The sequence below is a fragment of the Centruroides sculpturatus genome, unplaced genomic scaffold (assembly GCF_000671375.1).
Source record: "Centruroides sculpturatus isolate CEXI.00-Female unplaced genomic scaffold, Cexi_2.0 scaffold239, whole genome shotgun sequence".
Classification (NCBI taxonomy): Eukaryota; Metazoa; Arthropoda; class Arachnida; order Scorpiones; family Buthidae; genus Centruroides; species Centruroides sculpturatus.
Window position 1 is genome coordinate 645432 of NW_019384979.1, and position 64970 is coordinate 710401.

A 64970-nucleotide genomic window follows, 5' to 3' on the forward strand; every position below is an offset into this window, starting at 1 on the left:
AACATGTTGGTTTCTCAGTACTGGACAGTATGGATTCACCAGTACCAGACAAGGATAAAATACATTTTATTAAGAAAAATTACATCTGTGACTTTCATTTTTCCTTTTAAGCCTATAGTGTCAACTTCAAATGATTTACAGAAAATACTTTAACAAATCTCCCCAATCTTCAATGAAACAATCACTAATGAGAAGCGAAAAGAGTGAAATTCTAATCTTAACTCTGCAGAAGAAGTCCGAAGAAAGTTCACAAAATTGAATTGCAACAGGAAGAAGCTAAGAATTAGAAGAAAGGAGAAGTCAAATAGGAAAATGCCAAATGTGAGATAAGCAGCAGGCCACTGGGCTAATCCCCTAATGACCGCTTACTCTGCAACAGGATGGTAGAACCCGATCTCTGATTTGTCGGATGGCTAGGAGGGCAAAAAGTGAGTGGGGAGTGTGTTGGTAAGTCGGCAGGTGTCCTTTAATGACAGGAGACAGGATTAACAAACTAAACAACCATTTATTTATATAACTAAGCTAGGATACATAGGTTAAATGCAGTTAAATACTTTCACTATACAAAAAGGAACGCTCTAATAGCTTTAATGGACAGAGAGAGTTCACAAAGCTCTAAAAATACAAATACCTCTATGAGGATATGTCTAATATGCATTCGTAATTGGCACGGGAATGATAGAATGGCGATAATCATGGAAGTTCAAATGGCTGTGGTCGGTTGTATGTCCTTTCGGTTCGGAATATGCACAGTTACAAGTATAACTTCCTTTGGTTTCCTAGAGTTTCCGGGGACTCGAGCTTTTATACGTTATTCATGGGAAATGAGTCACGTGATCCACGGTGCATTCCGATCAACTAAGTGACAACTTTCACACCTAAGTGTGAAAACAATCAGTGACCTCCGATATACTTCTCACCAAGAGTGTTTTTTTTTTTCATCGGAGTTGTTTACAAATATTTTTTCCCAACATCGGCGTAAAAATCGCGGATCTCACACAAATTTTGACTTGGAAAAAGAGAAAGGTTTAGTAAATTTTATGCTAGAGTCAAATTTTAGACTCATATTGAATGCCAAGGTCAAGAGAATACATATGCGACCTGTGGATGTAGATTATTTTGTTTTTGAGAAATATTAAATTTTATTGTTAACTTAAAAACATTCAGTGCTATTTTAAGAAGAATTTTTATTTAAATTTCTTGCTATTCATTTGAATATTTAGCACACTAGTAACTTCTAATATCTGTCCCAGTATTGAAAAATGTTTTTTTATGGTGTACTGAATTTTATGGTATTTTTTCCTGTTAGATTTTTATATTTTTGTTTCATTCCACTATTGAAATGCATGGCTAATTATAACCTGATTACATTATTTTTATGATTTTCTTATTACTTTTCTACTGATTTCTAAAATCCTTAATGTCCAGTACCGGGTGAACTTCTATTGAAATTCATAGTAGTAATTATCATCAATGTTGATCATCCCTATTTGATTTAAAATAATTAAAACAGTAAAATACATCAAATTTAAAGATTGGTATTGAATTAATGATTTACAAATGATAACTTTAAACAAAATTGAAACATTACACATTTACTGGAAGAAATGTTTATATATACAGTGCTTAATCCTTAATTAGTCATTCAGGTCATTGCAAGATTACCAATTGAATTAAACAATGTTAGATCTGCCATGCTGAACAAATCAATTTTTTCATTGTGTTTAATTAAACTGTGTGAAATTAATTTGTTTCTACCTTATTGCATTTGTTTGCAATACGGTAGAAACAAAATTTTTATTTTTCTTGTAATTTTTGTTTGCAATTAATTAATCAAAAGCTTTCCAGTCAGCAAATTTAGATTTCCGCTAGTGGTATGGTGCTGCAATCTTTGGCTACTCTAATATTATTTTTTTTGGTGTGCGTGTTTTAGCTGGCAGCACTGGCACGACCACGGGAGGGAACTTAATGATGTGCCATGATTTGAATGAATTTCAACATGGGATAGGTTAATATATTTTTTCGTACATAATCGGTTATCTGAAAAATCAGTTATCTGAACAACCCCAGTCTCCAATTGATTTGGATAATCGATGCTCTGCTGTAATGATTTCAAAGTGCTAAGATTTGATTGGACAGTTTATGTTTAATTCTTCATTTTCTGTGTAATTTTGCAATTGTTACTTTAGAAATGTCATTAAAATTTTGAATTTTATGTCCTATAATTGGAAATGCAATTCTACATGGTAACAATCTTTAACTTTGTAATATCATCATCTGTCCCTTTAAAAAGTGGAAAAGAAAGCATACAAAATAAAGGCTATGTCACCTAGTAAAGCAGCTTTAATTAATTAATAAAGCTGGTAAGCAAACCAATGACGTAGTCAATTTTAAATGAATGGCCACGTCATTGACTTGCTTATCCAACTACGTTAAAGCCACTTTAGCAGGTGACACATCCAAAGTTTTTAGATCTTAAATTTTGAGTTAGCAAAAACAGACCTCAAAACTACGTCGACTTATAGAGAAAGAGAATGCATTGAGCCTAAGGAAGTTAAGTCGAGACAAGAATAAAATTCAAGTTAAGGAATTTTGGTTTGTCAAAAGAATACTGTAGCATGCTGTATATGCACCAGATTATTATTATCAATATACAATTTAATACATTGTCTGTTCATTGTTTTAAAGTTTGATTTCAGTTTTTATTTTATATTAAAAGAATATTACATATTTATTAATTTTGCAGGTAAGGAAAACATCGACTTGAGTAAAGAAAATAATACTATGAATGAAGCAAATGTGAAATCGGGTCTCTCTGGGGAAGACAATCAAGAAAGTACTGTAATTAATGAAAAATTTCTTGAACCTTTTAAACATGGTATGAATTTATGTTTGTCTTTTGATTAATATATTGTAAAACATTTGTATGAAGGATAATCAGGGTTTAAGCTGAAAAAATTTTCTATAGCATTTTAGCTAATTTTACTAAAAAAGTTGTAGTAAAATTTTATAAACTGTAGCTAACATTTCTCATTCATGAGGCTACCCAAAAAATTACACAATACATTATTATTGTTTAAACATTTGTTTATTCTCGTAGATACTGTACATTATTACAGTGTACTGCAGTACCAATATAACCATAAATATATTGTTACAACCCACAAGTATCATACATTATTGAACAATTCTTGGTTTTGATTCACACCAGTCAACAAATGCTGAATAAAAATCAAATTCCCATCTTGGGGGCCATTTACCAAGATGTTCAACAAGTTGCTGACATTTTTTTTACATGAAGACAGTTTCTAATTGGAGTTTTTGTTAATGTCATCTCACCGAAACCTTTCACACGCTGCAGCGTGCACTGGGTGTGAAAGAACAAATTCGATAACTGTTGATATTTGAGAATAATCTGAGAGAAGGTCATTTACAATTATTATTTTATAAACTTTGGTCGATGACATATCCTTACATCTGACAGCAACAAATCTTTTAAACATATTCACTCCATCAGAAACTCTGTTTTTAAAATTACAATATTAACAATTAAGTATTCAATTATACTAGCTCTATGATGGCTTCCTTTTTTGCTAGACTTATTACACCATCAGTCAGAAAGAAGACAAACTTTAGAAAATCATATCTTTATTTTCCTGAGTAGTATGCATTTCGGAATTAATGCTCTTTTTTGTGTTATACTTTTTGAGAGTGTTTTGGCAATTGGAACAATTAGTTTAAAGAAAGTACTGTACATAAGAAAATAAAGTGGATATGAAAAAGTCCAATGTCTATTGTCAACACTTCATGGTGTTTCAAAATATATATTAGATAAAATTATTTTTAATATTTAATATTTTTACTTGTAATGATAAAATGCTTGAACAGCATCTTAAATACAGTAAGACCCTGCTCAGTGCGGGGGATGCGTTCCTAGATGACAAAGCACTTAGAGAAACAGTGTTAAACAAGGTCATTTTAACAGAGTAAATAGGGATAGGGGAACACGTGAATGAAAATAAAAAAATTATACTTTAATTTTAAGTTATTTTTATATTAATTTGTATAATAATATATGTTAAATAACACATAAACATATGCACACAGAAATGTATAATAATATATTAATTAGTTCAATTTTTCTATATTAGTAGTTTCATTTTTTTGTGATGAAGGTCCTGACTTTTCTGAAATTCTTGTTTTTTTGCAATAAAGTCATGAAGTTTCATTTGTCGCTTTTTTTTTTCCTTAAGCAAATGTCAGTAGCAGAAGATTGCATCCAAAATGCCTTGTTTTGCTTCTGCACTCCTTTCAAAATCTAGATCATTCACTACAGTTTGATCAACGATTTCGGTTATCGTTACAAAACTTTTACTAATGAAATCTGTAGAAAAATGTTTTAGGTTTTTCATTTTCAGAATCACTATTTTCCAGTTCTACATGGATTCCTTGTTCTGTCAGTTCTTGAAGGTTGTTGTTGATAGGACTCTCAACAGAAACCTACAGTAACTCCTCAATATCCTTTTCGTCCCTACATCTCCTAGTCTTGCTGTATCGATTAGGTTGAGTTTGATCAACCTAATGATATAGCGATAGGCTCTTCTCGTTGAGAATTCTTGGATACCTTCAGCCATACCTTCTTCCACACTTCGTTCATGCATTTATCAGTTAATTCTTGCCAAGAAAAGCCGATATTGTCTATGGCATCAATGATGATATATTTTTTCCAAAATTGCACCAAACAAACATAGATTTAAAGAAAGTACACCTTTTTGCCATGTTTTTCTGATTGGTTCATGTTCATAAATAATCGTATTATGTATGAATCAATAAAATGCCGCAATAATTTAAATCAGTGTAAATTTTGAGCTTTTTTTTTTTAGGCATTGAGCAGACTGTATTATATTGAATCAGCGTTAAGCAGGGTCTTACTGTACTTTTTCAGCAATACTTTAATTTGTTTAAATGGACGGTTGGATGGCCGAGCAGTCAATGTTCCCAAGCATCCTACTGCTCTGGGGAACCTGGGATCAAAACTGGATAGGTCAAAAAATCTCCAGAAATTTTTTGGGGGTGGTTTGTCTGGATATGTTGGGCCTCATCTCTCATTACCCAGCTGCTCCATAATGGGCTTGCTAAAAGAGGCTTTCTTAGTGCCCATAGGGTGGAAAGAGTTAAAAACAAAAAAAATTTTGTTTAAACAAACATTTTCAACTTCTTTTCACAGGTCTGTGTCAGGTTTAACAAGATTTGCACTGTTTAAGAAGACAGTTCAAATCTTTTTGTTAATTTAACCGTTTAGTTCTTCGACCGAGTTAACTTGGGCAGGTTACATAGCCTTACATAAAACTCAGTCCTTTCGGCCCCCCAAAAAATTTTTGTTTTTCTTTGAATTTTGGAATGTTTTTTTAAGTCTCCAAATTTTTTCAAAAAATTTTAAGGCTCAATTAAGGCTTAATTGTTTTTTAATGGGATTTTTTTTATCAAAATTAATTAATCGTTCTAAAGTTGTAGTGCACAGATTTTCCTTTGGTAAAGTTATTTAAAGCTAGTTTCTGATGTCAAAAACCACCTCCAATAGTTTTTTAATTTTTTTAATTAATAGATTTTATTATATATACGTTTAATTAAGTCGGGGGGTCGGAAATCGCAATTAAAATTTGAATTTTTTTAAAATATTTTAAAATATACGGCCAGCTAGTACTCACCCTACTACAAACCCTTCGCCTCCCGAGACTTCTATGAGAATGTCCCGGGAAATCCGATTCCAGCTGTAATCAAGGTCATCCAGCTGTGTAAACAATGACTCATCGGTGTCAAATTTCGCAGAAAGGCGAGACAAAGGAAAATAAAGGTTGAAGCTTTTTCTTCAAAATTAACGCATTTCTTTCGTTTTTTTTTTCAGTTTTAAGTATTTTTTATGTTTAATTACATTAATATCAAAAATTGCTGGGAACTAAAGGGGTTAATTGTACAAGTTTTGTTTCTTGCGTAATAATTTTATTTAGGCACTGTCACAAATGCATTTTTTTTTAATGAAATTTCGAGAATATTTTTAGTTATAAATAAATGAATTTGTGGATTCGACATCGTGTTGTAAATTGCCGAATTTTTGACGGTCCACCCGTTATTTTTTTGATTGCTTCATGTCGTGCATTTAAATTTTAAATCGACCGATTTTAGATTGCCACGCGTACCCCTTCATGCAATTTCCACTAATTGGGAACCACTGGTATAAAATAATTGTCTCCATTTTTGTAGCACTTTCCACTGACAAGTAAACTGTGGGACTTGGAACTACTGAGTCCCCCTCTCTTCGCGTGAAGCGGCGTATTTCTACCGGTATGACTGGAATGTTTTTGTCCGAAAGTATGTCGTATATCTCTGTTACAGCTATTGACGTATCGACACCTCACATGAGATACGCAGTAAGCGCACAGTCGGGTGCCAATCAGCCCCTAACTTGTGTTCCAGCCAAGTCTGCGATGTGTAGGGCCTCCTCCGCTGTTTGTGGGTCACAAGATTTAAGTATAAGAGTGCCTGCCCGCGAATACCGGACGTCTTGTATGCTTTCCGGGTGTGTGAAGTGTTGTTCCAAGAAGTTCCGCCGGGCGAAGACGGTTAAGGGGACTCTGACCCTCCAGAAATACCATGTAAACTTGCTCCGGGGGAAGCGACCAGCTAATGGAATGTAATTTTTCCACTTCCATTAAAGGGGCGAAAAAGTGAAGTTCAGTAAGATCACCGCGATCCGCCGAGTCTGACGGCCGTGGCTGAGGGCATCCTCGCTGGGGAGAAGCCCTTCCTTCACTCGGAAAAACCTCCACGACGGAGTACTAAAACACTCCTACCTTAAAAACCCCAAGGGTCCAGGGAATCTTCCCCAACAGGTTCCTCTAGTCTCAGAAATACCTGTAGCGAAAAACCTCGTCCTTCTCGTGAAGGGAAAAACCCTTTGAACACTATCTATTGATGATTAAAGTACGACAGTCAAAAATGGCGTCCACCTGTAACTGAAAACGAAACCGAAACTTTTGCTTGTCATCTTCACTTGACATTCGGACTTTATACTGTGAGGTGACGTCACAATTCTGACTGCGATCACTCCCCTCATTTACATACTTATTCGCTAACAATAAATTTTTTCTATTTGTCTGGCAGCCTATTTTTCCGACAATACTCGCTAACCTTTTACATTATTCTTTTTTACAATTTTCGGGATGTTTTATTCTTTTAAGGTTTAGCGAATTTAAGTTGTGCTCGTGGGGTTTTTCCCTCCCCCTTTTTCTCGGTGCGGACTTACTTTTTTCCGCTCGGGAACGCAAGTGTGCGTGAGTTTTTTTCTACGGCACTTTTCTCTCGTTGGTGAGTTGGTTTCTCTTCTATTTTTAAGTTTCTAAGGTGAATGGTGAGGAAACCTTCGTCCTCACAAAACATAAGCCCCAAACAAAAATATAATAAAAAAGCAAAATAAAAGTAAATAAAAATAATGCTCGGACTTGGTTCCTTACAATTTGTGTAATCACTGTATATAAAGATTATTTTTATAATTTTGCTGGGATATCTTTATATCTTTGATTTCTATTTTAACAAATTTTTTAATGTTTCTAATTAAAATCCTTTAATATTTTTGCTCTTCTAACATAATGTTGAAATTAATTTTGAATTTAGGATGGTCAAGAGAGGTTGTTGAAAGAGCCACTTCACTTAAAGGGAAAAGAATGTGTGATGTATATTATCGTTCTCCTGATGGCATGAAGAAATTGGTGCGTGTTTTTTGATTTTAATAGCTTATACATGAAATTGATAATAAACTGACTTTTCGTTCGTTTTCAGCAATGCCCTTGATATAACAAAAAGCAAACATTTTCAGCCTCGTTCAGGGGTTAGCGTCAAACATCTATAGAAGAGATTTAGCCAGACTTTCGCATTGCTGGAAACAACTGAACGGTTGATTTATTATCAATTTGTACAGCAGTTCCAGCTTTAAAGAATAATAAGTTTTTATGCTATATTTGTAATAATTGAAGCAATAATCAAATCCAAAAGTTAAAATCTTTTCTCATATTCTATTCCTCATATAACCTGGTAGTTACATTCCAAAAAAGTGCCATGTTGTGCAAATCTGTTATATGAAACAGAGGACTAGTGTGAAACATAAGATTAGATTCGAAAAGTTGGCAAAGTATACTATTCTTTTTCGTTACTAAGAGAAATGTGTTTATTAAAGAACTCAATAATTGATTTTCAATCAATAATTAACTAACAATCACAATTAAAAGTACTGTATAATGCTTTAATATTAATTTTAGTTAAATGAGGGTGTTTTTTTACAGTGTATCTTCATCTTCCCGAGTGTTTTTTGTTGTTCTTGATCACATATATTAGCAACAACTTCATTTTTTATTTTTATCATAAATTTTCTTTTTATGGATGGCAAAATAAAAATGTGTTATTAATCAAAAATTTGTTCTAGTAGGTCATGTTTGTTCAGTCAAATACCATGCAATTTTTTCCCCTCCAGAAATTTTTTGAATACTAAAAAAAAGTTATAAAATTATAGAATTTGCACTTATAAATTGTGAAATTTTGTATGGAAGATTTCCCAAATTCTGGAACTGTGTTAGGGTGAAGCCTTATTGTATGAGGGATACTTATACAATGTTTTATGTTATATATAGATATGCACATGCAGATTTATTATGTTTATTTTATTAGTTCATTTCATTTCTCTTCCATATTAAAGTAATGCATTCCTTCACAAGTAACTGCTTTTCTTGGAAAGAAAATAAAAAAAACCTCTTGTATTTTGGCCCTGTCCATCGTCAATGCATCAGATCATTTGCTATTGATCTTGTGAGCTGCTGATGATGGGCAAATTGACCAAAAGCATATTTTTAAAAGATTTTTTATTTAATTTAATTAAACTTAATTGAAGATAATTTTAATTAAATATACTAAATCAAAACTCTAGGCTAAATGGGCACTTTGTCATAAAAATTAACTAATTGAAATAAAGATTTTGTATAAATGCTTAAAATTTTCATATATTTATATATACAGTAATATCTCGACTTACGCTACTCCAACTTACGCAAACCTGGAGTTAAGCAATTTTCAAATCTTGTCGATTCGTCTTTTGTTTTGTGCCACGCAACTCTCGATTACTCACTCCACCCACACTATTGTTCGACTTACATGTTCGGACGTGTCGTGCGGAATCGACACATAGCTACAATTTATTTTGTGTTTGTTATATCTACGGAGACTTGAGAGACTCTTTGTGATGATTTCTTGTAACTGTGAACGAATCAAAAGACGAGATAAGATTAATGAGAACATTTATTAGCTTACATACATCCGACTTGGATTTTACACAAATTGGGAAATTAACCCTGACTTACACGAATTTGACTTACGCGGTTATCGCTCGGTCTCACCTATTGCGTAAGTTCGGGGTATTACTGTATATATATATAAAACACTAACCATTAATTTCATTTATTTTCTTCTAACTTCAAAAGTATTTTCAACCTTAAGGTCATCCTTGATGCTTCCATATAGAATAAATGTGTAAAATAGTGTTTTAGCCTTTCTCAATTAAAAGTTTTTAATTGAGAAAGGGCACAAATAATGAATGTGTAGATATAAACTTTTGAATAACTTCTTTAATTAATCATTATCTTTTTTACATGCAGCGTTCAATTCCTGATGTAATAAATTATTGTAAGTATCATTATAACTTTGGCATTTTATATTTTATCTAATAATACAATAATGAAAGCATATTATATCCTGTCGTAGTGGACTCTATGGAAGATACAAATGGATTGACATCCCACAACTTCACCTTCTATAAAAGACATATATACAGAGAACCATTCGAGGTTGTGCGGAAAGCAAAAGAGAGACCGCTTAATAAAAGAAATTCACCCACACAAGCAAATAATGTGAAGTCTCCTCGCTCGCCAAAACAAAGCACATTTTCAAAGATTGTTGGTTTTAAGAAAAAGTTGTCGCCGAAAGCTCAGCCAGGTAAAAGAAAGTTACTATCAAAGCAGAATTTATTACTGAATCCAGAAGAAAAACTTTTACATAGAGCTGTTGTAACCATTATGCCAGTCAGTATAAATGACAACAATTTTATCCAGAAAAATACAGAAAATAAAGTAAATTCTGGTAGTAAACTGAGAATGGCAAGACCTTTTCTTCCCTCACAGAAAAGAAATTATTCTTCTGGAGCAGATTCTCCATGTAAAAAGTTCAAGAATAAGTAAGTGAATTAATTTTAACACTTCTTTACTCTCTAAAATAGTATGCCTTCGTGTTTTAAAAGTACAACAACAAATTAACATTTCTCTATATTACAGAAGTCTCTTCATTCCTCACTCCCAGCATTATATTTTAACACAAAGATACATTTCTGGCACATTGCCCCTCATCGGGTGTCTCTCTCACTTTCCTCTGGGTTTTTTGAAAATCTCAAAATTTTCAGACCCCCCGAACCCAAAAAAGTAAAAAAGGGTGGGGGAAATTCAGGTGTATGCATTGATGTCTTATTTCATTTAATATCTCAGGATGGAGTAAAGATTAAGAAATGAAATTTAGCGTGATAGCTTGTATATAAGAGGCATTGGTGTTGTTCAGTTTTGGGGTATGGAATGTAAGGGACTGTGTATTGTATCAGGCAGGATCAGACTTAATGAAAATTTTACTTGTTGTTTGCATTTAAAATATTTTTTTTTAAAATCATTTCTACATCAAAATTAAGCCTTTGCCTTTTGTTATAATTAATGATATAAAAGTTTTTTCTTAATAAAATCCCGTAACAGATGTCATCATACACAATTTCTATTCTATTATAAACTGTTCTAAAATAATAGTCTTTCTTTATGCATATTTACATTTAAACTTAGAAGAGGTGAGGATTATAACAGGTAAATGTCAAATTTACTTAATTCTAATTAACATTTTTAACAGTAATTTCATGTATCACTCCTGAAAGAACTTTCCTAATTACTAGATGTAAAATTTTGTTTAGTATGTTCTCTGAATATTCAACTTGAGTGTGCTGTAGTAGCTAAAATTTTATTAATATTCATATTTATGTATTTATTCAAGTAATTTTGTGCCTTTGTTATGTTTATGTGGCCTTAAAAATTAGTTTATTATATTCTAAATTTATTCTGTTGCTTACTCTTATCTCAAACTTCCTTCCTGTTTCTCTTACGTAAATGTTTTTGTCTATACATGTACATAGAGTGTAATAAATTGATTTCAACAGAGTTTGTGAATAGTTCCTCTTCCCTTTTTTTGACTTTTTTTTTTTTTTTATCAAGAGTCTTTGTTGTAAATTTTTTAAATCAAAGCCAGAGTAATTTTATGCGTTTTAAACATAATTTGCAGTTTTTCAAATTAAACCTTTAATATGTGATAATTTTGGATTCTTTGTTTTTTTATCTATTTTTACATTAAATTAGGTTTAAAATAAATAATGACCCCATGTTTCTATTAACTGCTTTGAATATGTTAAAGAAAATCTTGACAAATGTTAATTATGTATAAAATTAGAAACAATTTACGTAATACTTTTAAAAACAATTATCGTCTATTCTTTTTCTTTCCAACTCTTTATCTGAGAAAAAGCTTATCCGTATCAACTGTAAACAATTTTTAAAATAAAATATAAAAATCTTTACTTACACTGTTGTCTATATTAAATAATAATCACATAAATAACCTTACAGTAATACATTACGAATGACAAACATTTTCAAACAGCTTGACAACCCTGCTTCAGGTCAGTTATACATGTGTTCCATTTAGAATTCAAATTCAAAAGTGTTTCAAAAACCAACTGGTGGTTCAGAAGTATATTTGAATACAACTGATAGTTTAAAAGCTAAATCGGGAATACACTGTTTCCGATTACACTTTCAAACCATCCGTTATATTCAAATTGCTAAATCAAACAGCACGTTCAAATATGTAAACCGCTCCACGTGAAATCCTGCTTAAAAAAAAAAAAAAAAGAATTCTGATTTGATTGATTTACTGTTGGACTTCGTAAACTTTATATATGAAGGAATAAGCAATGTAAATATCATTTACAACCAATTAGAATTTGATTTGCATTCTACATTCTACCAATTATATAAGTCTATCACATGTCAGAAAACTGGAAGTGCTGCTATTATTTTTCTCTCGCTTCAATTATTTAATCAAAAATTTCATAATTAAAAGTTGTCACTGTTATGATGGAAAATATGCAGATTATATTTTTCATTCTAAATACAGTAGAGTATTGATTATCCGAAACAATTCGGGACCGGGGTTGTTCGGATAACTGATTATGTACGAAAAAATGTATTAACCTATCCCATGTTGAAATTCATTCAAATCCTGGTGCATCCTTAAGTACCCTCTCATGGTTGCACCAGTGCTACCAGCTAAAATACACACACCAACAAAAGTAATATTGGAGTAGCCCAAGACATAGCCGAAGATTGCAGTGCCACAGCACTAGTGGAAATTTAAATTTGCCGACTGGAACGCTTTCAGTTAACCAATGTTTTGGTTGATCGATATTCGGATAATCAATGCTCTACTGTATCTGTGTTACCCAAAGCTAGTCAGCATGATTAATTTAAAATAATCCAATGTTTTATTAACATATACCAATTCTTAAGTATATTTTTAAATATTTAACTGTAATAAAAATCAATACAATCTATATTGCAACATAAAAAAAATTTAATAAACCAATATTGTGTATGTATTAGCAATGTGATTGCATTGCATTCCTGCTTGTATTATAACAAAGTTTGGAACTTGGCACTTTGAAAAAAGACAAGAAATAGTCAAAATTGGTGAGGGGTATGTTGCACACATGACCAAAATTTTCATGCAGGATTCTGAATTATTAAGTGTTATAAGAACATGTGTTCACACCATTGGAAAACCTGATTAATCTGATTCCATATAGTTTCTTGCCATGACTAGTTTAAATTACCAATGCATGACTATTTTCAAAATAATCCCCTTGGAAACAATACACTTTTGCCAGTACTTGTGCAGCTTCTGAAAGCATTGCCATAAGCCATTTTTTGCAACCACTTGTAATGCCTCTTACAGTGCTTTTACTTCATACAAAATTTATTCCCAACAGCAGACAGTAAACAAGAAGCATTGTCTGGACTTTTTATGCCATTTGCTTGAGTCCATCCATCATAAATGGCCAGAGAGATAGCAAAGTGGATGATGTGCCATACATTTGTGCTTTCATATCTCACCTGTTTGCTTGACTTAACCTCTTTGAGATTTTTTTCTCTCCTTCCACTGATAAAATAACATCTGCAGGGATGTCATTTAATGACGTAAAAGCAACATAGCAGGAAGTACTTTTGGCAATTGCTGAAGATGGCTTACATGTAATGCTTTCAGAAGTTGTATGAAGACTGGTAAAAATATAACATCATCCAAAGGGATTATTTTGAAGGTGGTTGTGCAACAATATTTTAAACTATTTAAGGCAAGAAATTATATCCCAGATCTCTGAAGTTTTGGATCCTCCTCTTATACTGTAATTTATTTAAGACTAATAATATAGTATTTATTTAATGTGCAGTGCTACAATAGCAGCCTTTGAATTTCCTCAAACAATAATTCTTATTAAAATCTGAACGTCACAATCATTAATCACATTAACTAGTGCAGAACCTGAAGTGGGATTTGAACCCACAATCTGGCAAATTTAACACATTTGGTTTCGAGATCTAATGAAAGAAAATAATGATTTTGTAGATTCTGTGATGCTTATATGGATCATTTGTAAAATATGTAAAAAGTGATACACTCTGGCATTGATTAACATTCAGATAATATCAGTTCTGAATAAAACTTAATTCTATATTATGTACGCATTTTATATTTATTTATTACAAAGACTTGAATTGTTTAATATAAAGTTATTTACAGTGACATAGATGAGACAGAGATTCAGCTATGTTCTGAACGTTGTGCTGACGCCCTAGGAGAATTACCATCATTACAATGTTCCATTTGCTTGTGTCTCTTTCACCCAAAATGTATAGATTATTCTGAAAACTCAACAGTTCCTTTTACATGCAAGGTAATTAATTAATGTATTCATTTTTTTATTTTTTAATGTTTACTGTTTACTATTGAATTTTCATTATATAAATAGCATTAAGCATACCAAACACATCAATGATAATGATGTGTTTCTTGTTATGACAAGGTTTGGCAATCCTTAATATGAAACAATAAACGTCCTAAAACTATGCCCTTGTTGAACATACAACTCTCATTATATTTAAATTAAATAGTGCAAAATCTAGATAATAGTCCAGTTGGAACAATATAGAATACCAGGTACCATTGTTTACTCCCATCTAAAGGTCAGTGACTTCAAACTCTACATAGAAAAATTTTACAGAAAAGGTATTAAATAATGCTATGAACAAAGATAGTTGCAACACATGAACAGGTATCAATCTAAGGTTGTATGTATGTTATAGGAATTAATAAGATTGAAGATGATGATACATAACAAAATAAAGTTTGTATACTGTGTATAAATATCAAACTATAGTACATGGTTAGAATCTACAGTTCTTTTTAAATCATAAATTAGTATAGTCTATAAATTCTTGCCATTTTGGTTTACTAATCAATAACATTCTATGTAAAATATTTTAAAATTTCTATTAGTTTCTTTACTGAATTATTAGTTTTATTTATTCAATTCTGTTTGTTTTTGTTAATAGAGATGCTGTGATGTCAAAATTTATGCATTACAAGATAAATTGAAGATTTTAATGAAAAACAGTAACGAATCCAGCCCAAAGACGGACGAATCATTAACTGATGATGAGAGTTTGGCTAATGTTTGTGTTCTCTCACCAGAAGTTGTTCTTCAACACGAAGGGTCAGACCAAGATGAAGTAATTGAACAACCGCAAAGTCAGAAATCACCTTATGGTAAGTCAATAAATTCATTTTTAGTATAAATTAATATAAATTAATGCAGGTTAACTAATTCAACAAGGACAAACAATCTCAATTATACCAAACCTTTTAAAATCAGTAATTTATCACTTTAATCAATGAATGCTAACATTTTTTACTACATTAAATGAAATTCTCAATGGAACATGGAATGTTATGTGCATCAGTTAAAGTCGAAACATCTGAGCTATATAGCTCAGATGTTTCAACTTTAACTCAGAGTCCAAGGTTTTACTGACTGAAACATCTGAGCTATATAGCTCAGATGTTTCAACTTTAACTCAGAGTCCAAGGTTTTACTGACTGAAACATCTGAGCTATATAGCTCAGATGTTTCAGTCAGTAAATCCTTGGACTCACATAGGTGGAGAAACAGAAAATTATTAAATTTTTACTGATAAAACATGTTATTATATACATTTATTTTTCAACTATTTTTGCCTATGCACCTTCTTCAGCATACAAGATCTTCAAGAACTGTTTGAAGAAGAGTACTCAGAAATTTGGTCACTTCTTCATTCAGTTTGGAACGACAGCTACTACTCAGAACTAGTGAGCAAGATCTGCAAACTGCATCAGAAATCAAAAGGAGTTTTCCCTTTTTTCCTTCATGACAATGCACATTCATACTAGCCAAGTCACAAAAATGACAAGTTGAACAATGTGTATTTTGTGTGCTCCCAGACCTCCCAAGTGACCAAATTTCTATGCATCCTTCCTCCAATATTCTTCAAAAGGCATTTGAAGATCTTTTCTGCCACTAGAGAAAGTGTAAAAAGCAATATTAAGTGCATCCTAAAGTAATTGAATGAATTTGTATATCTCAAGTCAGCACTTAGAGGAAAATCTATAAATTACAAAGACTATGACAATATCTCACAAGCATAAAGATTGTGGTATGAGATCCCCATAGCATAAGTGAATTTATGGCATTGTATTTTATTTTATTTGTAAATATATTTCTTTAAATCTTTTGATTATGTAATGTAGCTCAAACATTTGAATTTTAACATCAAAAACATCAACATTTAGTGATTAAAGTGAGAAATTACTGATTTTAAAAGGTTTTTGGTATGATTGAATTTCCTTATAAATACATGTAACAGTTACAACTGAATTATTTTCAGATGCATCAGTTCAGAATCCATACTGGAATACAGCTCCTGTTATTAGACAGATGCCTCCACTCAAACCTGCTTCTCAATTGATGCAACAACCAAGAGTCATTGGCAAGAAAATCTCTGTAGCAAGTACCTATTATCCACCTTGCATCCCACATAACTCACAGATAAGAATATTGGCTGTTCCAACTTCAAATCTTAGACTTCCTTTGAATCAACAAGTAAATAATTCAACGCCTACTCCTCCTCCACCTCCTTTAAGACTTCCTAACGCAAATGTGTTAGAGACTCCAAAGCTAGCTGCCATTCCTACTAACAGATTTATTGTTTCATCTGCTGTTACTACAAGACCAACCAGACCTTTAATTCTTCAAAAAAATTCTAATCAGTGTATAGTTTTAGCACCGCAAAATAATGTTCTTTGTACTGGAACAAACCAGCAAATATTAGGACCATTTCCTGCTAGTTCATTGCCACAATTACTAGCAATAGGAAATAAAATTGTCTGCATTACTTCGTCAAATCAGCCAACTCCAAATGGAAATGCCCAAGTACAACTTGCTGTACCTCTGCAGGAGACTGTGCAAGGAGTGGCATGCACCAAACCAAGTGTAAATATTCCTGTAAATAGTGAAACAAAATCAGTTACCACTGCGGAAGTTCCTTCAAGACTTTCGACACTTTTAAAAAATCCTACTCAGTGTGAAAACCCTTATAAAATACAAACAGATTTATTTAAATCAAAGTTGGGTGCATTAGGAAGTTTCACAAATAAAAGTGAAGTTACTGATAATTCTGTGATTTTAACAACAAATGGAAAACCAATTATTCCTATGACATCTAGTGGAATTAAAGTGTCAACAGATATAACTACTGTAGTATGTCATCCCACTTATAATTCAACCATATCTTACAATGCAGCTGTAACCACTGCAGTGAAAATGGAGACAACTACAACACCTGCAATAACTACACCAATGACTACATCTAGAGTAACTTCAGAAGTATTAACTGAATCACCTATTCCCATTTCTTCTTCTATACCCACTGCTTTGGTTCCTGCTTCTATCAGTCATCATTCTCTGCCTGTGAATCCTCTTCCCCCTCTACAGATTTTTACTTCTGATATCCCACAAGTCAAATTAGATTTTACGAAGTGCAATCAAAATATCATAAAAAGTCTTCTTTCACCATCCAAAAGTATAAGTTCAACCTGGCAAGAAGATATTGTGTCTACAGTGTCTGCAGACAATACAAAAGAACTAAATCCAGAACGAGTAAAGAACTCGGAACCTGAGACAGAAAAATTAAAAGAAAAGAAACCATTTGTATCTCAGACTGCAGAATTACAAGATCAACAGTCGGAATCTCAAACCACAGAATTACAAGAGAAACAATCAGAATCTCAGCCTGTAGAATTACAAGAAAAGCAATTGGAATCTGAAACAATATCCTTACAAGCAGAGAAACTTCCCATTAAAAGAACATTTGGAAATAATGTATCACATCAAAACAACTTTTCTTATTTTAGTGGACTTAATACAATGACAGCTTGCTACAATTGTCTGAATATTATATTTTCTTATTTGGATATTACAGATTTATTGAGGTGAGTAAAAATCTAATTGTAGTTGTAAAAAAAAAACATAGCATTTTAAATAATTTTGTTTTGCCTTATGGGCAATAAGAGGACCTCTTTAATCATACTTATGGGTTCAGACAGACCTACAATGGGATGACTAGATGGTGAGGGATGGGGCTCAACACATCCAGGACAGAATTTTGCACTCGTGCCTCAATGAACTATAATATAAAAAATACTCTCAACCATCTGTCCTTTTCATGTGACAAAATATGCAAAAATTATGGGAATTGATTTTTTTCTGCAGGTTATTCCCATCTATGTAAAGTTACCAAAACTTCCTTCTGGTGTCAATATCATTTGTACTTAACCATTATATAGGCAGCAGGATGGCCGAGACAGCCTACCACTCTGGGGGACCCGAGAACAAATTTGCATGTGTCAAAAAATCTTGGAAATTTTTATTTTTCTGGCTGTTATGTCCAGCAGCCAGAAAAATATGTATGGGTGTATATATGGAGAAAAAGTGTGGGGGTTGATGAGAAAATGATTTCCAAGATTTTTACATTTTTTTAGATTTGGGATCTTCAAATGTCAAGAAACTTTAAAAATTTTGGGGTTTTTTTTTCCATGGATGTTTGTGTATGGTATGGTTCACGATTCTATTATCCACTTTGTCAAAAATTTCTGAAATTTTGTGGGAAGTTTTCTGTATTAGAAAAGATTGATGCTATTATTGGGTTGTTCGGAAAGTAATTTCATTTTTTTCCATGGAAAAAAAACAAGATTTTTATAATAAATTAATGTTTTATTGAATTATATATCAATCATTTTCGTCAAATATCTGTTGTCATCGTTTCTGGTAGTAGCATGATTTCACATTCATAAGAGTTTTAATCGTTGCTTACAAAAAACTGATCCAAGTCATTTTTGACATTGTCATTTCAAGTAAATGTCTTATAGTTAAAAAAAATTTCTATAGACCAGAACAAGTAATAATCTGAGTATGCTTGATCTGGAGAATATGGTTGGTGTGATAGCATGTCCCATCTAAGTTATAACAGTTTCTGATGAGTAATCAAACTTGTGTGAAATTTAACATTATCGTGGTAAAACACTACACCTGTTTTGTTGATCAATTCTGGCTACGTTTTCTGTTAGATGATATTACTCAATTTGTTTACTCGATGGCAGTACACTTTTGAATCAATTGTTAAATTGTCTGGTAAAAGCTTCAATAGAAAAATTTTCTTAAAATCTCACCAAAGAGACCATCTCTCTTTAGGAACATGTGGAACCCATATATATCAAGCTTTATCCCAATATATCAAGCTTTGAAACGAAACCAATTTGTTTCAAGTAATCATAAACAGTTCAATTCAACATATTTAATTTCTTAGTGATTTCATATGTTGTTATTCGGGCAGTTTGCTTCAATCAGTGCCTTTATTTTGTTTTCATTGGCTTCAACTGGCCATCCAGAACGTGGTGCATCTTCAATATTGAAATTGCCAGAACGAAATTTTGTAAGCCAGTTTAGGCACTGTCGTTCTGTCAATACATCTTCTCCATACACGTCACACAATTTTTTTCTCGCTTGAACAGCATTCTTACCTTTTCGGTAATAAAAAAGCAAAATATGCAGAAAAATGCTGCTTTCGATCTTCCATATTTGATGGGACACAAAAAATTAACAATTGCATAAAATCAAACAAAATTTTTTACAAATAAGCCTTAAAATTCTAGCTGTCAAAATATATAATGAAAAATACAGTTTAGAATGAAAATGGCAAGAAAAATACGACTAATCCGTCTAGTGGTAAATAAAACGAAATTACTTTCTGAACAACCCAATAAATTTTGATGGTTAAAGGTTGAGGAGATGGGGAGATAGAGGGGGAGGTCAAGTGTACTATCTAGAGTGAAGTCAAACTTAATGAAGATATTACTTGTTATTAACATTTACAATTTTTTTATAAAACTCATCTCTACACTCAAAATTAAGTTTTTGCTACTTTGTAATAATTAATATATAATAAAATATCATAACAGAAAATCACAGACAATTTTAAATTCTTTTACTGGGAAAGTTACAGATCTCGTTGCTGGATTTTTTTTGGAGTAGTCAGGCCCTATCCCTCACCAATTGGCACATCATGGGCCTGGACAAATCCATAATGAGCTTGCCAAAAAAATGTCCTCTTAGTGCCCGTGGAGTAGGAGGAGTTAAAAAAGAAAACATAGCATTTTAAATTATTTTGTTAAAACTAAAACACACAAAACCATAAAAAGAATAAAATCAACTAAATTCTTTTTTATGTTAACTGAATAAATTAAATTTTTTAAACAAAAAGTATATACAGTGTATATATATATATATATATATATATATATACATATATTCACATGTGCAAGCAATAGTATATTGTGGTGTAAAATTTTGAATACCAAAAGACAAAAACAAAAGCAAAGCAAGAGAGAAGCAGGTTTAAAATACTGCAATTAATTCTTTCTGTTTTGTTCTCAAAGTGGTAATTAACAGAGGATTGAAGTCGAGCACCAGAAGGAAACTCTTCAACTTGTGATTCTGAAGATCTCCCTAGTATCTTGAGGCTGTTTCAATACAATTTGCTAAATTGTCTGAACCAAATCAGATGTGGTTTCTTAAATTGAGGTTATGTTCTAAGAAACAGATTGATAACTTCTCACCAAAAGCCAACAAAAGAACATTACATTTATATATGGCATTGTGTATGGAAAAGTGATGTTTAAGACCAAACAATCTGCCAAGATTGTATCGGGCTATATGATGGCTACATTTAATAATTATAGAGTAATTTTACCTACAGGTAGGCAATTAAGTCACCATAGGCAATAAATTTAATAATTATAAATAAATTATTTAATTTAGAAAGTTCTAGAAGAAAAGAATTAGCCCAGAGTTGGACTTGAACCAACAACTCTTGCATACCATGCAGACTCATTGCCAGTTACACAAACCTTGGTTCAATCTTTGCCTCCGGAACTATTAATAATTTAGATATAATCATACTGGTTACTCATGTTGCCATCTGGGGATGTCAGTTTGTTTACAGTGGGAATTGCAGGTTTGAGTCCCATTCAGTCAATTCTTTTCTTCCAGAACTTTCTAAATTAAATTTTAAATATTTATTTATAATTATTAAATTTATTATGAGATGGTGACTTAATCTTACCTCTAGGCGAAATTATTCTGTATCTAATTATTAGCCATGATAACCCAATACAAACCAGCAGATCATTTGGTATTAATCAAGAATTGGGTTATTTAATGTTTACATTTTGTTGTATTTAAGCACAGTATTCTTATTAAAGAAACTGCAACATAGTATAAATATCTTATATTAAGTAAAATTCTTTTATTGCAAGAATGACAATGACTTATTCTTGTAATGTCATTGAGTACCTAGCTGTTTTATAAATTCTGTGCACTTCCTTACACAGTAACATACAGTATATACCCAATTTTGTATTCATATAGGTACTATCATTCCTAAATTTTAAGGATTTTGACTGTCAATAAGTCTAATTTATTTGTACTTGCAGTATGGTAAAAAGGTCCTCTTACTGCTATATTTGCCATGCATTAATTCTAGATTTAATTTTTAAATGTGAATCATGATTTAACTGAACACTAATGGCAAGTTAATTCTTGAATTACAAATTAAGATGTACGCTGTTTGAATGTTTCATAAAACGATGTGGATCCATTCAATTTTTATGACAATGTTGAGATTTCCGAAGTTGAAAATATGAGAATATAACTGATGTGATAAATATAAATACATTTATTACAAATAATTATATCATCACAGTATTTCCAATTTAAAAACTTTATACATTTTTTCTGCTTAATTATTGTTGTTATTATGTTGGGTTTAGTGAATTATATCTGGTTGACACCAGTGGCTATGTACTATGCCAGACCAGAGACAAGATATAGCAACCGAAACAAGACAAAATTTAAATAAGTGTGTTAGTGTGTGTGAGTCTGTATTCAGGAATTTCCTAACAATATGACATGTATTCAATATAGTGGCCTTCTGTAGTGTGATGTATGTGTTTCTATTCAATTGTAATGTTCCCAGGCTTTTGTATAGTGTGTGTGGTATCACACCTGTAGAGGAGAGAACGACACGTACAATAAGCGCCCTATCCATTCTCCACAGATGCCTTATTTCCTGGGCTAGTTCTGTGTACTTGCTGATTTTTTCAGTGCGTGTGTTTTGTATATTGTGAGTGGAATGGATATGTCTATAATGTATGTAATTTTATTGTGTTTGTCAATGAGTATGATGTCTGGTCCGTTGTGGTAAATTATTTTATCTGTGATTATAGCTCTGTCATACTACATTTTGTGTGTTGTTTTTCAATACTGTCTGTTGAATGTATTTGTAGTATATGGTTCATGGATGTCTAATAATTTGTTTCTTTGCAAGTTCTTGGTGTATTATATTTGCTTATTATTATTATTATTATTTTCATGGTGGTGTAATTTTCAGGTAAAAGTAACATTCTGTATCAATATTCATTATGTATAATTTGTCTTTCTATTTGTTACTGCATTTGCTTGTTATTTATATTTTGCAACTAATTCTAATAATAATTATCTTAAAATTAGTAGGCATATAGTTCCTTTTCATCATTAAAATTACTAAATCTCCTGATAGTTTACATATGACAATTTGCACAGACATGTCACAAAGCATTCAAACAAATCAGAGAATTTGTAACATAGCTATTCACATTAATTCAAGGATTATCATTATGTAATCCAGTGTTATAAAGAGTTTTAAAAATTTTGGGCTACAATCACACACACCTGCTGTGCACTAAGCATTTCAATTTTTGAAATTTGGACTAAAAAGGCACAAGTTTTTTTCCTGGACTATAATCGGGCAAGCTCGTAGTGTTTAAAAACATCCAAAATTTTTGTCTTCTGTATTAGGTTCACCAGTAAGCATGGCCAAGCAGTTCTATTGCCTGAACACTGTGAGTTCGGTCGTGGATTTGCTCCTTGCCAGGATAGGCTGGCCACTTGGAGTTTTCTGGGTTTTCTCCACATCTGTAACACCTGAATAGGAGCCAGTTACCCTTAAAAAGACCTCCCAAAAGGCATCTCCCAGACAGATTGCCCAAGTATTGTTGCCATAACTTAACAAAACAAAATCTTACGCATCCCATTTGTCTTGATGGCTGAGCCAATTATATAATTTTTTTTATTATGAATAAATACCTAAATTAACTATTAAAGATGAAAGAATAAATTTGCACATTTAAAAATCATTAATTTTTAAAATAATAAACATTTCCAAAGATGTTTTGGAATACTCATCTTTACCACAACACCGGAGAATAGTAATATAATTACCTCTTTCTAACCTGTTACCGGTGTGTCTACTAACTCTTAACGATCCAAAACGAATCAAAACTAACGTTTTCGAACCCTTAAACGGTTCTTCTTCAGGTTTTTTCGAATCTCTGANGAAAAAACCTGAAGAAGAACCATTTAAGGGTTCAAAAACGTTAGTTTTGATTCGTTTTGGATCGTTAAGAGTTAGTAGACACACCGGTAACAGGTTAGAAAGAGGTAATTATATTAGATGTTTTGGAATTTATCTTCTGGTACAACTGCTAAAAGTGTTAGGAGAGAGAGACCATAGATGTCAATTACAGGAAAAATTGGATTTCTTTTTTGCTCTTTCTGCTCTGAGGGCATAAAGAGGGTACTTTTTTTATCAAACGTATTTGGAATTCGGCAGCTTGGTGGTGAGAAATGGAGCACACCACATCCAGAAAGACCACCCCAAACAATTTCTGGGGTTTTTCGAGTTCTTTGAGTTCATTTTCAGGTCCCAGAGTGGTAAGCTGACACCTTAGCACTTGGCCATCCAGCCATCCACAAAAATAGGATTAGGGAACTCAGTTCTGAAGTAAACCAGAACCTCTAGAACAAAAGCAAAGGTGGCCCCACAAAGTCTAACAAAGATTATCATATAGTCCTGAAGGACATATTTATAAATGGATTAAATAAAGGGATAATTCTAAGGCTAGAAAAATCTACCACCAGCTAAATTTCAAACTAGAAGCCTTCTCGAGTCAAATTGTGATTTTTTTCATATGCATTTCTTCGTTGACAAAGGTACATAAATTGTCAGTTAAATAGAGGCATTGCCACTACTTCCCTTTAGGTCAAACTACAGAATTAGCTGTAAAATAACTATGATTTAACTGTTGTGTTTAAACTCATCCTTGGATACAAAATTCGGAATTTAGTTTATACTTATTTTATACTGCATTTAAAGCAATAACCTGTAAAACTAATGCCAAAAACAACTGTTTTTCCCTATTTGAATGCTACCAGTGTTGGATTTATTGATGACTGACTGAATCTGGGGTAGGTGGGCGTTGAGGAATGGCACTCGACATATTCGGGAGAAACTGCCAAAAAACTTATCAGGCTTTTGATTGCCCAGATTTGATCCCAGGTTTTCCATAGCAGTCAGCCAGTGCCTTAATCACTTTTGCTATCCAGCCCAAATTTTTTCTCTTATTGCATCTTTTTTCTTTTTGACATTCTAATACAGTTCTATGTAGTCAACAGTTTATCGTAACTTATAACTTATAAGTGAATAGTTTTCTGTATATATGAAATTAATTGATATCATTCATTGCAGGTCAAGATTAGTATGCAAAACTTGGCACACGTTGGCATCTCAGCCATTTCTGGTGAGTGTTTCATTTAAAATAAATTTTTCAATCCTCATCATGTATTTTATGTAATTCAAGTACTATCTGGACTTATTCTTTTATACCATCGGCAATAATTAATTAAATACAATGATAAATGAAGCTTATTATAAAACAATGTGCCATGTGTTTATGTAGGGCAGTGTTTCTCAACGGGGGTGATATTGCCCCCATGTGGGCGTTTTTCCATGTTGAGGGGGTGATTAGTAACAATTTATATTTTGAGGGCGAAAAACAATTTTCTGGGCGATATAGTAAAACATTATAGTAAGAATAATTAGATATTTTATTCGTTATATCGTACAATAATTAAACAAAAAACATTATACTAGTCACTAGTCTATTCGATGCAGTATGAATTTGGCGTTAGCCTTAGCCCTCGGCATCGTAATTTTGTAGTGAAGGGGCGATACTACATAATGGTTTTATTGATGGGGGCGATACTATGTTGAAGGGGACGACGATTTGTTAGAGGTTGAGAAACACTGATATAGGGGGATCGCTAACTTGGAAAATTTGAGAATTGACTCGGAATTGCAATGAATACATTCATGGGTTACCTGTATCTTTTTCATTACAAAGTGGCTGCAAAATTGTTTAGTAACCTCCCACTGGGAGTTGCCATAGATCTGTTGTTTCTAACCTTTCATGAAAATAAGAAATTTCGTATACTCTAATTGGCATATTTGGATTATATTTGTTTTAAGGTAGACTGGGAAGTTTATTCAATTAATAATTAAATTGCCATTTCAAGTAAAACTTTTTTGAATAATTTCTCCATTATTATTGATTTTAGTTATTAATTTTCAATTTAAATTACTATGGCATAACAACATACAAACAGTCCAGTACATTTTACTAATCGGACAAATGGCAGGATTCTTACCGGGAAATAGGCAATTAACCTGCCGTCTTGTATTAAATTTAATAGTTGAAAATAAATAATATTAAAATTGAAAACAAAGTCTATCAAAATAGCAGTTACCATTTATTCATCTTCACTATTCTGGAATACAACTTTTGATGATTGACCTTTCTTTGTAGGATACTTGGCTGGTAACAACAGAGACATCTTTCATTTAATTAGATATTTCTTCATTTTTTAAAGGGGAATTTTTAAATTTGTCAGCCAAGCAGACTACAAAGATTGATCATCAAAACTTTTATTTCGCAATAGTGATTGATTAGTGTGGCTCTATCCAAGTTAAGTAATTGATTGATCAATCTGACAGATTGGATGGAAGTCTGGGTAGTGTAACTGGCAATGCATCTGCACGGTATGTGGGAGCTGTGGGTTTGGATCCTGCTCTGGGCTAATGTTTTCTTCCAGAAAGTTCTGAATTAAATTTATTTATTTCTAATTATTATCCTTAAAGAAAGATATAGTCTAGTTGCCTCTCGTGCCAAATTGCTTATTATCTTGTTAATTAATTAGCCTTGATATAGCTCATTAAAAATCCAGCTGTCTGTTTAAAAAGTACTATGGCACTTGTTTACAAATTTCTTTCTTGGTAAGTCTTGAAAGAACTTCAAAATTACAGTTGTAGGTGTTGTTGTTTAGCTCCTCAAAGTATATGCAATTGAATTCATATATCTGTCATTGCAGTGGAAAAGCATCTGTTTGAATCATTTATGCATAACCAACTGGAAAAGATTTGCCGTAGCAGTTGACATTCACAACACAAGATATCTGGTAAGTCAGAATATTATATTTTATAGTAATCCACTAAATTTACTTTTACAATTTTTGACATTTTCACAAGAATTTGTATTAATTTTTAAGGATATGAAAGGGATGAAGAGCAAGGGGAAACCTTACGACATGTGGAGAAGTTTCGTTGATTATCTGAACTATTTTGAAAACATCACTTACATTGATCTGGGTAAGGTGCCCACTTTTGTCGTGTATGGCGTTGCAGAAATCCTATTGAATTTGAAAACCCTGAAGGCCGAATGCATTCAGTTAGGAAGAAGGTAAGCTTTGCAGCAAAAAAAAACATAAATTTTTGGTAATGAATTTAATTAAAACAGCAATAAATCTTTTACGAATTTGTTAAACTGCAACTTTCTCATTTCTAGAGATTCTTCCAATTGCCCCATCAACTTCAGTCTGTTGAAGAAGCTATTGAAATTGGAATTACTTCAGCTTAATGCTGTGGATGGTTTTGTCACACAAAACAACAATTATGGATTGATGCCTCTTCAGAGGTTTATCAAATTAAAATGTTTGGTAATTTATTACTTATTTTTTAAAATTAACTATAAAGATTTAAGTCCATTCATGTTGTGCAGCAATCTGATCCATAATGGATCAGATTGCCGCACAATAGATACCACTGCTTCTTGCTATGCTGTAATATTTGTTGATTTGTCAAAATTCAAACTGAAATATTAAAAACACAACAATTTAAACAGATTTTTCTAAATTTTCACTTAATTTGTCATAATTTTAGTTTGTTTTGATTGGATATGGCAACACAATACAGGAAATCTGCTAAGGGGGAGTCTCCTAGGAGGAGTTTCTATGGTAAACTAGTCCCTATTTAGGTGTTAGATGAGTGAAGAAAATTCAGAGATGTTTTCATTTAGTATATTTAAAAGTCAAATCAGTTTCTTTTGCCAATTCGGTAGTATTAAATGTTGTATATGTAAGCCTAAGCTTCATAGCACTATCAGATCTTTTGACAAAATACCTCGCTGTTACTTAGCAGTTGTAGTTACTCTTGGATGTTTTGGTTTCAGAATGTAGTTAAAAGGCAACTACTTGCTAATGACTACATTAACTGTTTAATGATCGGAAAACATTTTAGCTTCTAGTATAATAGTTTATAACTTGTACATGTGTGTTGTCATAGATGCATTTTCAGTTTGTGTTGTAATGCATTATAATTCTTCCCTTTTAAAATAACGGGAAATAAGTATTTAATCGATGTTTTCCTGCAGAACATCCGATTTGAGGGAACAGATTACTGATGTTAAGCAGCAGATTCCTGTGTTTAATTGGGTTCCTAAAGAGGAAATTGAATGAAAAGTTAAAAGAAATGTTAATAAAGTCTACTTAAATTTGGAAATATTCTTTTCCTTCAATTGCTGAATTTATCAAATCATTCAAAAAATTATTTTCTGTAGAGCATTACGACTCTGAAGAACATTGAAGGTGAACATTTTAAATTTCTGGAACAGTTAAAACTTCTGGAAGTCCTAGAGATAGGGGATTGTTACAACTGGAAGAGTGAAGTAAGTACTTCTTCTGTCGGCAGATAAATAAAAACAAATGAAATAATTAACTCTTTGTATTTATTTTGTAGAACTTTCTCTGCCTCAGAAATTTTACAAAACTTCGAAAGTTGCGAATTGAGAAAATGGGATCGACCGAAGGGCTAGTCGAAGCGTTATCAAATTTAACTGTGTATGTGATGCTCTTTTACTCGCCCATTTATAAAATTACTTGGTATCATTACTTAAATGTTGTGTTTTACAGATTAGAGAATCTTCATCTGATATGTTGTAAGACTCCTTCCTCGTTAGGTTCTGCTCTTAAAAATTTAACAAAGTTGAAGGTTTTGTCGATATGGCCGGATGCATCATCTTGTGTGAGTATACTTTTGGCATATTTGTCCTTAAAATTATGATTTTGATATTATTACAAGAATCAAATGAACGGTCAGATTCCTTTATTGCGTAATTGCTTGATATTTGAAATAATTACTAGATTGGTTGTATTTTTTATTACAAGAATTTGATTATAAGAGACAGCTATGATTGATAATGTAAGAGTGGATCAATAAATAACTACTTAATAAGAATTGAATGAAGCAGAAAATGCAGATGCGCTATGCACAAAAGGTATATTCCTATATAAGGCAAATGTTCGTAACCTTAGACATTTGTTTGCGTGATTGCAATGGGAAATGAAAGTGTCCAAAGTTGAACTGTGTGGCATAATCAGGTTTCTAGTCACTGAAGTTTGTGGTCTCACTGCAATTTATCAATGAATGCAACAAGTGTATGGTCTATACATTCTAAATCTTGTTAGATTAGTATGTTTGGACAAAAAATTTCAGAAAGAACTGACAAACATGAAGGATTTCTTCAACATGCAGCTACACTATAGAATGTGCAAATGGCAGACCTTGCGATCACAAACAGATGGTACTGCATGACATTGCAGCTGCAGCAGGACCAAGTTTCGTGCACACAATTGTGTATAAACATTGCATTTCAGGAAAGTGAGCACACAGTTGGTACCTTATGCTTTCAATGAAGAATAGACCCGGGCTTGTCCTTGGAATATCTCGCATGTTTCACCTACGGTTCTAACCTGTCACCCTGCAACTTTTATGTTTTTGGAAAACTGGAAAAAGCACTTAAGGCTCTTTGATAGATGTATTTATTGCTGAATTATTCCAGTCCCGCATTTGGTGTTGAAAGAACTTAAAGGCAGTGATTTCCCTCAGACACCAAAGTGCAAGTTGCAATCCAGAATTGGCTCCACCAGTGTCCCAATAGTTTGTTGAACAAGAAGACTTGTGTCGCGGTGGAATAAGTATCTGAACAACTGGAGAAATTTCTGTTAAAATAAAATGTTTATATTCCATGCTGTTGCTATTGGCTGGTTATTTATTGATCCATCCTTACACTTTAGTTGTTTTCTGGTTTCCCCTCTTTTTTTTTTTAATAATGTTGATTTTTATAACAGGCTTCTGCCACTAATTCCAATACTCTACAAGCAGTTACTCCCTTAAAAACTTTACAAGAATTTTGTTGGGTGATATTGTCGGCGGACAATACTCCGGGAGAACCTTCCGATGAAGAAAAGTTAGAAAATTGTGCCGAGTGTCAAGTGAACTTCGAAGACTCGAGTCTGTCGTTACCCTTTAGGGACGAGGGTTGCAAAAATTTAAGAGAAACAAAAAAGTCCTTGAACAAATACATCACAATCAGTGAACTCAGAGACAGTCTGAGCAAAGAGTTACCTCAAACAAAAATAAAATTCTTTAGGGTACCTCTAATGCTCTTGGATAAATATTGTGCCTTGAAGTAGAATATCTCATCTAGTCATTACGCATACTTAAATTATCGAAAAATCAAAAACACTATGTATAGAATCATGGATGAAAATGTTTCCAGTGATATGTATAGCTCATAGTTCAAAGAACTTGGTGATGGAGTGTATAGTATTTGCAATACGAAGAGAAAACCACAAGAGGTATTTTTTTTGATGTTTCGATTCATTTTTATCCCGAAGAAAACTTTGTGTAACTTTCATTTAGATTCATGCACAGGGTAAAACCATTCACACTTAATCATAACTCGTCGCAATTCGAAACATTATTACTCTCGAAACTAAAGTTTCGTGTTTGGATTGCGGCAATGCATTCCATAGAATTGACAAAATCATGGTATATAAAACTTATGTATTGTAAAAAGTTGATTATTGTTTTTATTTAGAGTGCATATTGTAAAAGAAAATTATACACACACACACACATATATATATATATATATATTTCATTTGTAAAATGTAAAACAAAATTTCTCATCTAATAAAATATCACTGCTATTATTTATTGCTTTCAAACGGAAGTAATTGTCTCAATAAAATTTATTTTCAAAACAATCAAATTCATTAAACCATCAGTCGTATGCTGCTTGTAACAATTAGTAAAATTTATTCTGACTATGAAATACTGTATGTACAAATTCTATCCATAAATTTACAAATTATGCAATGCAAATCAATTTGAGTTTGTGTATTTATTATGCAAGGAACTAAGATAAGGTGAAATTTTAGTGTGGGACAGGGATACATATCAAGCAAACATCATAGAGATTACTTATTAAAAACCTTATGTGGTGTAGTTCATATAGATGTACTGTACATATAACGAAAACATTTAACTGTATCTTTCCTACCTTAACATTGAAGAGGTATGGTAAAATACATTTTAAATAAATTTGTTTTTACATTAATTTGTTTTACATTTTAAATAAATTTGTTTTTACATACATTGCCATTGCATACTGTTAGCGTTTACAAAATTTTCAGCTTTTTTATAATCTTATGGGATATTTGTCCTTAAGTAGTACTGTATTTTGCGGACTATAAGACGCACTTTTTTCTTCGAAAAATTGCCTCCAAAATTCAGGTGCGTCTTATACTCGAAATTAATATAAAAATGTCCAGTGTTTGATTTAAAATTCCCGCCAGTCTTAAAAAATGGCCATATATTTGATGCTGTGGGAAACCTATCTCTATCTGGCAACAGCAGTGCACCGATGCGACAAACATGAGTTGCAGGGATTCACAAGTTTACTAACACTGTCTCCCTCCCGTCCCACCATCACAAACCCAGAACATTGTCTAGCCTATGATGCGTCATTGCAGTCTACGGTGCCAGTGAACTTGAATTGAAGGTGATTTGTGTTATCAATAACAATACAATATTTTTGTTAGTAGCTAGTTTCGCAATGGAAAAAAATAAAAGATATTCATATGATGCGGGCTATAAATTGAAAGTAATAGCATATGCAGTAGAACATGGAAACAGAGCAGCTGAGCGGCATTTCAGCCCTCCGCCAACAGAAAAAAACCATTTGCGATTGGTGGGCTGGTAAAGAAGAATTGAAAAAAATGAAGACTAAATGTGCAATTAGAGGACTGAATGCAAAATGGCCAAAACTAGATGATAATGTATTGAAATGGATTCAAGGACACCGTCAAAATGGCATTGGAATTAATAAAAAATTATTCAAATACACGCTCATAAGCTAGAGCTACAGTGGAACTTAACAGACTTTAAGGGTTGGTTGGTGCTACAGGTTTATGAAGCATCATGGACTTCGCATGCAAACCAAAACCAAAATATCTCAGATGCCACAAGAGTATAAAGAGAAAATGTTATCTTTCCATCGCTTTATTATTCAACCTCGAAAGAAAACCAGTGTGGAACTAATCCAAATAGTGAATAAGGACAAAACTCCTCTGACATTTGATGTGCAGAGTAACAAAACTGTTGCCATGAAAGGTGCTAAAACTGTAACTATAAAAACAAGTGGACATGAAAAAATGCACTACACTGTTGTTCTTTCATGTTGTGCTGATGATACTAAACTTAATCCAATGATCATTTTCAAGCACAAAACAATGCCAAAACCTTCTGAAATACCACCAAAGTTACAAAGATTATTCTCTCTTTTACTAGCCTTGAATATATGTCATAAGCACACTCACCAAGTGTTGTTGTTCACGTACATGACAAGAGTTGGATGGACGAGGCTGGTATGAAATTATGGATTAACAGAGTGTGGATGAGAAGGAAAGGTGCTTTATTGAAGAAGAGTTCTCTTCTTGTGTTTAGTAGTCATTTTGAAAAATTCTGTGAAAGAGAAATTGAGACAGGGAAATACAGAGCTTGCTGTTATTCCAGGACTTATTTCACAATTGCAACCTCTTGATGTCTCAATAAATAAATCATTTAAAGTGTATATGAGAGAGGAATGGAACAAATGGATGATGGATGAAACCCAACATGAATTCATGCCAAAGGGAGCTTTAAAACGACCTACAATCGAACAAGTGTATCAGTGGATAAAACAGTCATGGTCTAGAGTGAGAGAAGACATTATTGTTAAATCTTTCAAGAAGTGCAGCATAAGTAACACTCTCGATGGCAGTGAAGACCATCTTATATATGAAGAGGAAGAAGAAAGTTCAGATGACAATTTTCAGGGATTTTAAAGGTCAGTTTGGTTTTATAAACTAAGAATTTTTTTTTGCAATCTAATAATAATAATAATAATGGTAAAAATGTTAATTTTTTTAAAAATTGCTTAAAAATTAAGGTGCGTCTTATAGTCCGTAAAATACGGTATTTACCTGTTGTCATTTAAACATAATTAGATTATATGCATACAAATACAAGCTTGCATCAATCATTTAGAATAGTAATTTACATTTGTATCATATACAAATGTGATTTTTGTGTATTTTTTATTTTACACAACTTACAAGATTCAACTCAGTAAATAATGTAAAGAAAATGTAAATTGGATTTTAAACTTCTTTTTTAAATGTTTAAGAATCCAAGACACTAAAGTTCATTAAAAACACTCTTTTGACCTTTGAAAGGTCAAACTTCATTATCTTTTAGATTAGTTCCCAGTGATAAAAATTGATTTGATATCTAGGCAGATTGCAGATAAACACACGTGAAATAAACCAATATCCAGTGTTTTAAAAGAAAAAGAATGTAGATTTTAATTTAAATGTTCCGCAATTATTACGAATATCGACCGAACAACACTGCCAGAATCTATCTTGTTTGTACGGAGGTAAATGGTATTATTGCTCTCTTTACAAATACCAATAGAGAAGATTTGTGGATGTTACTGTAATTAATTGATTTAATTGTGAAGTATGCAGTACTATTATCCAGTTTCATTAACTTTGAGAGCCATTGCAGTGATCCACAGAGAGAACTATTTCAACTTACTCTATAAAAAATCACCATGGACATGATTTTTTTATAGGAGAGTAAGTGGAATTCTGGCATACAATTTATCATCCTATCTATAGCATGTACTCCAAGTTTTAGAAAAATGACTAGGTTGGTCGACTGTCAGATCGACCCAATGGGATGAGGTATAATATGGTTCTTGGATAACCTGTGGTCCACGGACCATACCATATTATTAATATCAGAAAATAAACATCATAATCTTTAAAAATGTAACACTGATTCATTAATATGAGGCACAGGTCCATTAATGCTGTATAATTTCATCCATAATTTCACTCACTCATTGGAGGAAGGAGCAATCTGCAATGAAGTCAGCCAGAATAGGCAGAGAGGGTAAATGACTTCTGACTAGTATGATCTATAATAAATTATGGTGGTTTAGATTGAATTTTTTCAGATCAAGGCAATTAAAGTGTTGGCACTGCTATGAAGACCCAGTGTTCTTTGAGGTTTTATTTTGTGAGAGATCCTGTCCATCATAGTTTGGTAGTGCTCTACAATAAGTCTCTGCCACACACGTAATATTATAGGTCAGTATGGCACTTAATGTCTTCACGACCAATGAACCGATTTGGATAAAATCTAAAATAGCATCCATGGTGAGTACTATGGATGTCTAAATTTTGAATAAATTTGCTGCATTGTTTTGGACTTATCAGCATTTTGTCACCTAGATTTACAAGAGAATTGCATCATAAAGCCACCAAACGATATAGGAGTCTGCATATGTTTAATTGGTGGTGGTTAGCTTTCAAACAAACTATCTGCCCTTTTGAAGGTTTTATTTAAAAATATTGAGTATTTATGAAATAGCCCATTTTTTAAATTTTAATTAACATATTAGCCTGCACTACATCATGAGCTATCATGTGATCTCAGATGATAGCTCATTATGACTACATCTTGCAATTTCTTTTAATCTATATTTATTAAATCATCAGATTTGTATTAAGAATATTTATAAAATATAATTTTTTAAAAATTTTGGCATATTATTGGTCAATCAATTACCATATGGCATGATACTAAATTATCACATGATTGTCAGGTGAATATAGAATTATGAAAGCTATTCTATTATGAAGTTGTTGTTGATAGAAAATACTTGAAACCATGCCAGAAGTACAGTACATTTCGTACTTCTGGCAGTGTGTCGACGAATGAATGAAAATGTTTGCAGAGTCATCACTTAGCTACTGAATCAGAACAGCAGGATGAGCCAATTTGCAGCATGCACATGCCCACTACTGCACCATCTTTACAACTACATAATGACAAACTGTTCACTCACAGAGTACATATGTTTGCATTTTGATGCTCAATTATCGGTATCACAGCGTGGTGGAGTCGGTAATCAAGTCTTCCAATTTTCCCACGTTACTACGCTCGTTTAAATTAATAGAAGCTACTTTCTGGAAGTACATAGAACGTCGTGTGCGATAACATGTAAATTTTTATTGTGTAATGGCTTTATAGATAAGTTTGGAGATATCAAAATAATAATTCATTGAAGGGTTCATTTTCTAAGAAATCTTAAGTATCAAGTATTCTTTGTACTTCAATTTTACAAATAGTAAAATTTGAGGCCAAAGTTGGAAGAATTTTACCGATTCCACAATACTGATCATAAGACATTGAAATTATACGTATAAATAAGCTTAAAAAAAGGCAATTATAGGATATCTGCATGTCCTAAATCAGAAATCACAAACTGGTGGACTGCAGGCCAGATACAGCCCATTGAAGCTTCATATCCGGGCCTACGGCCTCATTTTCTTTTTTAATGATTAATGTTTCTAACATCTTGCGGGGATTAAAACACAGAAAAAATTCAAACTTCTGTTTACAAGTTGTAATGGCCTGGAAACAATAAGGCCTTTGTTAGTGCCTTTCTTTTAGTTTACAGTATGTTTTGGTTTACCAAATAATAATGAATATTGTTTGGATCTGAAAAACATGTATTTGACTGGCCGTTTGCTGCGTTTGAGTTTGTTGTCCCAAATTCATTAACTTATACCAGTATATTTGATGTGGTTGATAAAAAACAAATGACGATAAATTCTCTATTTGAAAATAATTTTTAAAAAGACATAGTACACGAATGAATTTTACTCAAAACACCTTTTTAACCTGAAATAATTCAAATATTTTTTTTGCTATCTTTATTTAACGCTTCTTCATTCCTTCCCGTAGAAGGAGTACAGGGAAAACAAAGTTGTACAAAATTACAAAGTTACTCTGACAATCACTTTAACAGTATACATGAAATAGTGTTTTATCGATATATATAATATATTAAATATATATATATCGATATATATATTATATATATAATATATATATAATCAGCAATAGTCGTATATTTATATAGCAATTTTACAAATTTCTGTAATTAATCGATAACATGGGGAAAAAATTTCTGCCTAAATAGAACATTTGACAAATATTGCAAAAAACACATTTAATATCTAAACTGGAATAATGATAAATGACTCGTGTAAAATCTAAAAATCTCTTAGAATTCAACATTATTAAATTATAATTTCTTTATTTTTTCTGTTTTTGCATTCACGGAGAGCTGTCGACCTCCACCACATCCTCTACACGCCGTTCGCCGGGTAATATGCCGTAGTGCAAGATGTTTCCTTTCCTGTAGGCCCAAGACATTTGGGTGGTGGTGAAGTAGATTCCCACGTCTCCGAAATTGCTGACGGCTATTGCGCCTCCATAACCCTGAACGCGGTTCTTCATGTGTTCTAATCCCGCAATGACTGCATCTTGGGCATTCATGCCTGCAACGTCAAACTGTGAGAGAGACTGTGACAGACAACTTAATGTGGTGATTTCCAAACTTTTTTGAGCTACCGCTCCCTCTTGGTTTCATAAACTTATACCAAACGCCATCCAATTGTATCCAAATGACCCCTAACCTGTGAGGGGACATTTTCCCTTATGTGAGAAAGACTTGAAAATATTCTTAGAAAACCTTTTCTACGAACCTCACACTGTCCTTATGTTGTTCTCCACATTTGGAAACCATTAAATACAATGTTTCTTCTTACACATTTTAATAAGAGGAAAGAGAAAGATTGTTGGTGATCCCCAACCCTTGTATATGGTCACCATTTAGTCAGGATCTTGACTGCCGTCCCCTAGGGGGCGGTAGGACCCACTTTGGAAACCACCAACTTAATGCTTGGATACATACCTTGTTGCATGAGTCCCGTTATGTGTCTCGAGAGGCACACCCTCATGATGGCTTCTCCGTGCCCTGTTGTTGAAACTGCACCCACGAAATCATCTGCAAAGCCACCCGAGCCGATGAGAGGTGTGTCGCCTACCCGACCGTTGAGTTTTCCTGTCAGTCCGCCTGTGGAAGTGGCACACGCGACCCTCCCAAGAGAGTCAACAGCTACTGCACCTACTGTATCATGATCACTGCAAAAAAAATGGAGTTAATATTTATATATAATTGTTGTTTTTAAATTCATAAATATACTTTACTTGGCATTAATAGATTGGTTGACAGTATTTGTAAATGTTTTGTATTCACTCAAACGTTCTCTTGACCAGTCCGTTATCAATTTTTCAGTTGGCACCACTGGTAGACCCATTTGTTGAGCAAACTGTTGAGCACCATCTTTGATCATAAAAACGTGATCTGTCTGCAAAAATACATATATTTGTAATTAAACACTTTGCATTTATCATCTAGCCAACAACTTTTTTACCCAAATGCAATAATTTGAAGAGTGATATAGTTGGCAAAAAGGTTCTCTAGTATTGTGAAAAGATTAACAAAGCTACAGGGTGTCTCATAAGTCAGATGTTATAGGCAAAATAGCTGTTCAGATGTTTGATGCAATTACCATCCTGTTGCATATACATTTTCAGACAGATGATACAATTGCACGCCTTGCAAAATGTCAGGGATCATAACATGACATGCCAGCATGAATGTGGCCTTCAAATAGATGTAACAGTTTACCTATGGTGTGTAACTGTAATCATCACTCCCCAAATTATCACATATATATTCCTATGACAGTAATGTGACTTTTGGCATGAATATTGTGAGTATATTCACACACTTAGAATTTGAACATACTAAAATCAGACAGCCATAAATACTAAAAACATTTTTTTTAACAATTGAAGGCTCGTGATAAATAATGATGAAAGCCAAATTCTCATAATAAGTTGCGCACTGTGAAATGATGCAATAAATAGAAACTTTACTATTTAAAAATCTGACTGGTTATTGTAAAAAATGCTTTCAACTTTCAACTCCATGGGAAAAAACATTGCACGTGCACAGAAAATGGTAAACAAGCAGACATTCACTCTCACCTCTTCAGAGCTGCAAATGCAAAATTTAGGAGAGAGGAGACATCATCAACTCTCAAATTGGAATCATAAGAAATTAAAAATGCAGAGGAACTCAAGAAATGAATATTTGTCACACAGTGGATAAATTAAACCAGTTGTAAAGTCCCGAGTGAGTTAAGTGGAAAAATATTGCATATGCAATGCTGCAAATTTTGTAGCATGGAGCATGCAATGAAAGATGACAAAGCACCTCAGTATTTTAGAAAATTTTTTTTATGAGTCCCAAACCATCCAAAAATTACCTCAGCAATATAGGTTCAGACTTCATCTGAGAATAAGACACTCCAGTAATGATATACAGCCAAGAGATGCATTTTCCCCCTACTGCCTTTGACAAGAAGTCATACACACAAGGAAGTTATAAACACTGCGTGCAACATGTGCACTTACAACTTTTTCCCATTACATAGAATGCTTTATTGTCATTTTCTAAAGTATTTTGCAATGAAAAGACCTATTTTTTGCAACAATGTCATTCATACATCTAACTAAAACCAGTCATTGTTTCAACTGCTCCAGTGCAATTTAAGGGTTTTCTGGTTTATGCATTTTTCCAGAAATATTACTTTGAACGCTCACTTTGAATAACATTGCAAATACCAATCTGATATATATATATATAATATTATAATAATGTAAATTCTTACTTTCTCCATGATTTTTTTTGCTAATGTAACAGGATTCGGAACACCTGTGACTCCTCCCACAGCACCGGCTCTCATTCGAGTACCTTCCATGACAAGCGCATCCATTTCAATATCTCCATTAATTGTGAGGGAAGATCCATAACCTGAATTAAAGAACAGTTTTAATATTCTAATTTTCACAGTTATACAAATGGTTATTAAAAAACACCTGGAGATGATAACCAATTTGTGTTTTTGTTGTACTGTACATTAAGAGATGATATATAGTCTTTTATACTTTTAACAAAATATACTTTTGAGTAAATTATAATAGCTTTTTGTCTAAGAATCAAATTTAATCTATCTAATTTCAGTTTAATCTATTTTATGATGCTGGAAATATCATCATGATAGTAATTAAAGTATGAAACTCATATTATCTTAAATAAAATGTCTTGAAACTCTGTAATCATATATATCATTAAAACTATGTTCACATTGACATATGAACTGCCAATTTGTATCCTTTTGCCAACTGTTCATTCAGTTTGTTAAGTTAAATGTATCTGTTATATAGGTTAATAAATTAAATTAACATTAAATTAATTAACTATTAAATTTAATGTATACACGAGTCAAGTGTGTAGAGTGGTGAGAAAAGAGACCACCATGTTCGGAGCTCTGGAGAACCAGTGAAATGTAGCAGTGTTCAGTTGTGTGTGAATAAAGAGTTGTCTGTATTACCTGATCAGTGTTATCGTATTACAGAGACATTTGTAACATGGTGGCAGCATAGAGGATAATGTATCAAATCCCAGAGCCAGAGTGTTTAATTTTCATCTCAAAGATTGGAGAGCATGGATAGGGCAATTTGAATGATTTTGAACAGCGGAAACTGACCAGGTAAATTCTTTCATATATTTAATGGGACAGAAAGCCGAGGAAATTTTGGCGTCATTTAGTCTCCCAGAAGAGGATAGAAATGACTATTCCAAAGTTAAGGCAGCATTTGAAAAATATTTCATCCCAACTAAAAACGTTATATAAAAAGATAAATTCTATTCTCAGTTTCAAGAAGGAGAAACAGTGGAGAATTTCGTAACTTCATTATATAGTCTTGTTAAAACGTGATTTTCCCTGCTTCGTTTCAAGACAAAATGATTAGGGACAAATAGTTTGCAGCATTAAAGATAAAAAGATCTCGGAACATTTGCAACTAGAAACAGAACTAACTTTGAAAAAAGCAATAAACACTGAGACAGACGGAAACAGTGAAAAAGCAGCAGGAAGCTTTTAAGAACAATTCCGGGACTAACATATATGCATTAGGCAAAACTGCACGTAGGAAGAACATATTTTTGAAGCCGGAAGCTACCGACAGTTCATTTACCGGAAACAAAACTTCAAATTCCTTTTATTGGTGAAGAAAACCTTTGAAACATACTAAACTAAATTGCTCTGCACGTAAGGCAGTGTGTAATAAGTGCAAAAAAAGTAGGTCATTATGCAAAGGTCTGTAAAGCTAAAGTGAGTATAAATAAAACAGAAGAACCTAACCAAAAGTCATTTTTGGGCATGTTAAAGGGTCGGGTAATATTAACAGTAGTGTTAAGAAACAGCCCAATCAGTGGAGACATCCCTTTAAACTTCAAGATTGACATAGGCAGACGTCACAGTTATGCCACATGACACACAACAGTGCTATCTCATGTTAAATTATGAGAAACAAATAGATCTATACGCAGCCCTGGAAAGAAAACACTGGATGTTGTGGGAGTGTTTATGGAGAAGCTAAGAAATAAGAGATTCCTCATCCAAGAAGACATATATGTTATCAATAAACTAGAATGTTCCTTGTTGAGTGATAAAGCAAGTGAACAGTTAAATCTTGTTAAAAGACTACAGGAACTAAACTCTGCTTTCAATTCACTTAAAGAATTCTCCAACCTATTTCATGGGATTGGAGAAGTACAGAAACCCTATCACATGTTGAAATTTTTCTCCATTGAGTGTGGTTGCCATGTTGAATTTTTGTCGATGTTGAAAATTTTTTTTTAAATAATAATCGTGGCTACTGTATTGTTAAAAATTATTTTTTTTTATTTTGCACAAACAAAATAAATGTATTGAAAAATATGAAAACAAAAAAATTATATTATTATTTTTAAAGTTCGTTTTAATATAAAAATTATGTTGCATAGCAACATCTAGTATCAAAAACGTACAGATACTGTAACGAGATATATTGGGTTTAACCCTGCGGGTCAAAGGTCACGACCCCGAAATATGTCGAGAATAACAAAGGTGAGGTTAAACCAGAAGCAAAGCCTTAAGCCCTGGCCGTTGCTCGAAAAGTACGGACAGCTTTCATTCTGCTACTGATATTCAAATATACAATAGCAATCTTATCTTTTTTTCACATTTAGTATAGAAATTTGTAATATGTTACATAATGCGGTTATAATAAAATATTAATTTTAATTAATTCAAAGTATGTTAAAATATGAAAATAATTGCACAATATGTATTTATATTTTAGAAAATACAAGGGAAGCAACGCTTCCACCACTTCCAAGGACAGCACGCTACTGATCTGGGGTGGGCCAAAGAAACAAGAAAATTTCTTGTTGGGTTTTGAATGGTTATGAAAAATAAGACATACCTGTTGTGTACAGTACTCATTTGAAGTATGATATATGTTGAAAGGGGAGACAATTTGTGGATACGAAAATATTTGGGGTACACATCCCATCTGTCCTATATGGATCTACTTTCTATAGATTCTTATGGATCCATATGGTCAAGCTCTCATCCAATGGATATAATTATTTACTGTTTCTGACAATATCATTTGTTATCTCACAATTATTACATTTGATATACATGTATATACCTATATATGCCTATATGATTTTATAATATAATTAAATGTATTAAGACATTCTTCTTCACATTTGATATGTATTTGTCTTGTATATTAAAAGAATAAAATTACCTGCATTGAAGACATAGTCATCTTCCATGACTCGAACGGCTGCTTCAACCGCATCTAATGCATTTCCTTCGGGAGACAGTAGCACTTCGTAACCCTTGTTGGTGGCGCGTTTGACTCCGTCTATCTTCAGCGTGATCTTATTCAAGGGTACTGCGCCCGCACCACCGTGGACCACGAGCACAGGCATCGTATGCTTCTTCACTGTAGGTGATCGAATATGCTTTCGTGAAAATCGTGGAGAACCACGTGGCGAAGAGCAAGGAGAAGAACGGGGAGAATTTAATGGAGAGGGACGTGGACGAACGGAAGTCGACATTTTGACGGATGGCACAAACAGCGTACAGAGTCAATACAAATGTTAAAAAGCAAGAGTAAATAGTGTCTTCACTTAGTAGAAAAAAAATTTGTAAAGTTTGGTTGGATATGTTAGTCACACTGAGCAGAGTAGAAATCAGCTGTTAGAATGATGAGGTTTTTGAAGATGTTAGAAGAATTATACATCAACAAAAAGAACTGCTGAAAAAGTTAGCAGATAATAGAATTATAAAGATTAGTACAGTTAAATTATTATTAAGAGAAGGATTTAATGACAAATTAAATCACCAAATATGTAAACACATCATCATAAACAGTGGGATGCAACTCCCATGACCTTTCAAACTAGGAACGACATTTTAACATCAATGCCAATCGGCCACATTTATTAAAATGCCATTTCAGGTTTGACAATGTAAACACGGTATTAAGAATTAAAGCACATTATTCATTAAATCCTCAAAATTATGAAATGGAAATAGTTTTAAATATTTGTTATAATAAATTAATAGAAAGTATAAAGATTGCTTGCAGCACAGATGATTAAAAGCTAGGTTCACACTGGTGTAGGGACTTCTGCAGAGAAGATATGAACTGCCGGTTTGTGCCCTTTCAGCTACCATTTGACTAGTTTGTTCAAAGTCGAATGTGTCTTGACTTTTGACAAACTTCCATCAGTTCAACCAATCAAATTTTCAAGATTAGTATTCAAAACCTTTTCAACCAATCATGTTCTAACTTGGTTTGTCTGACTTGCTACAGCAAACGACATTTCATTTCAACATTTATAGTGGTTCATAAGACATTTATTTATTATTTATTAGCACAATGTGCAGCCTAGCTCTGCATAAGCATACGACAGTGTGAACCTAGCTTAACTGCATTAAGATTAGTACAGAGTATAAAAGTAAACAAAAAATACTTGATTATATTTAAAAAAAATTAGGCTATCTCATTCATTAATTACCAGCATTAAGTGATACTAATGGCAATCCCTGTTAAATTTTGTCATATCTACTAAATTAAAAAAACTTTTAAACTATTAAATTTAAAAAACTGCCTTTTATTAATAAATAAACAATTATATCTATTTCATTTGCTTAAAAAACAAATGTCAAAAGGGGCCTGCTTTACTCTAGGCTCCATAAAAGCTCTCAATGGCCTTGGTCACATTACTATTTAAACAATCACAGTTCAATCAACCTATTACCAGAGATGGCCCCCAAATTATTACATGTTATATCACTCACACTGTGCACACTCACTATCACATGCTAAATAAAACACATTAGTCTATTATAAGTACTATCAGGTGTGTTTTCTTATTGCTTTTTTTGAGATAGTTTCTGAGATTTTTAATCATGCTACCAATACAGGTCATGTGATTGTACAAGAAAGTTTTCCGGAAAAATATACACTTCTAGACTCACAAAAACATGGCTGCCTCCAAACACATTGAAATTGCATTAGTATGACCATTATTGTCGCTTCTCTAGAGTTTTGCTAGAGCTTCAGAGACATCTCTGATACCTCCAAGTAAATAAGAAAATAGTATACTCTCTTCAAGATAAGAGATGTGAAAAAAGGAATTAAAAAACATTTTTGTCATCTCAGAGACTACAAAACACTCATCATTATTATATTTTCTCTCTAATTATGTAATTAATGCTTTTACAACTGTCTGGTATCTGTAAAATATAAGTATATATTCTGTGCAAGTGCAGTAATGTGGCCTATACTATCCATGCCATAAAAATATGCCAAATACATTACAAAGAGCAATGGGTAGCCAGCATCAATTAATGCTAGGACATTCTCCTGTAACTGACACATTAGTGTATAACTGTATTAGAATTAAAGATAATTAGGATGTCTGATATAGATTTAGAGAGATCAGACTCAAGAGATTTTAAGAAGTAGTTATTAGGAAACCTACATTAGAAAAAGGACTAGCTAATAGTCTCAGTAAAAGGATAGAACAACAAAAACTCCTTACTTACATGGGCTGATGTCAGTGTATAGGTTAAGTAGATAAGATAAACTGTTATAGAAAGATAATTAGGAGTGAATGATAAATAAAGATAAATAGGTCAATCTGATAATTTTGAACATTATCTTTCATTTTAATAAAAAAAAGAAAAAGCATTTATTTTTTGTGAAGATTAACAATAGAATCAACATTTGCACTTTGACAACTAGTGGAAAAATACAGGATGAAGAGAATTTGGGGATTTATGATAAAATTCTAATATTAATTGAACAAAGCTTAGGTATTTTTCAGAAAACAATTGGAAAAAACTAAAAGTTATAATATAGATCTATTTTTTTTTCTTTTTTTTTTTTGTTAATTTCTTTTCTACCCTGAATATTTCTATATGTCAAAAGAAATTTTGTCCTGAAATTTTAAGAAAATCTCTCTCATTCTCAAACAATTAAAATTCTCTTAATAAGTTCAACTGGAGCTTCCATGATTAATTGATTTAAAGTGCCATTGCACATCATATCATCAATTATGTAACTTGTTTTTCAAGTGTTAAAACATTAAAAAATACCACACAATAGTACATGGCAACTCTGTATTGATAGATGCTATCATCATCAAACTATTTTTTATATTTCTCTTATTAAATAATAATCATAATAATCAAAGTATTGAATTGTAGCAGAGTAACCCTCAAAGTCCACTACTGGCTACTTATACTCCACAAAATTGCATTCAGTTATTATATAGCAGAAGCAAAATATTGCCTGATGCAATGTATGTCTACACGTTGTGTATCTTCATTATATGTGTTTCTTATCTTGCCACTTTACACTCTTTATGGTTGTGTTTAGATGTTTTGTTGCTTATATACATTTCAATTATGTTGTTGATTATCTTTTATAATTCAGAAAAAAGGAATTACAATACAGCTCCAGTTGTATTTGCAGTTCAACCTAATAAGATCCTTTAAAAACAATTAAAGGTCATTTTGCTTGTTTTCAAAATAAAGTTATAGATGGCACCCTCTAATAGTAAGTGCGCTATATATTATAGGAAGAAAAAAACTTATTGTGAACTGAAAAATTATACATTCTATTCAGTATTGTTTTTGTGTTAAAATAGTATGAGCCACTATGCATCTGCAAGTGTGCACAAGTGTCGAGTGTTGTGCTGTTATTCAAATAATAATAATAATAAAGTAAAAAGTTACTAAATTTATTCCATTAATAGTTGCCATCTAATCATAGTTGCACCCAATTCTCAAAGAATAATTACCTTCTAATAAACAGCATAGTTGCAAGTTGAAGAAAGTTATAGACAGCACACTTATTATTAAAATAAATAGTGTGTTGTGTGTGTGTACATATATATATATATATATATATATGTATATTGGTCCAACATATTTGAATCTATGTTTCATTTTAGTTATGCAGACCTGATGATAATCTGTATTTAGATTAAAAGTGTTCAAGTAAAAAATAATTTTCTACTAGTTTGAAGTGGATTCTCTTATTAATATTCTAATTAATGTCTCATTAAACTGACAAATTAGTACCTTTTGCTTCTTACTTCTTTCCAGCACAGTTTATTAGTTCAAATGTTTGTTTGAACTAATAAACTACATGCTGGAAAACAGTGAAAGGTACTAATTTGAATAATGTTCCAGCTTCGTTGATATCATTTTTAAACTGACAAATTTGTAATTAAAGATAAAAAATTAAAAATAAGAGGAATTACCTTCTACCAAACAGATGGCAATACTAAATAATGCTAGATGCAATTGCCACTGAAACAAATTGTTTAACATTGTTCTAGGGGAGATTTAACAAAATCAACAAGTCATACCCACAGTATTATGTAAGTCACACTTCTTGCACTCCATATACCTTTTATAAACAGACTAAATATTCATTTACATTATTTATAAAACTTTATCTAAGACTTTGTAGCTGTCGACAAAGTTCTTTCATTGTGTAAAGCTAATAAATTAACTCAAATTTATCTACTATTTAGAGGATAATATTTTATTTCAATTTATATAGAAAAATTTTTTTATAATTGTTATCAAATCGTAAGCATACCCGGTACATGCTTACGTGCTTAGTAGCCTGCAATACATTTAAATACATTTTAAGAATATCATTTTAGATTTTAACATTAATTTTCTTGCCACTATATGCTTTAAAGAAAATTAAACTTAATAAGAATTATTCATTGATAGGATTAAAAAAAAAAACAGTAATTTTAAAAGATGAATTTCTGAATATTTGTTATCATTAAAATGTAATATCTTCTAACATATACAAAAGGACAAACTTGTATACATTAATCACATACCAAAGCAATTTGGATCAACTAATGACAATGAATTCATGATTATAATGATCATTTTTGCTTAATTATCAATTTTTCTGATTTCGTTTAAAGGCTGGTTCTCAACAGTTTACCAATCTGGAAGCAGTAATGTTACATTACCACAGCACACCACTTATGGAAAGGCTGGATTGACATTGAATGATATCAGTTTAAATGACAATTTCACATTGGTAATACTTAATTTTTCTACTTGCCATCACAGTAAAAACTGATCTCAGTAAACTGTAAACACACCTCTTTTCCACTGCAGTCTGATATTGTGATGTTACTGTGTCATGGCTTTGCCACTTACAATCACAGATTCCGTCACAGAACCAACCTTACAATTAGAAATCCTATTTTGCATCATAAATTAATGTGTTCCAAGTGTGTACATTATAAATTGCAAATATCCATATTTTACCCAAGAAAACATGACTGTGTTAAGATTTGGCTGTGTATTGTTCTCCACAATGGAGCAAAGAGTATTTTTTGTCACAGTATTCTTAAAAATAGCTACTTGAAGGAAACAAGACATACATATACAGCTGATTACCACTTTATCACTGCTTGTTTTACAATCTCCTGTTATATATTTCATCTCTGTATAGTATTATGTGGTTATCTTTATATATTTTGAGGCTAGTTGGCAACACTAAATGTAATGATTTGCCTACCAAATTTAGCCATGTTATAAGATTTTTTTCCTAGGTTATATTGGCATGTCTGAACATAGTTATATGCCAATATTTGAACCAAGGGAAGACAAGTTGCTATGCACACTTGTGTTTTTTTTTTTTTTTTTGAAGATTTTGATGGCTTTATAACAGGTAAAGCCATTTGCATGAATAAGTAATTCTAGTGTATCACATACTGATGCAAACTGCTTATAAAAGACACAAAAACTACATGGTAAATAGCATTTTATTAAAAAGTACACATAGCAACTTCAAGTCTTCTCTTGTGAGAAAAAGGATTTATATCAAAAGACATCAAAAATTACATTGCATTGCAAATTATCATAAAAATCTATGGAATGATAAAAAAAAACTGATTATTCTTGCATTGTACGAGGGCTATTTTTAAATAAGGTCCGCTTTTTAATAAGAAGAAAAATACTGTAAATATCATTAAAATATATTTTTCTACATAATTTCTATTTTTGTTCAAACATTTGTCATACCTCTCAAAAACTTTTTTAATTCCGACTTCAAAGAAATCTGCCGTTTGTTGTCAGAAGACATTAGGACACGCCGCTTGACTTGTATGGCACAGCAGAGTTTTCTCAAGGTCACAATAAGCATCAGAATTGATTGTTGTGCCTCATGGAATAAAATCCACTAGCAAAGACCCTTTCCTGTCCCAAAAGACAGTTACCATGATCTTTCGTGCTTAAATCGAATAACAGATCGTATCTTACAGTCGGTGGGCGACTCAATTTCTTGAACATTATAAACTTCTACAGTTCAGCACACAGACAGATGATACGACTACAAATGGCATCTAAACACGCGTAAAGCATGCTGAAAGCAGATGCTTATGCACACTGCTGCAATTGCGCGTCATTCTCATTCACAAACGAACCTTATTTAAAAAATAGCCCTCGTAATATTGATACCCAAAATGTAAGCATACAATGATTTTCCTGATAACTACACAGAATGAACTATACTTAAAAAAGCATTATAAATTAGTTTATGATGCTTCTTAACTATCTCCAAAGAGTTAAGAGAACCATTAGACGGAGTCAACTTTTTCTCAAAGATTTTTAATGCTAACAAATACAAAAACATCTGTAAGATACAAACCATGGAATATAAAATAGGAAATAAAATATTAGTTACCGTTACTTTTGTTCTATCTTCTTTTTAAGAGAGTTTCTGCAAGGAAAATCAATAATAATGATTAAAATTACATTCTTTTGAAAAATTTTATATACATATTTATATTTTTTTCCAGAAAATAAAACAGGGATTACAAGTTTGGATTGTAATTTTGCCCAATTTGCCTAAAATTTTCTAAATTTAATAATTAAATTATGTAAACTAATTTAAGTTATTGATGAGTAGCAATATACTTACTCATTACATCAAGTTTTCTAATGATTAAACGATAAATTTTGGCTACAAAAGATAAATTTCTGGAGAAGAAACTTAAAGACTAGTTTACATACCAATACTGCTGGCATTTTGATGCTCAAAACTGCAATATGCATGGATTTGCCTTTCATATTGCAGGTTATGAGATTGAATTTACATATTAGATCATATACTTACCATTCTCAAGAGAAATGAATGCTCTTGTGCATGCTCCAAACAACTCAAGTCATATTCTATTACATGGTATAAGCATTTGACTTGACAACATATCTGAATGTTTTTGGATGCAATAAAATGTCAGCAATAGTAGTATTGTGTAAATCAGTCTTAAGGAACTGGTTTACATGATATAATTCACAATTAAAGCAATGAAATGTGATTTTAGGAAAGATATGAAAGTAAAAATACATTATAAAGGAAATATAAAGTCAACAACATGAGTTATTTAGACACACAAATTAAATTACTGATAAGAGGAATCCCTGGGAAGGAAGACAATACATTGGTCCTTTTCTTCCTAACGTCATTTCAATTATAACATCTTAATTGAGCAGAGCTCTGCATAAATTGAAAAGTATTTTGTCTGCGATTGAAGTTTAAAGCAACTGCACAACCACTAAACATGATTTTTTATAAATGTATACAACTTGGCAAGACCATATCACGAAGCCAGAATTTTGAAATTTGATCCATGGGCTGTGAGATATTTAAGTCAAAGTTTACATTGTAAAGTCTACAGGCTGATTGTCAGTTGTAAGCTGGTTGTACAATACATGTCAAACCTATGCCAAACAATTCAGTTTTGTTTTTCTAGAAAATACCTGTTTATATTACACAGCCAGAAGAATGACTTAGATCAGGGCTTCTTAAACTATGGGTCGCGACCCCATTTGGGGTCACTTAGCGAAATCTTGGGTCGAGAGATTTTAATGCAAAATTTTGGAAATAATTGATGAGAGTTTGAAAATGAGTTTGAAAGTGAGGCATGCTTTGTGTCATAAGTTTCGTGAGTTGCGCTTTGTGTCACTTCTGGTGCAGCAAGACAATGATTCAACAACACTGATTATAGTGTGAACTAGTGTAGTGTTGTCACTTTTCAGCATATTTAGTTGTCTCCGTTCCATTGTAACACAAGAGTGAACTGTGGTAGCACACCATTGTTTTTGCAAATTTGTTTATATCTTTATTTTATATTTTTGGGTCGCGAAAAAAATCACAATCATAAATGGGGTCGTGAATAAAAAAAGTTTAAGAAGCCCTGACTTAGATGAAGTGATGTTAGAAAGAAACCTAAACCTATTAATATGCAAAACATAAATACTGTGCAAGAAAGGATGAATTAGCCATACGAAGTCCACTGTATGTACATACAGTGCCAGTACATACATATTACCAATTAATAGTACATCTATGCACTGGTAATGATGGTGATCTGGATGGGGTTCTGAGAAATATAACTTTATCATTAAGCAAGAACCATAAAGCAGAGGTTCCCAATTTATTTTAATTGCAAACCCTTTCACTTTGATAAAAAGTTTTGGTAAGAACTCAACAAGTGATGGGAGAATCAAATGAATTTGATTCTTTTGTTGATTTAGCAATTTTAAAATGTATTCGAATATTACTACCCCATGGCAACAGTTTCTCTGACAGAAATGAATATTTTATTAGTTGAATGCAAAGAATTGAATATCAGAAATGAATCAAATAAATGATTCAATTCTTACACCATTAAACTCTATGGATTTTAATTTCACAAATGTGAGCTGTGCAGTGTGTGAATAGGTTCCTTTTTATGGAATTTTTGAAATTTTATTTAAAATAGATACTATTACTTATATGAAACTATTAATTATAGCTCAAAAACTTATTTTATTGACAGAACCTTAAGGTTTCCCAACTTATGTGGATCACCACCATAGTGTACATAGACAAACCTTATATAGTATAGTTATTACTTATATAAGCTATATCTAAACACAGAAAAGGTACAGGCAGTTACAAATTTTTCATCTCCTTTATAATCTTACAGTACTTCTACCATATTATGACAGCTACTGTAACAACGGACCACATACATCATATATGGTCCATCATTACGGATCACATACTTGTACACAATAATTTGGCATATCTTTATTAGTAGCATTTAAGTTTGTATGGGTTTTTATTATGTTTATTGCTGGAAGTTCATAATTTTCTATATAAAACCACAAATATGCAATACTACCCAGACTTATCAGTTCATTATTTCATTAATTAGTTATTAAAGTATAGTGTAAAACGAATTTATATGAAATAGAATCTTTCTGATCACAAAAGCACTTGTGAAGATGAATTAGGAAATTCCACATCTACTAAATAACCTGAAGATCCAAAGATGAAATGGAAGAATTTTAAAATGTTTCTTCATAGATTTATAGCCACTATAACAATAATCAATATCAAAGCTCAAAACACTTTCACAATTCTTAGTGGCCTAGACCAGAAACACAAAGAACCTGGTTGAAAAATTCAAAATTCCATTTAATACCCAACATTTTATTAGTGCACATTATCCAAACTGATGTATGTTTTCACCATAATGGCCTTGGACCGATTCCAGTTAACTGCCAAATGAAAAAATACAGTAAAATGCATCTTGTATTGTAGATACCTAAATTGGTGTTGTGTAATTCGTGAGACTTAGCAAATCTGAAGTTTGGACAATATGCCAAACATGGCCATGCAGTATAACATGTATGTATCACAAACATTTTGCCACCAACAACATTTAAATAGACAGCACTAATACATCAATAGTACATACATAACACATAACTGGCTGCCTACCTGTTGTTGACTTTGGTTGTTGTCTGTCAGTCCATAAGTGACAATTACATATCAGTCAAATTAAATCTCCTTTCCTCTGTAGTGTCAATAACAATGCTGAATTGCTGCAAATACATTGAAAAAACTATTTTCCAGACCATCTTATATAAATTAGATAAATTAATGACTCATTGGCCAAAAAATTTCTAATTGTTGTTTTCAATTGGGTCATTATAGAAAATCCCATTTTTTGCGGTAGAAGTGAAAGGTCATTAGCTTGATATGGATCAAAACATAATTGATGTCTTTGGGTGGCAATCTTGGGATTCATGTATATGTGGGGGACCCAAAAATAATGGGAATAATTTTGTGGAATGCGGGAAGTTCATAGTGCACGTATCTGCCGCTAGATGTCAGTAGACGGAATTCTCCAGAATCAGTATTTAAAGCAGTGTCGGCGTATCAAGACTTTTTGGCCCATAGGGATTTTTTTTTGTGAAAGCTGTTTTCTGTTTTCATCAAAAATGCGATGTCAGATTTTAAAGAGCAACGTGCTGCTGTAAAATTTTTTTTCCTATTAGGGAAAAGTGGATCGGAAATGGTTGAAATGATTCGACGTGCTTATAAACAAGATGCATAAGTAAGATAAGGGTTTACAAGCGGGTTTTCCCATTTTCAAAAAGGAGATATGTCTCTTGAAGATCAATCCAGATCTGGGTGTCCATCCAATGTTCAAACTGACAAAAATGTTGGGAAAATTCGCAATCTCATCAACAAAGATCGCCGTTGAATCAGTGATGAACTCATTGATTTGTCTGGGATTTCATGGAGTTTGATTCAGTAAAATTTGTCACAAGAACTTGACATGAGAGAAGAGTTTCCACAAAGTTTGTTCACGCTTGTTGACCGCCGATCAGAAAGGCAATCGCTTGGCAAATGTACTTTCAAAGCCTGACAGGCTTTGAAAGTACATTTAGAAAATGATCCAGGATTGTTTTCTAAGATAAATAACTGGTGATGAATCATGGTGTTATGGTTAAGATCTGGAAACCAAACATCAATCCAGCCAGTGGAAAATATCAAGATCTCCTCATCCCAAAAAAGCAAGACAAGTGAAGTCAAATGTGAAAATCATGTTATTCTGTTTTTTTTGATGTGGAAGGACTTGTTCATTTCGAATTCATCCATCCAAGTCAAACAGTCACTCAACATTGTTATTGGAAGTCCTCAAAAGACTTTGTGATGCTGTGAGAAGGAAAAGAAAAGACTTGTGTCAAACAGGGATTGGCTTTTCCATCACGACAATACTACTACTCACACGGTGCTCTCCATGCAGCAGTTTTTGACAAGAGACAGCATGACCTTTCTCCCCCACCTTCCCTATTTGCCTGATCTTGCACCTTGCAATTTTTTTCGGTTCCCCGGGATAAAGAGAAAACTCAAGGAAAAGAAACTTCAAACAGTAGAAGAGGTGAAAACAAAACAACTGAGGTGCTAAGAGGCATTTCGGAACAGGAATTTTCTAGGTGTTTTGAACAATGGAAAAAACATATTGGACAAGTGTATTGAGGATAATGGAGAGTATTTTGAAGGAAATTAAAATATGAAGTTGTTAAAATAAATACACAATTTTTTCTGAATTTTTTCCCATTATTTTTGAGTCCCTCTATGTATTTCTACTTCCTATTGTTTTTCATCTTTAATCAAGCAACAGTCAGTTTGAACGGCATCAATTGTTCTTACAACCATACATTTCTTCCTCTGCGGGTACATCCTTATAATAGCCACAATATCGGTCTGTTTTATCATTGCCAAATACACAAAATTCATTTTTATCTAAAGGCCTGAAGGTGAAGTCAAACACTTCTAAGAACTGAAAGTGACTTATCTTTTATGGATTAAAATCTGTTTTCAATGGCATTAGACAAATGCATAAGAAACTCTCAGTTCAAATTGTTTTCCCTGCATAATTACAGCAACTTCTTTCTAACTTTGCTCATGGCAAAGTTCCTTAAAAGGAAAATAATTATGGACAAATGTTTGTTTTGATTCTTGAATTCTTAGAAAACTGTTGTTTTGATATGTTTGGGCAAAAGAATATAAGTATCGTCACTTTAAAATTCTGTAGATAAGGGTGCAGTATATTAAAGATATCAAGCAGAGAATTACACATACCAAATGAATTTCAATGATTTAATACCTTTCAGAAATCCACTCATTTCAGCCAACTTGTTTTATCATTGCAAGTAGCAACAATTTCTGTGGATGATAATGATATTCAAATTTTTTCATGCTTTCGATGCTCACTTAGCCAGATACACAACATATTTGTTGCAGTGTGATCATTGAGTCTAAGACACTCCTCCTGCAACTACCATCATAATTTTGATGAGTTGATAGCTTTGGAATCCCCTTAACATATAAAACAAACTTACCATTGCTTTATTGCATCAGATGTAGCCCATTCAACTCCAAAATATCATTGGATGTAGCCCATTCAACTCCAAAATATCATTGGATTTCAAATCACATAATGTGATTTGAAATCCAATGATGTGATTTGAAAATGTGATTTGAAATCCAATGATATTTTGCATTATGAAAAAGATTTAAAAATAATGTTTGAAAGTACAAAATTTTTTCTATTTTGTTGCTGACACTTACATTGATAACTTAACCAGACAAATATATTGGCCATTTTCAAACATTCAAATTATGTAACAAATTTTCTTACGTACACCATTGGCTAGCATGACAGACACACTAACAAAATCATCCAACTTATATTTTTATATTGACAAGAATATTTTTTATTTATTTTTCACAAAATCTTAGGAGTCCAAAGCAACTTTTAGTAACCTCTAAAACATATCCAAAAATTGGAATTTCTTATGTAATTAAACTTTGAATGTATATGCAGCAAATTGCACTTTATGAACTCGTACTAGTACGCACAAGAATCAAAATAATATGGGAATAATCTTTCTGAAAAGCTCATTAAATTAGCTGTTAGTCTGCAAAATCAAAATCATCAAAATGTACTTTTATTATAATACAGAGATAACTTTCGGTCAAATTTCCTTTTCATCTATATCAGCGCTGTCCAACTGGCGGCCCACGGGCCGTATACGGCCCACCAAATAATTTTTACGGCCCGCGAGTACATTTTACTATGAATAAATTTGTTACTAAATTATTATTATTAATAAAATTATTTTACTACCGTGTTTCCCCGAAAATAAGACAGTGTCTTATATTAATTTTTGCTCTGAAAAATGAGCTAGGTCTTATTTTCAGGGAATGTCTTATTTTTCCAGGAAGAATTCACATTTATTATTGAACAAAAAAATTCCCAAGTCGAACTTAGACGAGAATGACGTATATCCGGTGTGTCGAACTGTCACCTTTTTATAGCGTCAACATCGGACTCGCTGACCAATTAGTGCTTACTGAACCGTAGCACTATGCAAATGTCATGTGGTTTATCAACCTTCTTGGTCCCCGAAATGTTTTGTGAAGAAAATATGGCCCGCGGGCTATGATAAGTTGGACAGCGCTGATCTATATCAACATCCCGAAGTCCAATGCATTGATACTAATCCGAACTCTCGCCATAATTAACTGGACTATTATTATGCTATAATTAATAATTAGAAACTAAGTAATTTGGTACCAGAAGTGAATTTTATATCTAAATTTAAATACATCTGGAAGTGAAGATTTTCTCAAGATCCAGATGGTGCAACTGACAAGCACACCACACAGTAAGCCGAGGTTGCAGGTTAAAGTCCTGCTCTGGGCTAGTTCTTTTATTCCAGAATGTTCAAAATTATTTAATAAATTACTATAATTATTAATTTAGATAAGAGATTGCATCTAACATCTACCTCTAGTACCAAATTACTTAGTTTCTAACTATTAATTATAGTATAATAATAGCTGAATTAATTATGGCAAGAGTTTGGATTAGTATTCCTTTCCATTGTATACCACGTGCAAATTTTCTTTATAAATTTTATTCAATTATATCTTATTTGTGTTAATTATTAAAAACATGATGATGTTAATTTTAATTAATCTATATAACATAATCCTAATATAATTCTATGAAACAATTGGCTGTAATTTGAATAAACCTTTATGTGCACACTCCAAACCCAAGATACAATTATCCTTTACACCAGGGGATATCCAACTGTTTCTCTCGACCACATTGGAAGTAGTCATGGAGTCCTGGGCCACAATATACTTGTGGCCCAATCCTTAAATATACAAGTATATTTAAGGATTTACATGTCTAGATTATAGTAATAAGTATTAAAACTTTATCACAAAAAAGGTTATTTTAAAAAATTACTTCTACAGATGCTTTTAATTTCTACTTAGAAATAGATAAATTTATTTATTATAAAGGAGTCAAACAAAATTTTATTTGAAAAACACAAATATTTGTTTTATTTGGGTCTTTAATTAATAAAACAACAACGAAACACTATTTTAAATTGCATTTTTGTTCAACTATTATATTTATAAATAACATGTAGCCAAAAATGTAGTCAATGCGCCAAATGATATTTTTTTACGCCACTATAAAAAGGGTACCCAAATTTGGCACAAAGTAAATAAATCTTGCAATGCTGAAAGGAAAATTAAATAAAGCTAGAGTTGGGATTCAAAGGATTATAGACCTAAATTCAGGAAAAGGAGAGAAAAGTAAAAAAATAAAGAAGTGAGAAAGGTTAAATAGATTTTATGTTATGCAAATATTGATCCTTAATTTTCCAACCTTTCTCACTTCTTTTTATCTTTTGGCCCTTTCTCTCCTTTCCTCAAATTTGGGTCTATAATCCTTTGAGTCATGATTCCAGCTTTCTTTAGTATTCCTTCCTCATTCACACATTTCATGTATTTGAAAATATTTCCTTTCTATTAAAAAATATGTATAAAGGTTTATGGCTTTGTGAAAATTCTTTTTTGAAGTTTATGCCATTGAAATAAATAAATAAATAATAAAAAAATTTGTCGGTTTTGTTTACACGTTTATTGGGCTGCATTGGAACTTGCCTTGGGCCGCATGTGGCCCACAAGCTGGACGCCCCTGCTTTACACATTACACTATACTTTCTAGTTTTTTGAAAATATTTTGAATTTTTATGAAAAAAAATCTCAGAAATTCTCAGTTTGTAGAAATGATAGGCAGCAAAAGAAATTTACAAAATCTTACACAAATCTATAGATCTAAATGAGCAATTTACAACTAAACAAGCAATTATTTATTGTGACATCACAATGCCAGGCTGAAATTTTTAATCATATTTTTAATTCATTTAATTTAAAATATATGCTCTCCACCTCAAATTAGTACTGTAGTGTCTTTCCCTAATATATCATACTTTCTCATTAACAATAGTGTCATGCTAGTCATCTATCTAACTCCTTTTGAGGGAAAATTTTTAATTGGAATAACATGACTTCTACTTTGCATTGGAAGTTTGTATACAGTTAATAGGGGCCTCCAGCCCAAACTTTCCCTATCTGGTCTTGAATTTCATTTAACTAAATTCTCAAGTGGGAATTTATAGATCTACAATTTTTTCAAATTGCACCCCAATAATTGATCCTTTTGCATATAAATATAAAGGATGTAACTGAACTTTGCACTAATATTTTATGGATAAATTCTAAGGCCAAAAAGGAGCCTAAAACCCTCTATACAGATTTTTCAAAATCCACTTCATTTTTGAGATATGGCCTGCCAAAAAAAGAAAAAAAAAGTCATATCAGAAACCAATTTTAATCCTGCCACCAAAACAATACTATTGTTTGTTTTCCATTCCTGTGTTACCAACACATACAAAATGAAGGTTTTTGAATATAGATAATGAACTTGTTTTCATTAGTATTGAGCTTCAATTGTTTTTATAAGAAGCAAAGCAAACATTTACATCAACAGAGTACATTTTTTAGCAATTATTGTAAATTCTTCTGCTTAATTTTGTAAATAAAAAAATAAATTACAATAATTACAATAATAAAGCAAATTTACATTTTTTCTTCTTTTAATTCTCTGCCCTGTGGAAGCTAAGAGGACTTTTTTAGCAAGCCCATTATGGGTTCAGCCAGGCCCACAATTGGGCATGCAAATGGTGGATGACTGGCCCAACATATCCAGATAAACCACCCTGAAAAAAATTTATAGGATTTTTTGACTCGTATGGATTCAATCCTGGTTCCTCCATAGCAATTAGCTGTTTGGACATCCAGATTCTAGTAAATTTACATTAAAAAACATCTTGATTTTTAATTTATGTTTTACTGTTTTTATGGTTTCCATTACCTTGTCAAGCATTATATCATGATTTCAGTTCATTCCATTACCGATAAATCAGTCTCCACTATTTATAAAGTTATAAATAACTTCAGCACATGTATAGTCTCAGATCAAGTCCTTGTATTGTCATACAAGAACTCAATCCAAGACTATAACAATTACACCTCACATCCTAAATCTGCATTGGCACATTCATACATCACTAGACTCAATAAAATTTTATTGTGAAACTCCAAATTTTTATTGGCAGAACCCTAGTGTTCTGCAGAACACAAGTTGGGAACCCCTGCAGTAGAGTTTACTTGGATGGTTTTCTCAACTGACTGAGGTTTACTTACCTCAGTCAGTTGAGAAAACCATAAACACAAAGCTACAACCAACTGACTGCCGAAAATCTATTAATAAGAGATGGCGCCTAACGCTTACCTCTAGTACCAAATTGATTACGTAATTTATTTAATAATTAGCATAAAACTAGCCCGATAGATTTTCGGCAGTCAGTTGGTTGTAGCTATGTTGTATATCGGGTTGGAGATGTTTGCATAAACACAAAATTAGTTTAAAAAGTTGTCAACTTAATATTAGTAGTTTGGCAAGGAATTTGAAGTTTTTTTAACAGGTCCTCTCTCAAAAACAAAGCAGATTTTGAAAACCTTTATAAGGGGTTTTAGTCTTATTTTTGCCCCTAGAATCTATCCTAAAATATTGACATCAAGTTCCGTTACACTCTGTGTACTAAAAAACAAAACCTTATCTATGTAAACAAAGGACCAATATGTGATAAATTTATATATATCATTTTAGAATATACTACAGAATAGTCCATAACAGACCTACAAATAAAATGGAAGGAATCATATATACATACATACAAATCATTCTGTTTTGTCTCATCTCATTCAGGAAAGAGAAATATAAATGAAGATGACACAAAAATATATATCAAACCAGGAATACTTCAGACATTACAAAAGGAGAGAAAGAAATTGGAAGGAGCCATAAGCACAAATGCTTATGAATTCTTCCATTTCGCCTCCCTAGTCAGAGGCAATAAAACTTAAAAGATTCAAAAGCATTTCAAAGAGAATAGACTTTTAAATCTTAGAAAAGAACTAGAAAGAAACAATAGCAGTAACAAAACATGAGCTGAATGAATTAACACATACAAACGCTTACAAATCATTTTTATTTTAGTGAAATTGCAGCTCTAAATCAGGCTAGCTACACACCATGCCCATAGGAGCAGGAGTGGACTGGCCATGTGGAAAATGTGGAAAATTCCACATGGGCCGTATACAATTTGGGCCGTTTTTTCTAAATATGTATATAATGTAAGTTTGTTAAGTTTAATTTTTTTGTTAAGTAAGGTAAATTTCAATTTTTAGGTATAATATAGGTATATGTGTAGGCCTGTATCATTTTACACGTCCCTACCCATATCCAAAGTTAAATTAGTTCAGCCGATCTGAGTCAAACACTACATTAGCCCGATTCGGCCCAAACAGAAAGCATCCTAGGAGAAAAATAATCAAAACTACCTTCTAAACAGAGAAAATTGGTTATTTGTTTATATTGCTAGAAACTATTCACCACTCCTATGAATCTTAATGCTAAACTATGGAAATGCGAGTTATTAGTTTTGTACCTAGCCACCAAAGCGATGATTGTAGTCATAACAAATTTAATGGCCACTTATATTATTTCCTTTATTTTAGATAAGTAAAAAATGTTATTCAATAATAATTTCTCTATATCCCAAACGATTTAATTAAAAATAATCTATTTTGTAGTGTGAGGCCGGGACCTCACCCCCTCTCCAATGGGAAACTGGTTGTGGAGCTAAAGCTAATAAATCGGTTATCTATTTTGTAAACAGGAACAAGTGTAAGACGATTTAATTGTTGCATTCCCGGACCAAATTCACACGTCCTCGATCTAGATCAGGGAAGGTGGGAGAGAGAGCAACTGGGAAGAGTTCGACTGTCATCTTACAGCGAGTTCAAAGCACATTAGACCAAAATTTACGGGACCGTCACCAAATATTCCTGAAAATGCATTTAAAAAATTAAGCAGTATTTTAATACAGTTTAATGCAGTAGCTACTCAACACAATATTATATCAGAATTGCAACATTTTAAATGGTCATGGAATATTTTAAAGGAAAATGTCAATGAAACTTTTATAAAATTAAACGAAAATGAACATTCTACTGATGATCAAGTAGAAACTAATAAAGATGCGATTTTATCCTCTTACTGCATTGCTTGCAAAAATTACTCTATTTGTTGTTATAATATATTATTCAGATATAACATGTTAAGTGACGCTTATTCTATACTTGGTCAAGCATCCAAATATCTGCTATCTATGTCTGTAACACAAGTGTCTGGTGAACAAAGCTTTTCTATGTTAAAATTAATTAAAAGCAGGCTAAGATACTTATAAGTATCTCAAAAGAAAATCTGGAAGCTTTCGTGTTAATGTCAGTGGAGAAGGATTTTTTAAACGAAATACGTTCTGATGATGTCGTTAATATTATTGCTCAACAAAGCAAACTTCTAAATAAAAAATTAATATTGTAGAATATAGACTTGTGCTTATTGTAATTTTTGTCAATGTTGTATTTTGAATATATTTAAATATAAATAGAAAAAAATATATTTATTTATGGCAGCCCAGCCCATAAATAAAAAATATATTTTTTATTTATGGGCTGAGCTGGTAATAAATTTTCCACACAAAAATTTTAGGGCCAGTCCGCCCCTGCATAGGAGTAACAAAAAGTCAAAGGAACTGACGATCCACGTGTAACCCTTTATGAAACAGGCTTGTCGGGGGCAATATCTGGTCGTCAAACACACAATAGGCTCAACAGAGTGAACAGCATAACTCCGATTACGTCCCAGAAGTAGTCGGAACAATGACATTTTGGTTTTTGAACTCATCCATCTCTAGCAAAGAGAAAAATAGTTGATTTTTAGCATCGTTTTGAGAAAATAGTTCCAGCATTTTTACTGTAAAATTTTATCCCATTTTTGAGGGGGTTCAAAATTAGATAGACCAACTTCACGGAACCATATTTGCAAAGAGTCACACACAGACCCCTTTGACTTTTTTACTCCGTCTACGGTTCCAATAAGGTCCCGACCGCCTTACACAGAGCTGCATTTGTAACATTCCTCTTCATCTCCATCTCATTTAATGACAGATCAAAAGGATAAACAAGAACTCCTTGAATACAAAGACATTCTGGATCCAGTGAATTATAGAATTAGCTACAAGAGCAAGAAAGAAGATAAAAAGGAGTTAGAAAGTATCCAGAAGCTCCTTTCTTGTGAAAAACAATTACCAAGTACAGTGTAATTGAGATTATAAGTAGTATATTACAACATAGGATGAGCAGTGATGAGGAAGATGATAATGATGGTGAGGATGAATTTTAAAAAATTAAATAAATAAATTATTAAGTATTATTGATATTAAAAAGTTGTAGATTCAATTTTGCGCGTGATTTGATTAAATATTAAGGAATAAACCTTACAAAATGCTAATTATTAGCCAAATCCAATTGCTTTTGTGTCAATCTCAGCTTATTCTGGAAGATTTCTCTCTTGCGCTTTAAATAAGCGATCCTCCACGATTTGATCTTGTAACCGACGAAAGCACCGCACATAAATGATGCAAATAACATTAAAGTTAAGCTTTTACCGTTTAAATTTACTTGCATTTCTTAATTTAAACATTTCTTCCTGGCAAAGAAGAAACCAGCTGGTCTACAAAAGTCCACCTTCCGGACGAAAACCGAAACTTGCAATTACGTCATGGTTTGAGATGATGTAATCCCTTTTCTAGTTATCCCATTGGTTAGTTCGAATTTTTAAAACCTTAAAATATTCTTATTTTTGTACGTTTCCATCGATTAATATAGTTTTAAAATTATTATTTCTTTTTTATTTTTAACAATTTTAATATATTTCTCATGAATGTGTTATAAAATTAATCAAATAGCATGTTTTTTTTTTCCTCTATTATTTGAATGTGTAGGAAGTGAGGTGACGTCACTTCCGTCATTTAAATTTTAAATTTTTGAATTTTTTTTTATATTTATATTAAAAAATGTATGTATTTTTTAATAATAATAATAATTAAATAAATAAATAAGGCAATCGTTTTGAACCAACAGATCAACTCTCCGTAATTCAAAAAACATAGTGTTTTTTAAACCAACCAATCAGCGTTCCTTAATTCAAAACCAATAGTTTTGAATTAGCCAATTAGCGCTCTTTACAGGCTTGCATTCAGCGCTCCGGTGGCAGTTATTCGAATTATTAGAATAAACCAAATTAGCAGCATGTTTTAGAAAAAATATTGCGAATTTCTAGCTTAATTCTTCTTTAGCGTTTCAAATTAAATAATTTAATTCATATTTTTTCATTATTAAAGAATAAATAAATTTAGTCGAATTATAGCTTAGAATCTTTAATAAAATTCTATTTATTGTTGAAACACATTATACAATATTTCATTATTTGATTTTTCTAAATTCTCTTTGCCTTCTGGGAACCAAGAAGGCATTTTTTTAATTATACCCATTGTACATTCGGCCATGCCCATAACGGAGCGGCCTAGTGGCGTGGAAAGGGGTCCGATATATCAGGGATAAATTACCCCCGAATATTCCTGGGGTTGCTCGCCCGCCAAGACTCGATCACGGGTTTTCCAGAGCAGCAGGATGATGTTTTATCTGCTACAATCATTGACTAATGGCCAAATAGGCTAGTATGCCTAGGACCCTGAATAGGAGTCCGCAGCCCAGGAAGATTTTAAAAAAAGGACTAATACTGTTTTACAAAATTATACAAAAATAGGAGTTTGTATTGCAGTATAATACCTGTCATACCAGTATCAGGATGTCAGCTGTAGTAGGATGAAAGATTGACGCGCTAGAGAGGATCTGAAATATCTGAAAGTGTCCATAGAAAACAGTGGCAAGAATCTGTCCAATCACGTGGACATTGCAGGGATCGTCCATGTACTGTATTAATTTGATGAAGATGGTTTGCAAAAAGTAGCCCTATATCATTGTACACGGTGGTGAGGGAGAGAGTAAGGCATTGTCTATGTGGACTTTTTGTAGTGGTATTAGCGTATACAAAGTTGTACTTATAAGCTTACTTACTAGTGTTACCAAAAAATATTTGCGAAGTTTTTAAAATCATTTCTTTGATATCAGATCTGTAAACTATTGTACTGTACTGTACTGTACATGTGATTAAAGGAGAGAGGGTTTGCCAAAAATACACCATTGTTAGTGTTATCACCCGTCCGGTTTTCACCCGGACAGTCCGGGAATCGACTCACTGTCCGGGTGAACTACTAATTTTGTCGGGAATATCGCGCAACCTGTCGACCTTTTTTCTTTTTTTATTTTTTGTACGATTCATATTCGTAAACGTTTCCAATATCCAATAGAGCTAAGTTATCTGTAGTTGTTTTTCTTAAGATTTAACCTTTATTATAAAACCCAAACCTACCCTCAAAATTAAGCTTTTTGCCATTTTATAGTAATTGAAAATGTGAAAAGTTTATAACAAAATCTCATAACAGATGGGGCCATACACAACTTTATTTTGCTTAATATATGAGTTATTTTTAAATAAAAATCCTAACAGCCAGGAAAATTTTGCAACTCACTGCTGAATTTTTTAAAAAGGAAATAGTGTTTTTTTTTCTTTTAACTCTTTCTAACCTATGGACACCAAGAGGGCCTTTTTTAGCAAGCCCATTATGGGCCAGGTTCAGTTTGGCTAAGCTTACAATGGGGCGACTGGATGGTGAGGAACGGGACCCGGTATATTCAGCACACCACACCAAAAGGGTTTTGGGGACAAACCCAGATGAATTTTTTGACACATCACAATTTGACCCTGGTCCCTCAGAGCAGTAGGCTACCACCATAACTATCACAGATTTACCAGGTCCATAAACTAAGCAGCTGTGTAGTGAAACATGGAATGTATTGTAAACAAAATATTACCTCGCTACATTCTATATCTCTCTCACATTCTAGGAATGTAACAAAACTGTTTTCTTCAGTTCCTTTCTGCATGTTGCATAATAGAAGCAACTATATGAATTGTCATTTTTTAGTTATTTTTGGATGATGATAAAAGCTGTATAGTGTCTATGTTTAGAAGAATAACATTAACAGTTGAAATAATGTCAGATTTTGCCTCCAAAAATCAGAAATTTGGTCATATCATCTGTTGTTGCTTCTCTATCATCTTAATAATTAATAAAAACATCTTATCATTATTTCAAATGCTTTTTGATAGTATATGGCAGGTTTTATCTTTTAGGGGCTACTTTTTTGGTAAAATATAGTCTGCGGCGACTATGAATATGGGCAAACAATTTTAGGATTTTTATATGCACATGCATTAACATTCATTTGCATTGTTCATCTGGATAAATACAAACAGTATGGGTACGTTGCACAGACAGTCTATTATTGTAAGAATAAATTATCGAATTAAGATTTTTAAACATTAATTTAAGTGAAAGCAAATTGTTCAACTTTAGCTTCACAGGCTACTTTCAAAACCTTTGCGGTCGACTGCGGTCTATGTGTTGGCCATCCCTGGTATATGGCAATAAATGCAGATCATTTTCGTTTGCAAGGGATGAAATCTGGCTTTTTCTTTTCTCTTTTTTTGTCCTGTGGGCCTTCTTATGGGGTGGCAAAGAACAAGGCAAGACATATCTGCACGGACCACCCCAAAAAAATTAATGGGTTTTTTAAAAAATCTGATGAAATATGCTTGTACCACATCTAATAGCTAAGCCAGTCTAGAATAGATGTATTTCATACAACCATGAGCATTGGTTGCAACTATAAATGATGTCAAAGTCATCCATCCAATTCAGAAGGTAGCCAAATGAATCATACAGCCAGACAAATAAATCTGGTACTTGCACCATGTGACAATCAAACATTCCAGCTCCTTTATAAATCAGTTTTTTATAAATACAATAATGAATTAGAACAACGGTTTCCAATCTTTTTCGGGTGGCGACCCCTTTTTATAAAAGCCAAGTGACCCGCGACCCCGATACTATTGAAAAAGACATTTTTAATAAGGTAATTAAAAAAAACAACGAAATTAGTTTTTTAGTATAATTTTATTTTAAATTATGTCTAATAATTTAATGCGATTGTTGAAATTGTATGTTATTAACCAGCCTTAAAATTCACGGGTGAGTTTTTGTTAACGCCAACATCATGTCATTCTCAACATTTAATTTATTTTTCTCAAACTCTCAACGCATGATTCAACCAACTGTGACAGAATAGTGTACCTAGATTACACTTATTTTAATTTTTAAAAAATACAGTCGACCCCCCCTATAACACGGTAGATACGCTCCGTTTTTTATGAAATTAATGTTTTAGGAAAACTTGCCAATCACAGCCCGACATGTGTGAAGTTTACGGACTACAGCTGTTTGAAAGGTTCCATAAAATTAATGGATTCCTAGACTAATTCGACTCAACATTTCCAAAATACGTATATTTTTTTTGAAAATAATCCATATAAACTATGCTATAAACAAAAAAAATGTAGGATTACTTACCGAGTGTGCACCGTTCGACCACGCCATTGCTTAAGCTTGTTTTCGTCGCGGAGCAGCGCACCAAACAGCGGCCGCGTTTTCTGATAAATTATTTTTTTGCGAAAACTTCGTTGAACTTTGGAGACATTATTAATATAAATAATTTTTATGGCCGTTGAATAAGAAATGTTTCTTTCACAAGAAATGCATAAAATTAGTGCTGTATTAGACTTACGGTACCTAATTTACATACTGTACAGACGATAGTAAACTCAACTTACTCGCCTAAACTCTCCGTAGCGTGGCACTGGACGGCGGAAAGTATATATATAATTATAATAAAGTTACAATAAATTAAGTTAATATATAATTATATATACAGTATCTAATTTATATATAATTA

General features: G+C 32.3%; 2 protein-coding genes across 5 annotated transcripts in view; one reads left to right on the forward strand and one right to left on the reverse strand.

The window, feature by feature from the left end:
• LOC111632739 overlaps positions 1-30043 on the forward strand; it is a 57893-nt gene extending 27850 nt beyond the window's left edge. The window contains exons 3-17 of the mRNA XM_023377253.1: positions 2747-2878; positions 7672-7766; positions 9699-9726; positions 9805-10273; positions 13978-14131; positions 14790-15003; positions 16158-17760; positions 24450-24501; positions 26129-26215; positions 26306-26496; positions 26602-26752; positions 27652-27759; positions 27831-27931; positions 28004-28115; positions 29222-30043. Coding sequence (XP_023233021.1) covers positions 2747-2878; positions 7672-7766; positions 9699-9726; positions 9805-10273; positions 13978-14131; positions 14790-15003; positions 16158-17760; positions 24450-24501; positions 26129-26215; positions 26306-26496; positions 26602-26752; positions 27652-27759; positions 27831-27931; positions 28004-28115; positions 29222-29566 — 3842 coding nt within the window. The 3' untranslated portion in view covers positions 29567-30043. The remainder of the gene's footprint in view (positions 1-2746; positions 2879-7671; positions 7767-9698; positions 9727-9804; positions 10274-13977; positions 14132-14789; positions 15004-16157; positions 17761-24449; positions 24502-26128; positions 26216-26305; positions 26497-26601; positions 26753-27651; positions 27760-27830; positions 27932-28003; positions 28116-29221) is intronic.
• A 5123-nt stretch (positions 30044-35166) lies between these two features.
• Positions 35167-60594, reverse strand: LOC111632735 (isoaspartyl peptidase/L-asparaginase-like). 4 transcript variants are annotated; one of them, XM_023377244.1, is made up of 7 exons: positions 60495-60594; positions 47556-47591; positions 41055-41255; positions 38081-38223; positions 36549-36709; positions 36253-36482; positions 35167-35836 (listed from the first exon to the last, which is right to left on the reverse strand). In XM_023377244.1, the coding sequence occupies exons 3-7, from the start codon at positions 41239-41241 to the stop codon at positions 35613-35615; spliced, it is 945 nt and encodes a 314-aa protein (XP_023233012.1). In that variant the 5' UTR covers positions 41242-41255; positions 47556-47591; positions 60495-60594; the 3' UTR covers positions 35167-35612. The 4 variants fall into 4 exon arrangements, with proteins under 4 accessions (XP_023233012.1, XP_023233010.1, XP_023233011.1 ...); XM_023377242.1 differs by lacking the exon at positions 60495-60594 and adding an exon at positions 46895-47485; XM_023377243.1 differs by lacking the exon at positions 60495-60594 and having other exon boundaries at positions 41055-41570; positions 47556-47577.
• Between the last annotated feature and the right edge of the window lie 4376 nt (positions 60595-64970).

Bases quoted from the DNA above. Each gene is read 5' to 3' on its own strand.
- LOC111632735 (XM_023377242.1), bottom strand. From the start codon at position 47,015: ATGCTTATTGTGACCTTGAGAAAACTCTGCTGTGCCATACAAGTCAAG. The intron at 38,224-41,054 runs GTAATTTTATTC...TCTTTAATTCAG, and splicing joins TGACTATGTCTTCAATGCAG to GTTATGGATCTTCCCTCACA. The intron at 35,837-36,252 runs GTATGTATCCAA...TTGACGTTGCAG, and splicing joins AACGGGACTCATGCAACAAG to GCATGAATGCCCAAGATGCA.